At 39.4% G+C, this 71,952-nt stretch overlaps 2 protein-coding genes across 3 annotated transcripts in view; one reads left to right on the forward strand and one right to left on the reverse strand.

The window, feature by feature from the left end:
- Nucleotides 1-11,425: 11,425 nt before the first annotated feature.
- On the forward strand, nt 11,426-58,659 carry SETD5 (SET domain containing 5). 2 transcript variants are annotated; one of them, XM_044663728.1, is made up of 23 exons: nt 11,426-11,603; nt 16,989-17,094; nt 17,404-17,612; nt 17,949-18,007; nt 18,358-18,545; nt 19,538-19,576; nt 21,964-22,206; nt 22,980-23,128; nt 23,560-23,677; nt 24,863-24,972; nt 28,018-28,270; nt 28,626-28,709; nt 29,206-29,460; nt 30,808-31,128; nt 31,960-32,202; nt 37,501-37,630; nt 42,096-42,349; nt 46,046-46,102; nt 48,057-48,530; nt 49,147-49,445; nt 50,661-50,797; nt 55,657-55,745; nt 56,111-58,659. In XM_044663728.1, exons 1-23 carry the CDS (start codon nt 11,533-11,535, stop codon nt 56,708-56,710), a joined length of 4,488 nt encoding a protein of 1,495 aa, XP_044519663.1. In that variant the 5' UTR covers nt 11,426-11,532; the 3' UTR covers nt 56,711-58,659. The 2 variants fall into 2 exon arrangements, with proteins under 2 accessions (XP_044519663.1, XP_044519748.1); XM_044663813.1 differs by lacking the exons at nt 19,538-19,576; nt 46,046-46,102 and having other exon boundaries at nt 17,461-17,612.
- A 12,911-nt stretch (nt 58,660-71,570) lies between these two features.
- Nucleotides 71,571-71,952, reverse strand: part of LHFPL4 (LHFPL tetraspan subfamily member 4) — a 33,569-nt gene continuing 33,187 nt past the window's right edge. The window contains exon 3 of the mRNA XM_044656837.1: nt 71,571-71,671. Coding sequence (XP_044512772.1) covers nt 71,571-71,671 — 101 coding nt within the window. The remainder of the gene's footprint in view (nt 71,672-71,952) is intronic.

The raw sequence follows: 71,952 nt of genomic DNA on the forward strand, positions 1-71,952 counted from the left end.
GGGCTTCCTTAATTAGTACTAATACCTATATTTGGGATAATAGATAATAAGATTTCTTGGCAAATAAGTGTCCTCTTAGTTTTTTTTTTTAACTCTGCAGAGATTTTCAGTATTTAATATTCCCCTCTCCCCCTTACCAGCTGGATATTTTCCCTTTTAACTGAGTTTTTGTGATATAATCAAAGACCTATTCTTCTAAGACCTCACTAGGAAGGAAAGCAGTTGATCACTATGTAAGGAGGAATTAGTTAAGGCATTACCTTTTAGTTGTTGGGTTTATAATGCTCTATTTGGTCTGCAGTTATGTTTAGAATAAAGGAAGAAAATTTATGAATTAAATTAGTTTCAAATGGTTTTATGGGGAAGTAGGTTTTGATCTATCCTGGAAAAAAGTAGGATTGGGATTGGTCAGAGATAAAGATAGAGGAACAAAGACTAGGAGGGAAGGTAGTGAGAGACATTGATAGGCCAGTTAATGAGAGAACTGTGATAGCTTGTGGAGAAATTTGGACTTATCCAGTAGGCTTTAGGGCTAGGGAGGTTTCAAGCCAGAAGTAGAATGCAAAATGGATTGGAGAGTCCAAAAACTGAAAAAAGAAAGAGTTTGAACTTAGAATAGTAAATGGAGATCATAGATTTAGGATGGAAAAGGGGCAATAAATTGGGAGATAGATCAACAGAATTGACAAGAATTGTCTTCCATTCTAGTTATCTACATGCAAACCCTTGACTAGGTGTTTCTTCTTTAGTGTCCATATAGCAAAAAATAAAATATCTGATAGTAAATGCACAGTTTAGCCTATACTGGTTGGTTTTTCAGAGCAGTGGGTGCCAGCTTAGTGTGAGTATGATATAACAACACGCTTCATTCCTCTCCCTCAATAAACAATACCGTGTACACACTAGCAATAAGTATATAAAACCAAATTGAAAATGAGTATAGATAAAGTAGAACAGACACATTTTTTATGAGTTTTAATATAATTAGGTTATTTCTTTGACCTCAAGTAGCTGAAAATGAGACCTTAAGAACAGTACTTATAGAACTTGTTTGGAATTTAGATTCCAAGTTTTTCAAATCATATACCTTCACTTTCCATCTAGAATCTTGGCCTGCCCCCACAAAAAAATCATTGATCTTGAAAGGATAATACAGGGACTGGTTAGATCAAGAAGAGATTATTTTAGAATTATTTTGAAGTCCAGTACTGGAAGTAAGTATTGCAATGTAATGCCCAAGGGATAGAAATAGGAATAGAAATATAGTAGGAATAGAAAACATAGTAAACTCACTTGTCATCCTAAAGACTTAAAGGAAAAGTTAGCTTTCTTTCTCAAAAGTGATAAAGCATTTATTGTTCATTGTATCACTTTTGCTCAACTCTTGAGTTTCTTTTCTGCTCCTGCAGTGAGATCATTGATTTACCAAGTGAGATGGAACCTGTATGTATAGTCAGGTTATTGGCTTATGCTTTCCTAGCTATGTCTGTATTATAAACAGTCTTGGGACTTCATAAAATTCCTAGTTGTCTTTTTAGAGGTTTAAGAAAGGAATCTTTACTGTATTATTGGTAATGTATGTTTCCTCAGAATATTTAAGGGTGGTTTTATCATTACTGCAAAAAAAAAAAATGTCAACACAAATACACCATTTTTATACTATTTATTATTTGTTTTGTTGTATATAAAACTCCCTTAGAAATGAAACTACATAAGTAGATGGGAAATTCCTTTAATTTTTCCTGCCTTATTTCTTATTCCTTAGCACAGCACTGCCTTACACACTGTAGGTGTTGTTCAATAATTATTTGTGAACCAAACAAAGCAAAAAATCAGGAAAAATATTTACTTGCAGAGTGGTAACTATTTAGAAGATCTATTTATTTTTGCCTGACAAAGAATTTTGATTTGAAGCTGTAGCCTTGAAAAAATAAAGGGATGTGTTTAAAAACCTATTGGTTTCTCATCAGATCTGAAGACATGTTAGACAAGTATTCATCTGTTAAACTCCTCAGAAACCATTTCCATGGGACTAAGTGAAGAAAAGAAAATGAGGTCCTAGTTGGTTACCCCATATACTGGGCTTCATTTGAGTTGGAAGGTCAGAAGCTAACAGTAGATTATCTTGGTAGGTTTAATGTAGTTTTGTTAATAAAAATAAAATTTGTTAAATAATAAAAATAATTTATTAATAAAAACATTCCTCAACTAGATGTAATGTTAACCCCAAATTACTTATTTCCAAACATTCAGCATTCAAGGATAATGAATGGTTTGCTTATTATGGTTTAGTAGCAAACATTTATTATTTTTTAAAAGATTTTAAATAACACTTCCCCCCTCCTGTCAACATTATTTAAGGATATTCTTATAGGAACTATCAGCTAAAAGTTAAGACTTCTTAAAAAGTTGAAATTATTCCAACTCTTCCTAGACAGCTTAGAAATTTTTCTACTTCATTTTACTAAACTTATTATGACAAATTTGGGTGGCTGTTGGGGAGAAAGCGAGATGTAGACAAGGGAGTAGAGGGAGATAAGTTAGTAGAGACTGAATGCAATAAGGTAAAGAATGGGGAAGAGTGGTATAAGCAAAGGGAAGACTGTGTTTCCAAATCCCTTAAATCTTTCTACCCAGCCCATGTTAACAATAGAAGAACCAAGCACATTTAAATTGGTTTTATTTTGAAATAAAGTTTTTCATTTTTTTAAAGTACTACACACTATATTCTTAGATTCTGGGCCTTTTAAGTATTTATTTACCTTTTCCTAAGCTGAGCTCTGATTGGTGATCATTAATAATATCTATTCTAGGGCTCTCTCATGCAATTTCCTAGCCATGCCACTTCAAGAGTACCTTCTCCCTTGATGGCTCCTTTCTCCCATCTACTAACAATTGTTTCCATGTATGTGTTTTCTTTCTCTGTTAAAATATTTGCTTTTTTTTAGGTCTTTGCCTAACATTTTTCATTTTATTCATTTCACTTCTGCCCATCCTTTTTCCTCACACTTTTGATCCATTCTGACTCACCTTATCTAAGCTTATTACTAAATATTCCCTGCTCTCGGGGTAATATTTGTCTTTCTTTGAAGTCTGTTTTCTGTAATCTGTCTCCTTTAATTGTAAAAAATTACCATATGATCCTAAAGTAACTTTCTAACCCTTAGTACCTAATTTCCCTTCTTTCTCTGTTATTTTTTTCTTTTTCTTTTTTTTTTTCAAACCCTTACCTTCCCTCTTGGAATCAGTACTGTGTATTGGCTCCCAGGCAGAATAGTGTTAAGGGCTAGGCAATAGGGGTTAAGTGACTTGCCTAGGGTCACAAAGCTAGGAAGTGTCTGAGGTCAGATTGAACCTAGGACCCTCCCATCTATCACCTCGAAGATTACTATAAAATTTGGAGTAAGAGCGAAAGATACCAAAAACTTTATTTACAGCCATTTAGCAAGTAATAAGAGAAGTAGCTTGTTCTTTTATTTGACTGATCCTTAAGGGCCAAGAGCCATCTAAATCTTATTTAAAGTAATATTAATTTTCCTATGGTAGCAAAAGCATGGCACTGTTCCAGAAATAGTGTTTGAACATAGTTTTTACCTTCTGAGAGCTTCCCATCTTAAAATCAACTAAGGTATTCATATGAGGCAGAATTTCCCACTCACTATAACTTCATGAAAGGAGACTAAAACTGAATTAGGTAGTAAAGTGTTAACATTTGTTTCACTTCAGTAATCATTGAGTACTAGATGTGTGTACAAATTGTTGAGGAGTAATAGAGTTTAAGACAAAGACAGTCTTTCCCCGTAGAGTATGCTAGGGGATGAGGAAACCCAGATGTTCATTCAACAGATATTTATGAAGTGCCTACTATATGCCAGACACTGTCTTAGTGAAGACACAGAGACAAAACTGAACTAGGTCTGCCATCAAGCTTATATTTCATTGCAGGGAATCAACATGTGAATGGAAAATTAAATAAAACCTTCAGAATGTCCCAGAAAGTCTTAGTGCAATTTTAAGATTAGCTGAAAGACTTCTTGGGACACATATATACAAAGTAATTTCTGGAGGAGGAGCCCTAGCAAATGAAACTTTAGCTTTCCTGGGGATTCTACAAGTTAACTATAATGCCAAATAGTATATAAATGAACTAGAGAAATGAAAAGCAATGCTGTTAAGTTCTTTGGAAGTTGTGACCAATAGTGAAGATCAATGAATGCTTCATGGAGGAGAGGTTACTTTTGAGTTGAACATTAAGGAATGAATAAAATTCAGCAAGTAAAATTTTAGGAATAGGGAATTTCTGGCATGGAGGTCAGAAAGAATAAAGTTTGTTCCAGGCCAGAGAGTAGGTTTTTTCTAGAATGTACAGTGCATGGAGAGAATAGAAAGGTAGAAGAACCTTGACTGCCAGGCAACATCAAATAATTTATGTTTAAAAGTAGAGATCAACATATAGTGCTAGCAGTATGTATGTATATCTTCATACAGTAGATGCATTTAAAAATATCTATGGTTTGAAAATCCTGATGGCAGAATAATCACAGAGTTTTGTGGAATGCTTCCTTCCCCATGTGCTCTTTAGAGCCAATCAAAAGGGGAAAATTAAGTATAGCTAAGTGCTTTGCTAAAATACATTCAATCTAAATATACAGTGAAATCCTCAGAACAAGTTGTTCAGAAAATTCTGATTAAATTAGTTAACCAGAATTGCCTTTTCATTTCAAACCTTACTGAAAACCTTTCTGAAATGTACCTTTTTCCTGGCTTGTAGTAAGAGGAGTATACTTCCCTCAATTTGTAAAGATTCTGTGGCATTCTGGTTTGTCTTTGAGATATCAAAAACCACTCTTGAGATTCCTTAGTGTACACGCACACACCACCACCACACATACATACATACAAACACACACACACACACACACGTGCACACACAAAACCCACCACCACCACCCACTTCCTCCACTCCTTCTAATAGGAGTGAGGAAGGTAAGTAAAAATGGAAAGAAAAATATTTCACTCAATTTCTTCTCTGTCTTCATAACATTCAAAGTACTATCTACTCTGGTTTTTTTTTTTTCTTATTTTTAAAAGAATGAATCAAGGTCTGTAAGATTCACAGTTTAAAAAATTTTTTTCTGAGAATTTCAGAAATGTGTGGCCATTTAGATGATATTGGGGGACAGATAGAATTAAAGGGGAGGGACCCAGAACTGCTGTGGGAGCTTATGTCTGAATGCATGTGCACAACTCTGCAAACTAATATATATTTTGCTATTTTTAAAAGGAGAATGGAGATGATAGATATTTGGAGCTATGGGGGCAGATGTATTACATTCTGAAGTGGTTTATGGAGAGAGTTGATCAAAGATAGTTCCTTGGCTAGGTTGCTGTCTGCATAGGCTGTTAACAATTGTTTCTCTGGCAGCAGATCTTGTTCATCAGGATTGCATCATCTCTGGGAGAATGGCCAAGGTCCGCAGCCCCGGTACAAAGACAGTCTGAAGCAGATGAGGCCTGTTCTTTTTCTGAAGCGGCTCTCCTCTTCCTGCCAGTCCTCTTCACAGCATTACTGAAGCACAGTTGTTCTGAATTTCTTTCATTGGATTGGCTCTTCACTGGACTCTGTCTCCCAGCTGCTTCCGGCTCACCTGGCTGATGCAATTTCTTTCTCTGAAATCTCTGTTGGAATTGCTTTTATAACACTTTTTGTTTGTTTTCTCTGGGAGTGGCCAGAAAGATCATGAGTTTTTGTACATTCAGTAAGTCATGTCAGAATGACAGTAGCAGAATCAATTGGCCAATAAGGAAGAATCCTGTTCTAAAGGACAGGGCAACTATCAACATTTTCTGGCATGTTCTTTATAACTGCCTTTCCCAGTACGTGTATGATGACTCCTTGAGAGTGCTCAGTTCTAAAAGATGTGCTGGTTCTACACCTGGATCACACAACTAACTGCCTGTGGCTTCATTTGGATTCTGATGGATTCTTCTGGGAATAGTATGCTGATGAGGAGTTCAGATTTTGCTGCAGTCATGTTACCCTTACTGTATATACATACACTCCCTTTCTCTTTCCCTTTTCCTGTCCTTTATTCTTCTTTATTACTTATTACACATAAAGGATACTATTCCGATAATTTTCATTTTTCCGCTTCAGTACATTGCTTCTCTTGAACCTAGTCTAACTATAACCATCAACATAAATGTTTTAGTCTTTGTATTTTGAGACCCTTCTGATTGAACTCTTAATAGTTTCCCTGTATTTTGGGGTGGGAGGATAATTCTGAGGATACTTATGCTTTTTATCTTTTCATTTTTTAATCCTTTCTGCAATAGTTATTTTTAAGGTATATGGCGTCTCCCCAATTTTAAGATTAGGAAACCTCTGAAGTAGAAATAAAATATATTTCATCTGTAATGCATGATAATTGAAATCTGGTGAAGACCTCTTTATACACTGTATTGGAGCTTAGGTGTTATGATGATTTTGATATGTGTTAAATTTAGCAGATTTTGGGAGAAACACTGCCTTTTAGATGGCTTTGGCTTACTTCTTGAGAAGTGAGCCCAATTTGATTCTAAAAGGAAGAACTGACCACTTTCTCTAAAAACCCTAATTACCTGCTTTTCTTTCTTTCATTCTTTTTCTTTTTCCTTTTTCTTTTTTTTTCTTTTGGTAGATGCCTTATTTTGACCCTGAATCCAGTACCAAGACAGCAACAAATTCATCATAAATTTCAAGGGACTTCTCCATTACAGGGGGTCCACCTTCTGTTACTCTCCCTTCTGCAGTTAGGCAAGATAAAATATGGTAGTGGGAGATGGGGTGGGCACATGTGTTAATAATAGATCATATGTCCTTTTTGTTTAACTCTTGAATGACTTAATCATAGAAAAACAGCTGGGTTTTAGAAAAAGGTATTAGGCAAAGGAAACTTCTCCGGGATATGATAAAGAGAAGAAAGGATAGCATGGGAAATATAGATGAAACTAAGGATTCAAATATGCTAATGTACCAGGCACTGACAGTATAGCAGTCAGTCTTCTCTTAAAGATAAGACCGTTTTCTTCCCTTTTTCTTTGTGCCAGGCTTTGTTAGGGGTATCTCATTGAAGAGTTCAGAATAAAGATGTACTGAATTGGGCATGAGGGTAAACAGTACTAGTGGGCCTGGAATGGAGAGCCAGGAGGAGTTAAACAAAATTCTATAAAAATATTATTTCTTGGAAAGAACTCTCTTGGTTCAATATTATGTCCACCAATAGCATTCCTTTCAATACTAATTATTTGTCTGTCAACTTTTTCCAGATCTTCAGAGGACACTGGCAAAGAGATTATTGGAACTTCACATCTGCTGGTCAATATAAAGGTGACTGAGCCAAATAAAATCCCTTGGCTGGTTTTCCTTTTTCCCCCGTTCTTTAAATTGACATATTGCTACTTAGCAGATGCCTTTTCAGTGACCTCAGTGAAATCTCCTGTGTAACCAATGAGGAGAATCGTATCATTCATAGTGTTCCTCTCCTCTCCAAAGCATCTCTAAAATATTTGAAATATGGCTTCTAGAGATTCTGAGTCTGTCCATACTGGGAATCTCTCACTTACAAAGTTCAAGTCATTATAATGCCTTATTTTGCAAATAAATACAGGTTATTAATGACCTAAAAGTTTGTCATCTGTATTATATTTTGTAGCGCTCATGCATCACTTTCTACATGAAGCCTTTCCTGATTTCCTCATTTTAGCAAATGCCTCTCCTGACCTCCCCAAAATACCATGTTCTTATTTAGTATATATTTTGTGTTTATTTTTATGTATATGTGTTTTTCCTATAAAACATAAGTCCCTGGGTGACAGAGACTGGTTTGGTTTTTTGTCTACCCCCCTCCCCCGCCCCCCCACATCACCTGGCATAATACCCATTACTATCTAGGCACTTAAATGCCTGTTGATTGAGGGCAAATCAAGGAGTGTACACAAATTTCTCAGCTACAAAGAAGTTAATTTTACTACAAGATTTGAATTTAGATATCCTAATCCCTCATCTCAGCCACAGTGGGAACCTTTAATTTAGAATGAGAATGGCCTAACTGATCTGTTGGTTCACTGGTTGGGGGAGTTTGTACTAGGACGATTTTTGTAGAAGGAAGGATTAAAACCTGATTCTTTTTGTTGTTTCAAAATTGGATGGAATCTTCACTGAAAATCAACATAGAGATTTGATCTATTAATTTCAATTAAAAACTAAAAAACCAACAACAATTGGCTGCTATTAATAAATTTCATCATTTTTATTAAGCCAATCTTTCTCGAAGGGGTAGATCCAAATAATGTTTTATTGAATGAAATTATAACATGAAACAATTATTCATAGGTACTTTGTGCTGTCTCTTCATTTGTTTTATATGGCAATCTATGCTACCTAACCCATCCCTCTAAACTTTACTGTTAATAAACCAATTTTCAGAAAATTTCTCCCAAAGAGAAAAATTATCAAAACAGTCCAGATTTATTTACCAGGCTGTCTTTGACCCAGAACCCATGGTAATTCTTTTGACATGTAGGAGCATAGTTGAATAAAAGAAAAGCTGTTTAGTAATTTTGAGGGGTTTTCCTTCACTGCAGTTAATAGTACATGACTCTAAAATTTGCTTTACTGATTGAGGGTGGTACAATCATGAGATCATGACCAGCCTTTCCTCTGTTTTTTTTTTGTTTGTTTGTTTTGTTTTAATCTATTTTCAGCAGCTTCTCTTTAACTTCAAATTAGTTCAGGCTCAGAATCTTAAAGCAGAGTAGAAATCAACCCTCTTTATAACCCAGCTATACTCTTTGTTATTGGGAAATACCTGCTGTGCCTATTGTGGGAAATGTTATGTTAATGTCTAATATTTGGTAGGGGAGGGTAGACTGTAAAAACTGTTTTGAAGATCAATTTGAAAATGTTAGGAAAACATGGGTTTTAGAGTAAACAGTTACTTGTAGACAAACTTAGGTATTAACTCTACAAGCAGAATAAACCCATCCACAAAAGTGCATCCTTATTTCCTTTGAATGAACTGAGATGTGAGAAAGAAGTGACAGGATAATAATGATATTTACAATATTTACCATTTTATAGGTTATAGAGTCCTTACCATATAACAGACCTATGAGATAGTGTATTATCCCCATTTTACAAATGTGGGAATAGGTTCATTTAGTAAGTGATTAAGAAAAAAAGTCAAATGGAAGTCTTTTGCCCCCAAATAATATGGTCTTTCCAGTCTGCTTCTTTGGTCTCTGACCTTCAGCCCTGTCTTTGTTTTGCCTGAATGCCTCTTTCTGCTTTAGAGTGGGGCTAGCGACATATCCCAGACTAAGAATGCAATTTACCATAAGTTTATGGAAATTAAGTGAAATATTTATACTTCTAACTAGATAATGCTATTTTGTGCCCTGTACACCTGGGGGAGCTTCTTGAATATAGTTATTTTAGGATTCTGAAGTAGTATGCCTTTCCCCATTTTAAACTATAGAAATTATTAAAGTACTTGTAAAAACCTGAGATTACATTGGTATAACTACCTAACTCCACAAAGGCTTTGCACAACACTGCCATTCAATAAAAAAAAAAAAAAAACATTTATGAGCATTGCCCCCACTCCCAACCCATTACCTTGGAACCAACTTTTTGGTGGTGAGCATGTCATATTTAGACTGACACGTGCAGCTCAAAAAATGGCATTAACGGGCCAATACTAGAAACTTTTTTTAATTGACAGGATTTGCCAATGCTTATACTGGCATAACCTTTGAGAAGCCTGACCTCCTTCAGTTATAGGATGAGGCATTCTAGGTATGGGACTTTAGTAAAAGTAGCACAGACTTTAAGCCTGTGAAATCTTTAAGATTTTCATAAATTTAGACTGGCTTGATATGAAGACACATTCTCTCCTATTCTATTTTTCCCAGTCTGGTCTTGTTGAGTCCTATTTGTTTCAATGTGTTCAGGTTTTAAGTTTTAAGAATTTAAATTTTAGCTAGTCTAAGTATAGCTGTAATTTCCTTTTGTTGTTGTTTTATCTATTGAGTTGAATTTAATAGGTACAGTTGACCTCTTGATTCATTGTTTTCTGGCTAGTTACCATTTGGCATTTCAATGGTCTGTACCATAAATGAGAATTTTAAAAGTTCTGTACCTGAAAGAGACCTTAAAGAATTGTTTTGTCTGCTTCATTTTTCATATGAGAAAACTAAGGCCTAAAGAGACTGAATGACTTAACCAAACCATGAAAAAAAATTGATGGGAGAGCTTAAGCTGGAACTCAGATCTTCTGACTTCCAGTCCAAGGCTCTTTCTTATAGACCACATTGCATGTATGCAATATTTTTGCATGGATTCCCTTTCTCTACATCTATTTGTCTTATTATGAACCTTTGATCTTATTCATGTTGAACTTACTGTCATGCAAGTATTTTTTGTATTCTGAGAAACTTGTGTTTTTAGACCTAATCAGTTCTTTTCATAGTCAGTATCTAGTACACTTTAGCCCCCTTTTTTCTTAATTCTTTAAACTAAATTTTGTAAATTCTTTAAACATGTTTCATATCATGCCCTTTTTATTTCAGCAGTTTAATAGATTTATTTCTTCATTTGCTCTTAGATTCCAGTAGTTTGGGAATCATTTCATTCCAGCCATTCTCCATTTCTTCTTTGTCTTAATATGTGTTGATTACTTTTTCATTTTGAAATTGCTATTTTTTCCTTTATCATAAAAGTGCTGTTTTGTGATCTCTTTATTCAAATCTAGCAATATTGGTTATCCAGAAGATCTAGCAGTTGAGTCTATTAATCCTCTGCCCTTTCAGGGAATCATTAAAGTAGAATTGTGAGAATTATAGAAGTCTGTGAGAAAGAAAATCATAAGAAACAACAGCTGTTTCCAATCAGATTCAAAGTATACGCAGATTGGTTTGTGTTAATTAACACTGACAGGAAAAATCTGACATTATTGGTTGTGAGCAAAAACTGAATTTAATTGTAACTAAGATAAAAAGTTGAATGAAGACAATAAGCCATTAGGGAGTTAAGTGAAGTTGTGATGTTTCTTCTAGCAATCACAAAAGGCTGCTTATAAAAACTTGTAAGTCTGACCATGGACAGCTATAGAGTTTGGAAAGTGATTAGAAAATCAGCTTGGGAATAAGCCAAATGGTTGAGTAGGCACTCTCCTTCTAGGTAGAAGTCTTTTAAGAAGAAAAGAAAGATTCTTGGTTGTTGTGTACCCCCTTGAAACATTCACAAAGCCCCTAGTATCTCTTAATTTGAAAAAAAGGGTAAGGATAGAAGGAATATGCTACAGTTAGTTTCTTAAAAATTATTATGCTAATTAAAAACTGAAATATTCATGAAATATCCTGCCTTCTGTCACAGAATTCCTCATGTCCCTGACATGTTGGTCGAGGCTTTGCGGCTCAGCCCCGCTCTCAGAGTGGCCAGTCTCCATTAATTGGATCCCGTGATTTCCACCTACTGCTGTGTTGGACGTCATGAGCATTGCCGTTCCTCTGGGAGTCACCACACCAGATACATCCTACTCAGATATGGCTGCTGGTTCAGAGTAAGTGCTACTTCCCCATTTTTTGGAAATTTGGAGGGTACCTGTAAGGCTTAGATTCTTAGGGTCTTGGATTTTCTAAAGTAAATCTACTTCATTGGAATTATGAATGTCTACAGGGGCTAAAAGGAAAGGCAATTAGAAGGGAGAGAAAATGTATTTTTCCTGATGTAGGAGTAGAGACTAAATAAATAATTAGCACGACCCAATTTGCAAAAGAATTATTTCATTCTGATTTCTTTTTGGTATAGGTTGGAATAAAGCAGATGTGCCACCCTGCCTTTTAGAGTTACTGATTATTTAATTCTATTCTGGTTGGGGGGGGATAGACTACTTTCCTTTTTCTGATTTATCTTGAAGACTTCAAACCTCTATTCCCCATCATCTTAGGGTAAAGGGACTGACCCTATTGAGAACTATCTATGGCAGGTTACTTGCAACTTCTGACATCTGGGAAAGAAAACAGGACAGCCATATCATCTATTTGTTCTTTATAACCATCTACTGGAAAGAGGACCTTCAAAATCAGTGGTACCAAACTTTTTTTCAGCTGTGAGCCACTTTAGGAATTCACAGAGTTTGTCGAAAACCAAAAGCCCAGTCCCTAAAATAGACTGTCAATCCATGAAGAATTTAATTGCCAAATGAATATGAAGGTAGGCCTTCATTACACAACTTTCTATGTTATAAATCCACCCACCTTTCCTTTTATAACCTTCTTTTGCCCCTCCCCTGCTTTCTTGAGTTACTCTAGTTTCTCCTGTATTCATAGATTCCCCTCTTTTCTTTTTTTCTGCCCTTAATCCAACTGCTTACTTTTGGAAAGGAAGTGAAAGTCTCTGTGTTTATAGACAAAGTAGCATTCTGGCTATACCATTTTGCAACAGACCAGTAAAAAAAAAAAACAACAAAAAACAGACAAACAAGAACTGAAGGATTCTTTCATACCTAGAACCCAGGTCTGTTCCAGAACAGTACAAGGAATTAGATTATGGATGGGGAGCAGTCTAGTGGTTTGAATGTATTAAATTTTGACTATTCTGTACCTTCATCAGCTAATAGTAGTTTTCTTTCTTAAAGCTAAGAACATTTCATATGTATTATTTAAACTTCTCTATACTCTCTGGTTCAGCCAATCTACATAACAAATTCCATTGGTGGGGTACTTAAAAGAAAGCTTCCTTGACTGTAAGTTTACCTTGGTTTGAAAGAAATGTAATTTGGGGACTACTTCTCTATATCTAAGGAATGGAAAGAGAATTGGGTTGGGAAAGGGGTGGGTTCATCCCAAAGACTCATTTTCAGACATAGTCAAAGGATTTTATTTATTCTTTTTGCCAAGATTTCCAATTTCAGGAGGTCTTTATCCCCATGATGGAGGATGGAGTTTTAAAGCACCTTTTTATACTTGATCTTCTAATTGCATGATAAGCAGCAATGATAGAAAGTATTTAGTTGGTGTCTACCTAGCAAATAATCTGCCTCTCTCCACCCCCATCTAAATCTAAGTGCTGATGTCATTAGCATTTGTGAGGAGCTTCAACAAAGAATGCTATTTGGATCTCTAAAGCCATAGACATTTAATTCTTAGTTGAGTTCTACCATTATTCCTATGAGATAGAACTGACCACAAATATATGATGTTTTTTTGCTGACCACAAAATATGACTAGTTTATTTCTGAGGTAAAACCTACCCCTATAAGTTTTTCTAAGTTGTCAGCTCAGCAAAACATTCTGGGAGCCTAGTCCATGCTTTTGTTGGCATATTACTGCTTGATGGTCTTAAGTGACAGCTACCTGAAATTCTCCCTCTTAGTATGGATACCTGTGCTTAACTAACATCTCTTTGAGGCTCTCTTCTTAACTCAGTTTTGACAATTGTGAAAATGAATGTGGAAATTAGATAACATTTAAACAAGGAAGGCTTCACATGTAAAAAGTACTTAAGAAATATTTCTTGAATTGTTATGGAATTGATATCATCATAATTTACTGTTGTCCAGACATTTGGAAAGAAGCTGGAACTACTTGTATTGTTAGGAGTCCATACACATCCCTCTTTAATACTTTAGTCTCTGTAAATAGGCCACTGTAATCAAGATAGGTTACAGATTAAATACTTCTATTATCTCCAAACACACTCCTAGGATGAACAGAAACCTAACCATTATAACTTCCTAGTATAATTGTTACCATGGTAGCAACTAATCACAAACTATTCTATTCAATTTTCTTTACAGAATAAGTGGAAATTTTGTCTCGACAAAATATACATATTAGCATTGAATCACTTGACTAATTCATCTTTATTAAGGATCATTGGTGCCCATGGCATTCCCTAGGCATTGCCTAAAATTTAAGTCCTAGTGTAACTAGCATGTTGTACAGAATTAAGTAAAACACCTAAATCCTACTTCTTGGAATTTAAACTCTGCAACAGAAATGTGATGATGTGGAAAACTTGTCACGAACCCATGGATTCATTGCTCTGGAGGCAGGATGTTACAGTGCAGAGAACCTTGAAACTGGAGTAAAGGGGTCAGAATAAAATCTCTCTGCTGGCCCTTCTCACCTGAGTGACTTTGAGCAAGTCACTTAATCCTTCCTGAGCCTCAGTTTCCTCATCATAAAATGATGAAGTAGTTGGATTGGATGGCCTCTGGGGTCCCTTCCAACTCTAGATCTGTGATCTGATGGATGTAAAGAAAGCTCTCTTGGATTTCTGATCTGATCTTCTGCAATAGCAGAGAATTTCAAATGTTCTCAAAGCCGGGCTTTAAATAACAAGGCCTGAACAGGTGGGTGCATATTAAAAACCACTGTTTTAGGGAAGGATGAGAAAAATAAAGTGTTTTTTTGTTGTTGTTGTTGTTTTGGTAAGCATGAATTCCAGATATGGCCTGTAATACTTTTGGGGGATTTGGCAAAGGAAAGGCTAAGGCTCGTATTTATGTAACATATTTAAGGGAATTGTATCAACCTCTAAATCATAGTGACTGGGCAATAAAATATCTTTGTGGCCTAAATTTCTGTTTAATCCATATTTTAAAATATGGGTGGCATAAGACCACCTTTCAAGGAATGTCTTGGATAAAAACCTGTGGTTGTCTTAATTGTCAGAATAAATTTAGATATTATACTTGACCAGTTGAAATTGAAGTTGCAAGATAACTACTTAAACCTTGGTATTGAGCATGCAATAGTGATATATTAGATATTATTCTTTTTTCTAGTAGCTGTTGCCCAGTGGGATTGTCTATTAACTCCCACTATGTACATTTTATTTTTGTCCCCTAGACTCATTCATGAAGTGTATACGTTCATATTTAGCCTGTTTTGGAGATGGGTGAGATACAACCAACGAAGTTACATCTCCTTGGGCATCTTTTATTCCATGCATTTTTTTCTTTCACGCTACCTCCCCTTCCCTCCAACCCATTTTCTGATAGATAATTGTTGTATTTCATTCCATATGTTCAATGGGGGGGAAATAATTTTATGAGCTGTGTTAGCACTATGGTGTATTTGTATTTAGTAAATGCCATTTAACTTTTTATAAAATATACCTTTTTCTGACTGTCCATAAAAAGAAAAAAATTCTATCTAATTTCTCTTCATTCATATCTTACATTTTGGTTTCACCTTAGTTGTTGGGTTTAATACTAATTCCACTTGTTTCCTGATAGTTAATTGCTTCTCAATGAGCCATGTCTAAATCACTCTTTTCCTTAAGACTACTGACCTGCATTATTGGTGTATCCCCCAGCTCCTTGCAGACATACTCAGTAATGAAATGCATGCCCTTCACTAACAGAGAATCCTTTCCTATGTCTTAAGTTCTTTTTCACCCAGAAATTATCCTTTGCTGTTATTAATAAGGTCTCTTCTCACAGTTTCGGAGCATAAAATTGGGTGAGTTGGATATATACCTCATAACTTTATTTTATCCCTCACTTTTTATCTGATGTCTCCTTGCATTGAATTACAGACCTTCCTTCTCAGTCAACAGCTTTTAAGGCTTTCATATTATATATATATATATATATATTTTTTTTTTAAGCTATAGTATGTTATGTCTCAAATTGGCCAAAAAAGTCCCTAACCCTGCACTATCACTTTAAATCAATAGTATACACTACTGTGCAGTTCTAGCTCTCCCAAAAATTTGCATCTTAAAGTTAAGCTATTCTTGCCTTATGTGTTTTGTTTGTGAAATTTATTACTTCATTGCTCCTCTAGTTAACTTATTAATTATAGGCACACTATTGTTGTGCATAGTAATACCAAAATCTTATTCTTTCTTAACTCTTAATTCCAAAGACCTAACCAGAGAATGGTTAGAGTTTAAATGCTTTTTTCTTCTGTAACAAAAGTGCCTTGAGCTTTAACTATTGCCACCTGTGCCTATTCTCTATCATAAATGCTAAAGTAAACTTCTGGTTTTCATTTAATTTCATTTAGAATTAAGTTCTTCCTAAACTTAAGTTGTGACTTGTGGTTTTACTGTATGCTACTGATTTGAAACCTGAGTTCGCATGAGCAAGAGGAACTGGTATGTGTTTAGGAGTAACATCTTTCATAAGACATTGAACAAGAAATTCTAAGACTGTTTACTAAAGTTCCCAAATAACTTTCTTAAAGGAGAGGATGTTATCCTGGTTTCCTGGCCAAATTGGGTAATTACCCCCAGACTACTTCAAATTACAAGTACAGTATTTTGATTATTATGAAAAGTTTTATAGGCTTACCATGCAGCTGTTAAGTATTTGTACCCTTACTATGGTTGCACTACTAATGGTTGAGAAATTATTACTCTTACGTATTTTTGAAAGGTGTTTGGGGGTTCTTCAAGATAAGAGGTGCTATAAATATAAGATGCCATTGTTTTTACCTGTACTTTCTTCAGGGTATCCTGTCTTGGTAGTGAATGGAAGAGGGCCTGGCCCCTGGGGCAGTGCAGAAGGCACTTTCATCATCTCACTCACTGCAAATGTCATGTGAGGTTTCATGGAAGTATTAAGAGATCCAATTAAGAAGAATAGTTCTGAGTCTAAACCAGCCCAGAGTGGCTTCTCTAGGGGAAACTCCCCGCTCAGCTGGTACGTTTATGTTTGTCATTAGGGACACCTTGTATCCCAGGTGCCTGCCTTCAGACATCTGCCTGTACTGGCTTCATGTCACACACATCACACAGTTAATAACACTCCCACTATTATTTATAGGCTTGGTTATGTTAATCAGATTACTTTGTTTCACTAAGTTCTTTCTCCTATTCTAGGGGCTGGTGGTTGTGGAAAGAGGAGGGGTTAGAGTGGGAAGTGGAATATTAATTAATTGGGTAGAGTTAGTTATTATGCTATCATGCCTTGATTTTCACCTTTCTACAGTCCTGAATCTGTGGAGGCTAGTCCAGCAGTTTGTGAGAAGAACGTGTATTCCACCCATAACTATGGGACCGCTCAGAGGCATGGGTACCGAGGACTACCATATGCTGTGAGTATAGGCATATTCATTTTTACTACCATGACTACTCTGTCTTCTCCATTTTTGTGCCTTATGACTTTATTTAAATATTTATTAGCATGATGCAGCTGCCCCTATCATACTTCCCTGCTACTGGTTAGATCTTAGTCCTATATCCTCTTATTTTGTTACCTGTTGACTTTAGCATTTTGTATTTTAACTTTCTTGATTGAAACAAATTTGAGAGTACTATTTATTCTTCATTTGAATGTGTGAAATATTTTGAGAGGAGAGGGCCAGTGTTTGGAACACTATTGATTCAAAAAATCTTATTTTCAGGATCATAATTATGGAGCCCCTCCTCCTCCGACCCCCCCTGCTTCTCCCCCTGTCCAGACCATCATCCCTCATGCAGAGTTGAATGGCCTCCACTCACCTGATGAGGAAAATTCTGGAGACAGTGAGAGCTCTGAAGGGGAATCTATTCCTACCTGGTGTCATTGTGGACTTTCTCAGGATGGCTTTCTTCTTAAATGTGACAAGTGCAGGTAGGTTCACATTCTCCCTAGATTCAAACTTGGCATATTGGAATTGGAGTGTGTTTTTTGGGTGTGTATATGTGGAGAGTAGACTCAAATGTTCTTTATGTTCAGGATGCAAATGGTTCCTTCAAGTTAGCTCCCATTCTCTATACTAGGTGGGAATCAGTAAAAACAAAGAATGTGAAAGAGAGTATGTTTTATGTGAAAATTTTAAGTCCTAGAAACATTTGGTATGTGGGAGGGCTGAGAGGGGGTGGGTAGTGCATGCCCAGAAACTGCAGTGATATATACTGCAGTGTTCTTCACTCAAGAGGATGAACTACAAGTTTTCTCCCTTTGTAGGGGAATGAGCAGGGGGAAGGTTATTAGACTTCATCGGAGGAAACAGGACAACGTATCAGGTAAGTGTGGTGTGGACTAAATAGTCTTCCCCCTCAATATTTGGTGATTTGTGAAGCTGCCTTTGAAGGGTGTTCTAATGAACCAAAATGGTCCCTAGTTTTGGGGGTTGGGAATTAAATCCTTGTTAGACTGTCATCTTTCATTAGTTTGTTTAGGGTTCCCTGGCTGTAGTTTCCCTCCCATTACTAACTAGACACAGTCAGTGAAGATGCTTAAGTTTGGTGTTGTCAGTACAATGTTGGTTGGATAGAAGGGGAAATATGGATTCCCCATTCATCTGAGTGTCATTGAGGCCTGAAGGGGCTGGGTATACTCTGGATAGTAAATGAGAGCACCTTTCTATTTTTAGGTGGGGACAGCAGTGCAACTGAGAGCTGGGATGAAGAGCTATCTCCCTCCACTGTGCTGTACACAGCAACACAGCACACACCTACAAGTATCACCTTGACCGTTAACCGGGTCCGAAGAGCTAAACCTAAGAAAAGGAAAAAGAGTCCAGAAAAAGGTCGTACAGCACCAAAGACGAAAAAGATTAAGGTATGACAAAATTGAGAGACCTGAAGTAGGCTTGGGTGAAAGAAAGAGAAATCATTGATATTCTTTTGAACAAACTGTCAATTCTGCCACATCTCCACTGTTGATTTGACCTGTCTTATCCCTGTGTATAAGATCTCTGTCCAAACTGGTATTAAAGAATGATTTCCTATTTTCTTTATTAACTAAACTTGTAGCTCTTACATCAGGGCTCACTAGGATCCATATCCCTCCCTACAGTACAAATGTATCTTTTTTTTTTTTAATCTTCCCATATAAAGAACTTCTCATTGATAATAAAATACTTCTCTGTGTCAAGGTCACCTTCCCATATCCCCACCATTTCCATGGGAAATGTGTTATATAGTTTTAAACTTTTCCCATCAAAGCAGCTTTGGTGTTAGAAAAGACAATTTAATTTGTCTTTTGCCCTTCATTTAAAGGAATTGTTTTTTTTCTGATTTCAAAAGCATAGGAAATCAAAATGTTCCGTATAAGATATTTAGTATATTTTGCTTTTGATGTGGGCAAATTTTGAACTAAGTGGTGCATGTTTTACCAGTGATATCCCTATCCTGAGAATAAAAGATCATTAGAAATTGGTTTCTGCCATTTTAACCTCTTTCCTAATGTCTAGTATTCAATAAATTTTCTTTTTATTTGTACCCATAGGGGAATAAGCTAAGAAACTTGCTGTTACTTTAATGTTAGGCCTCTTACATAAGTACTCCTTTATTCTTTTTTTTTTTTCCCCCAAACCCTTTACTTTTGTGTATTGGCTCATAGGTAGGAGAGTGGTGAGGGTGGGCAATGGGGGTCAAGTGACTTGCCCAGGGTCACACAGCTGGGAAGTGTCTGAGGCCGGATTTGAACCTAGGACCTCCCGTCTCTAGGCTTGACTCTCAATCCACTGAGCTATCCAGCTGCCCCTCCTTTATTCTTGATACCAAGTTTTGTTCTGTTTTTGAATTTTTTGTTTATTTTCTTTTCAATAGGCATTTCGAGAAGGATCCCGGAAGTCCTTGCGGATGAAGGTGAGTGGTCATCTTCCCTAATGATGTTACATACTTGATTGTGGGTTTTGTTTTTGTTTTTTTACATTGATTTTTGGTTGATTCATTTTTTTCTTGATGTTGCTTGGTATTTGGATTTTTGAAATTTGCTACCCATTCGTGTCATATGATTGCTATCTAATTTTTGTGCTTTTTCTGTAGTGTCCAAAATATTTTCCCATAGTGAATGACTTTCATCTCAAGAGGATTTTGAATTCACACTTGGTCTTTTTTTTTTTTTTTTTTTTTTTTTTTTTTTTTTTTTTTTTGAGTAAGGGAATAATCTAAAATAAAGCTAATCTTTTCTGTCATTACCATGGACTTTAATATCAAGCGTAAATGTTTTCCTGGTGTGCTGATACAGAAGTTCTTGGCCAGCCTAACATCAAGGGGTATTTAATCACCAGTTAGAGTAGTGAATTTCATCTGTAGGAAAGCTGTGATTTTGATAGGAATTACTCTTGTTCTTTTGTAACACTTAGAGCCTGCCAGATTGGTTTTAGGAGACCCATATAATGTAAGGTTGTACTTCCTTTTTTTAATCTAATAAAAGATCTTCAAAACTACAGACTAATTTTTCCAGGTGAATGAATAACAGAAACAATGTAGTTACATATGGAGAATGAGACAATTAGAGTGGTTTTTCCATAAAGGAATTTTGGGCTTAATATAAGGAAATTTTGCTACTAATGGAATCTTTCCTTTTTAACAAATATTTATTAAGTACTATCTATGTGCCAGGGACTCTGCTAGGCACAAAGAATTTAAAGGTAAAAAGCCTTTGTCCTCATGAAGCTTTAAAGTCTTAATAGGGATAAGGGGGGGTTCAACAATGGTACAAGGTAGAATGCAAAGGAGAGCCCACTCTTACAAGCAGAGTAGTTTGAGAGTTTTCATACCTCAGAGGCATTCTTTAAGAATTGACCTTGTACTGACCTAGACTTTACCTGACCTTCCTCTCACTTTAGTTTCTGTTGCTATCTATGTCTGTGGCTTGAGGAAATGGTGAGTTTCTGGTTAGACTTTGGCTTTGAAAAGTGATTGTGATTCCCTCATTCAATTCCTTTTTAAATCTAGAAATATTCAGGGGCTGCATGTCATCGAAAATGGCTGCGCGTGTCATAGGTTTGCCATCAGGGACCTAGCCCTTTACCACTCTTCTGCATTGGGCCAATACACAGTATTGATTCTAAGGCAAAAGATAATGGGTTTTATTTTTTAAAAAAAATTATGTGATACTCTAGAGCAGCAGTATGACTTTGGATTACAGAAGCCAGAGGTAGCAATTTGAGAAATGAATATAAAACCTGTAGAAATCCTGGATAGCTAGATCTATAAGCACCAGGCGAGAGACAGCTTAGAGCTAATTAGAGTGTGCCACACATCTGGGCTCTGCACAACTCTTTAACTTTTACAAGATACTCCTTAAACAGACTCGGTTCCTTTCAGAGCCAGTACTACTTCCACTTCCAGTTCTTCTGGAGCTGCTTAGGTTTAGGGGAAGCAGTGAACTCGGTTATAGGAACAGTATATAGTATTAAGCTTGTCTACTCACTAGCCATCCGTTTGATAAACTTTAGAAGTAGGCTTTATTATCCACTTCTAGGTCCCAGGTAAAATACGCTTTAAAGGACCGATTAATCAATTTTACTCGTCTGGAATATGGAGAGAGATTTTGAATTTAAGGTTTAGAAAACAAAGAAGAATTTAATTTATGCAAGTGACTAATAAATATATGTGAGAAAAGAAAACTAAAACAAATATATTTTCCATTATTACTTATGTTAGTACTGCTGAGACTATATCATTAAATTATGAAATTATCTTTTTTTTGTCCCAATATCAGAATATATAGAATTTCTATTCTATAATTTTTATTACTCCCATCTGTCAAAGTTTGGGTACTTAAATTATTGTTAAACCACACTGCCTTATAATTCTAAATATATTCATTCATCAAAAAAGAAAATAAACATCATCTGGTTCTTTTTATGTTTATAGATTCCATAATTAGCTTTTCTAAAGATTCCCTTTTTTTTAAAATATGGTAAGTCTTATGGGAAGAACACATCTCTCTCTAATGTTTTAAATAATAGAAGTCCAAAACATCAGTTTAGATGTTTAAAAAAAAAGCAGTGCTAGAAAGAAGAAAGCTTAGGGTTTAAATCTAGTTTAAGCTCCTCATAATCTAAGAAACAAGTCCTGGAGAAGTATATGATTCATGCAAGGCCCCTTAGATATTCCATTTCCTATCCAAACCATACTGCCAATTGGAAACACTATTTTTTAATCCTTTGGTAAAATCAGTCTTGTTTTTTCATTCTATGAACTGTTCTGCTTTGATGCTACTCAACCTTTACTCTTGACAGAATTCTCCCTCTGAGGCACATGCTTTAGATGAGAATACAACTGAAGGCTGGGAGAATCGAATACGGCTGTGGACTGATCAGTATGAGGAAGCTTTCACTAATCAGTACAGTGCAGATGTACAAAATCTTCTTGAACGGCATTTAAATTCCAGTAAGGAATTTGTGGGCAAAGCTGCTGTCCTAGACACCATCAATAAGACTGAACTGGCCTGTAATAATACAGTGATTGGTTCCCAAATGCAGGTAAGGATCAGCATGAATAGGGTCTCTTTAAGAAAATGGTGAAGGGCTGCAGAACTACGACGCAGTACTGGCCCTGACAGAGAAGTCAACATGTAGTAAAATCTTTTCTTTCTTTTTCTTTCCTTCTTTACCTCTTTTTCCAACTTTTTTCCTTTCTCTCTCGCTCTCTCTCCCTCTCTTTCCCCTGTCCCAGTTGTGACAGGTTCTACCCTCTTAGTCACTGGCCTTAAAATACCAAGCTAGGCATTTGCTATTATCAAACTGGAAACCCCATTAGAGGATGTGTTTTTATAAAATTAAGAGAAGATCTCTTATATAGCCTATATATATATATATATATATATATATATAATAGCCCATATCATGAGGATGAGATAGCAATTAGGCAGAAAATAGGAAAGGATAATAGATAAGTCTATTTTAAAAAGATAAGTAATTCATTTTTAAGGAGGGAGGTAGAAGTGCAAGTAAATTCATTAAAGATCAGCCAAATATTTTTATTTCTCATTTTCTCTTTTGCCTTTTGGGGTTGACCATTTCACTAGATGGAGGTATTCCCTAGAAAATAACAGGAATTATTTCAAGGTCATTGCAGTTCTTTCAAAGTTTCTCTTCCCTGGGCTAAGTAATATAATGAATAGATGAAAACTCAAGCTATTTGATGCCATTTTCTCTGCTGGCCTTATTTTCACCAAAAATATTAAAGTCTCTTCTAAGTTACTGCTGTCTGTCCTGTTTTGATATCTAATATTTATTCTCTGATTTTTATTCAGCTCCAACTGGGAAGAGTTACTCGTGTTCAAAAACACCGGAAGATCCTCAGGGCAGCAAGAGATTTGGCATTGGATACCCTTATAATAGAGTATCGAGGGAAAGTCATGTTACGGCAGCAATTTGAGGTCAATGGGCATTTCTTCAAAAAGTAAGAGCTTCTTTCATTGAACTAAAACAAAGGCTAAAAAGAACCTTGATTGACCAATATTCCTAGAAGGAAATTCCTCCTAGATGATAAGATAGCCACTTTTGGGAGAAGGTTAGCTTGTATAAGCTGAGGCCCTTTTATAGGGAAGTGCAAACAAAGCTGGAAATTCTTGGATTGTATAAAATGATGACTCCTTTTTGAAACAGATGTGCCTTGCCTTGTCCTTTAAGAAATACTTAATTAAGCCTATACTATGTGTTAAACAGTGCTATGGGCTTATTTTTATTCATTAACCAGAAGCAGTCAAGTGTACAATGTTTCCTAAATTAGAGCATCACAAAGGATGTGTCAGCATATGCTTCATATTTGGAGTCATGGGGTGGCCTTTGCATTTGTGCTAAGAATTACAAGAATTTTCATTGTGTCCCTAGACCATACCCCTTTGTGCTGTTCTACTCCAAATTCAATGGTGTAGAGATGTGTGTTGATGCCCGCACTTTTGGTAATGATGCTCGGTTCATCAGGCGATCCTGTACCCCAAATGCAGAGGTAAGATTTCAGTGGATTAGGCTGTTCTTCCTTTAATGGAAATATAAGCCATCCAGAACAAACTACAGAACTATCCTGCTGATCTCATCCATAGAGATATTGTGTTTTTGGCCTTTCTTGGGGAAGTTTCACACTGATATTTGTGGCCTTTCTTGAGGACGTCTCAAACACTGATGTTTCTATCCTGACAAAAAGAAACTGAATTTACTTTAGAGAGAAAACATAGAAACAGCAAGTGGAATTTTCTAAGGTGAAAAATGGTGAATATTAGTTAGTGACTAGATAGGTAATTATTAACTGTGAAAGATAGCCAAATGGTAGATAATGTTGATCTGGCTTCAAAGACATCATTTAGCCACAACTTCTCAGGCTTGTGTTATTTGTCAATGTAGAAAAGATGTTGTATGCTATACCTTTCTGGATAGAATTCATTAACCAGCATTCACAATAGACCTACAACCAGATGATTGAAGTAAAGAGGGACTAAATGCTTAATGCAAAAGCAATTTAGTGCCATGGTAGAGATTGGAATAAATATAATAATGGTGGCGATTCTAAGGATTAGAGCATTCATTTCCAGGCATGGTCTTGTGACCTCTAGCATGTCTCCATTAATTTCAAATATTTTCAAAACATGTGCAATTATTTAAAAGAACACTCTACTACTCTAGGACTCAGGAGATTTGAGTTATCGTACCAGTTTGGGCTTTCTTTTACTAGTTGTATAATTTCATCAAGAATGTAACCTTAAGTTAACTAACTTGCTAATCTCAGAAGATTGTTATGACAATCAAATGAATGTATTAAAAGTGTTTTGATACTGCATAAGGTTATACCTAATAGCAACTGACATTTACATAGCTTGCTAACGTTTGAACTAGGGCATTATATACTCTCATTTGCTCCTCAGGACACTCAAGGTAAGTATCCTAAGTGTTACTATGTCTGCTTTACAAATTAGCAAACTTGAGACTTGGGTTGTTATATTTGCCCGTGCATGTGTGATGTAGTCACTTTTTTTTAATGCTGTTGCACCAGTTTTGAGGAAGACCTTGCAATCAACCAAAAAATGATACTAAAGAGTTCTTAAAAGTTTGGGAATTATTCATATATGGGCTACTTTTTCTTTTTACAGTGAGTCCCAAGATGTTTTTGATGACTTGATTGTATTCTTTGTTTCTGAAGGTCCGACACATGATTGCAGATGGAATGATCCACCTGTGTATCTATGCAGCCTCTGCTATCACCAAGGATGCAGAAGTCACCATTGCCTTTGATTATGAATACAGTAACTGGTAAGGCCTCCAGAAACCTCTCCCAATACAGTTGTTTCTTTTTATGGTTGAAGATCTGTTGATTTCATTCTGTTCCATATTGTTTGATCCCCTTCTTTGTAGTTGACTTTTCTTATAATATTTAATTTTGAAAAGCATTTTCTATGCAGTTAATTGTGCTATCTAGTGGAAATCAAAAGATATAATGTTGCCAGTGGTTTTCAGAGGAGATAAAAATGACTATTTTACTAAAGAGAAAGTACAAACCAAGAATCATACATAGTTGTAGAACTTAAAAGGGCCTTAAAAATCAAGTCCCTCTCATTTTATAGTTGAGGAAAATGAGGTCCAGAAAAAATCAAGTTATGTCTCTAGGATCATAAAGGAATAAGTATTCAATGGCAGTGCTAGGATCTGAGCCTCAGGTCTTCTGGTTCCCACCCCAAAACTTGATGGTGTTTCTTTTGTGCTAAAAAAGCATACTTGATTCCGCAGTTGACAACTGGTCAGGGGACATGAATAGGCAATTTTCACATGATGAAATCAAAACTATCAACAAGCATATGAAAAAGTGTTGTAAATCCCTCCTGATTAGAGAAATGCAAATTAAAACAACTACCCCTAGCAGACTGGCTGATATGGTAGCAAAGAAAAGTGATAAATGTTGGAGGGGACATGGCAAAATTGGAACACTAACATACTGCTGGTGGAGTTGTGAATTGGTCCAACCTTTCTGGAGGGCAATTTGGAACTATGCTCAAAGGGCTTTAAAAAAATGTCTACCCTTTGATCCAGCCATGCCATTGCTGGGTTTATACTCAAGAGATAATAAGGAGAAAAACTTGTACAGAAATATTCGCACTCTTTGTGGTAGCAAAAAAAAAAATTGGAAAATGAGAGAATGTCCATTGATTGGGGAATGGATGAATAAATTGTAGTATCTGATGGTGATGGAATAGTATTACGCTCAAAGGAATAAAGAACTGGAGGAATTCCATGTGAACTGGAAAGACTTCCAGGAATTGATGCAGACTGAAAGGAGCAGAACCAGGAGAACATTGTACACAGAGACTGATACATTATGGCACAGTCGAATGTCATAAACTTTTCTACTAGCAGCAATGCAATGACCCAAGATAATCTAGAGGAATTTATGAGAAAGAACACCATCCACACCTAGTGAAAGAACTGTGGAACCAGAAATGCATTAGAAAAATATATAATCAATCACATGGTACAATGGGGATATGATTATAATTTGGGGTTAAAAGATCACTCTACTGCAGATATGAATAACATGGAATTAGGCTAACCCAGTGGAACTTCTTGTTGACTGGTGGGGGGATCATGAATAATGTAACCATGGAAAAATATGCTAAGTGAAAAAAGGGGGGAGGAGTACACTTGAGGGATATTAATAGAGACTTCTTAAAAGAAGCTCCTGGGGTTTAATTAACATGGATTACCCTAGGTAAGAAGGGAGTCTCACCAAGAATTTGCCTTTATCTGTACAAGATCCATACAGGATACTAGGTCCCTTCAAAATTTTACTAGTGACCGAAGAGCTTACATTTTTAGCATTATACAACTGCTCGTATTAGAAATATACTAGGATATACTCTTATGATATTCTTTAAGGGCAAAGATTGTTTTTTGTTTTGTTTTGTTTTTTGGTATCTTGTACATAGTGAACACTAAATAAATTACTTGAAACTGAATAACAAATCTTGCTCAAACATTTGGTCTCTCTTCCTTCCCTGTAAGTGTATGTTTCTTGATTATTTCAGATAACTAGATAATTTCAGCCTAGTAGAACAGATTGTCATAATGGATGGGGAATGCTTAATTAAAACCCTGAAATTTGCATAAGTGTGTACATAGCTCCCAATGTCTTAATGCAAATTTTTTTTAAACCCTTGTACTTCCAGTGTATTGTCTCATAGGTGGAAGATTGGTAAGGGTGGGCTATGGGGGTAAAGTGACTTGCCCAGGGTCACACAGCTGGGAAGTGGCTGAGGCCGGGTTTGAACCTAGGATCTCCTGTCTCTAGGCCTGACTCTCACTCCACTGAGCTACCCAGCTGCCCCAATTTATTTTTTAATTTATACTTTTGTCTAAAATTATATGTAGAAATAAGTTTTGATCATTGTTTTCTGACACTTTATAATTCAGATTCTCGCCCTCTAATGCAGGTAGTAAATAGTTTGATATTGGTCATACCAATGCTTTCATGCAATGTATTCATGACTGAAGACACATATCACACTTAAAATTTAAAAACAAGCAAAAAAAAACTACAGGGGGTAGCTGGGTGGCTCAGTGGATTGAGAGTCAGGGCCAGAGATGGGAGATCTTGGGTTCAAGTCTGGCCTTAGACACTTCCTAGCTGTGTAATCCCCAGGCAAGTCACTTAATCCCCATTGCCTAATCCTTACCACTCTTCTGCCTTCAAACCAATACATAGTATTGATTCCAAGAAGGAAGATAAGGGCTTAAAATAAATAAATAAAAATAAAAAACATAGAGTGAAAGATGGCATGCTTTGATCTGTAATCAGATTCTAATCATTTCTTTGGCTGCAAATAGCATTTTCCATCATGTTTTGTCCCATGTTATCTTGGAAACTTGATTTACTGATGTTTAGTCCTTTATAGTTGATCCGTCTTTCAGTATTTCTGTTACTGTATATAGTGTTCTGATTCTGCTCACTTCACATTGATCATCAGTTCACATGATTTTCTAGAGTTTTTTGAAGGCAGTGCAATTTATAACTATTAGAGCTTAAAAACTCTGCATGAGTGTGTCATAGAGTGTGCATTTGAATGGCAAGACTAAGGGTTGTTTTTAACAGTATTTTCTGATTTTGCACACATGGAGCCATATATTTAAATACAGGATTTTGAGACTTATTTATTTGATGTTCCTCCCAAAATGTCTGTGTGGCACTGCATGTCCAGAGATTACCAAAAGAGAAGGCTATACCAATATTTCAAGAGAATGGACCAGTACTGTAAATGATTTTCAGGGACACTGAGGAGAGCACTTGTGTTTGTTTTTTTGGAGCAGTAATTATAAAGTGGACTGTGCATGTCACAAGGGGAATCGGAATTGCCCTATACAGAGACGGAATCCAAATGCTGCTGCAGATCCTCCGCCCCCACCTCCTCTCAGCCTACTATCCATTGGAGCAGAGACAAGACGGCGGAAAGCACGTCGTAAGGAGCTAGAGATGGAACAGCAGAATGATGTTTTGGATGAAAGCAGTAACCAGCAGCCAGAGGAGGCTCCAGAAGGAGTAACTGTAGCCAGTGATAATGAGGTAATTTCTCTTGTTCTTAGGATAGTAATTGGTTGTTAACAGGTGTGACTTCCAAATTAACAGAGTCTGGGTTGCCTCATAAGAGCTCTAGAGTCCCATTGTAATGCTTAGTGCCCTTGATCTCTAGATTGGATCATGAATATCTGCAGTTTTTCTACTTACTACCTTTCAGTTTTCCAAGTTCCACCCTAGGGAATGAGATATATTGTGTTATGAACTATATTGTCCTCTGCCCAATACCTTTTTTTATTAAAGTATAGGAAGTTGTTTCTAGTCACTCTCAGACTAAAAAAGAATTTTACTTGTTATGTCCATTGTTCAAGAATACTGCTGAATGCTAGCCTTTATCTTAAAGGACATAGACAATCCTGAAGAGAAGCTGGAAGAGGAGACAGAAGAGACTGTGGATGAGCAGGGAATCTTGGGCCCTAACAGGAGGGTAAGTATGCCTTTATCATCTCTTTTTATTTCTACTGCCTTCATGCAAACTTTCTCTACATTTTGGTGGTAAACTTATGGCATCTCCTTTCTAAAGCAGAGATACTTTCAAGCCAAAAAATACTTGTATGTTCTCTAGTCAGCCTATCACCTTTCAATTACATTTTTTTTTATTTTTAAGCAAGTTATTCATTTGGTTTTGATTTTTTGTGTACATATCTTTAATTTGTAATTGTATTATAAACTTCTTTGAGGATCAAGGTAATATTCTCGTACACATTTCTTTGTCCCTTATTGATCCAGCTTAGTGCCTGTTGTCAAGTGTCTTCTCACCCTGGTCAAACTGATTCATCTGAATTTCTATCTATATATTGTTTCCATGATGTTTTTCTCTTCTAAGTTGATGTGTTCTTTAGATTTCAACCAGTGTTCTTGTTCTACTTTCTTGTTTTCTGAAGTCCTTGGTTAATGCTCCATCCTCCCTCCCTTTTCCCCAGTCTCGAGAAGAGAGAAAAGTTGAAGCAATCATGCACATGTTTGAAAATTTAGAGAAGAGGAAAAGGCGACGAGAGCAGCCACTGGAGAGGGGCCGCCTAGACGTAGAGGTGACCCCTGGCTCTGAGGTTCCTGTGCTAGAAGAGTCAAAAACAGAGAGCTCTGAACCTGAAGACAGAAACTCGGCTTTCAGTGTGCCTGTCCCAGGCCCCCAAAATAACATGGGGGTAAATACTCGGAGGTCTGCTCAAGCAGGGGTAAGAGGAACAAAAGGGCCAAGTCTTTGAAGGACTTGTCATTGTATTATTCAAATTCTATATCCTGTGGAATTCATAATGTAGAGGTCCCCAAACCACCTATGCTATCCTGTGATAAGTGGAATAGTTTTAATTTTGCCCAACATTATATACAAGGCAGTTTAAGCTCTTTACATCAACACTTAAAGCTGACATTTGGGATTAAAGAGGACAGGTAGTCAGCTAGAATTGAATGATTATTTGTAATGACCAGAAACCTTTCACAGAAAATCTTTTCTAACAAGAGACATCATTCTGTACTGACCCTCCTTATATCATAATTAAATCCTTATAATGCTCCATTCCTCAAAAACCACATACTTTCCCTTCCTGCTATTAACCCTAAATGCTAGACTATAGAAAACCAAAAGGCTTTATTTATTTATTTGTTTGTTGCGCAGGAATCAAAACCAAACTCTCCCTTTCCCAGTGCCCTTCTATTAAGAACCCTAAAAGGTACCTAATAATGGCTAGCATTTCTATAGTGCATTAAGACCTACAAGGTGTTTTGCATATAATTTCATTTACTCTCCATACAGCCCTAGGAGTTGTACAGTGCTATTAATCCCTATTTGACAAATAAGGAAACTGAGGCTGGGGGAAGTTAAGTGACTGTCCAAGGTCACATAATAAATAGGTATCTGAAGCAGGACTTGAACTCAGATTTTACTAACTGTAAATTCAGCACTTTATTCACTGTGCCACATACCTGCCCAAGCTTAATTCCAGTTAATTGTATGTCTCCTCCAGAAAAGCCCATAAGCAATAGGATTACCAGATTGTCTTCACAGCTTACATTTATATAGTGCTTTAAGATTTGCAAACTACCATACATACATACGTACATACGTACATACATACATACATACATACATACATACATTTTCTCATTTCTTTTTTTTTTTCTTTAAACTCTTAACTTCTGTGTATTGGCTCATAGGTGGAAGAGTGGTAAGGGTGGGCAATGGGGGTCAAGTGACTTGCCCAGGGTCACACAGCTGGGAAGTGTCTGAGGCCGGATTTGAACCTAGGACCTCCTGTCTCTAGGCCTGACTCTCAATCCACTGAGCTACCCAGCTGCCCCCATTTTCTTATTTCTTAATTCCCTTTCAGAAATTGGACAATTATTGCCTATTTGATTGGGCTCTTTAAAATACATACAAGTGTAGGGTGTGTGGTTAGAGTTTGGGGGGTTCTTGAACTTGAGAGTTTAAAATTAGTGTTTCTGAGTTTTTCTTGTTTATCTTTGGGTACTCAGAAGGAAGTTGCTGATAATAAATTTCTAAGATCTTCATGTTGCTGTTATAGGATACCAGTGCCGAAAAACCTATTATCAAGCCAACTCCATCAAGACCCTCTAGGCCTCGACCCAAAAGTCGAATTTCTCGGTACCGGACTAGTTCAGCCCAAAGACTAAAGCGTCAAAAACAGGCCAATTCACAGCAGGTGGAATTATCACAAGTTCTTCTGGATGAGGGAGGAAATGGCAACTCGGTGACCCCAGCTGAAGTTGGAAGTGTGGACAATATAGGAGAAAACAGGCCATTGATGGGGTCTGACCCAGCAGTAGTATTGGCTGCTGGAACCCAGGTTAACCGGGCTGTTTTCAAATACCCTAAAACCAAAAAGGTAAGAAATGTTATCAGATTGGTATTGCCAGGCCTGTGTCTTAAAACAAGAGAACCTGTAATACCTGAGAGTGAGAGAGCTATATATTTGTTGTGCTAAGCTATTCTAATGTTAAAAGTTTTTAGAAGAGGCAGTTGGGTGGCTCAGTGGATTGAGAACCAGACTTAGAGATGGGAGGTCCTAGGTTCAAATGTGAATGCAGATACTTCCTAGCTGTGTGGCCCTAGGCAAGTCACTTGACTCCCATTGCCTAGCCCTTACCACTATTCTGCCTTAGAACCAATATTCAGTATCATTTTTTTTTTAATTTTTATTTTTTAAGCCCTTACCTTCCATCTTAGAATCAATACTGTGTGTTGATTCCAAGGCAGAAGAGTAGTAAAGGCTAGGCAATTAGGCAATTGGGGTCAAGTGACTTGCCCAGGGTCATACAGTTGGGAAGTGTCTGAGGTCATACTAGGACCTCCTATCTCTAGATTTGTGGAGTATTAATTCTAAGATGGAAGGTAAGGGTGTTTTTTTGTTGTTGTTTGTTTTTAAGTTCTTGGGAAAGTGGTTTGATATGCAGTTTTCTTTCTATCCTGATATTTCATTTAAATTAAAGATATATCAGATAATTTATTAGTGAGCTGTAAAGAGAAGAGACTGTGGAAAATATATTCTCAGGTAGAAAGGATTGTCAAAAGCAATTTTACCTTAGAAGTTTGGGGAAGAACTGGTTTCCAACTTCTTTGATCTATTTAGTTGCAGTCCTTTCTGTCCTGTCTGTTTTTCCAGATTACACTGCTGTATTCTTCTACAGCATCTTCTAACAATATTTCTCTGCCTTAGTATCTAGTTACAGAATGGCTGAATGACAAAGCAGAGAAGCATGAGTGCCCAGTTGAGTGCCCTCTACGGATTACCACAGACCCCACCGTGCTGGCCACAACCCTCAACATGTTGCCTGGTCTTGTCCATTCCCCGTTAATTTGCACCACCCCCAAACACTACATCCGCTTTGGCTCGCCCTTCATTCCTGAGAGGCGTCGAAGGCCCCTCCTGCTTGATGGCACATTCAGCTCCTGTAAGAAGGTATGCCCAGGCTTATGTTGTTTTCTCACCTAGGCTACCTATACTCCTGACTTACCTAACTTGCTGGCTATATACTCTCCAGATAGCTATGTCCTTGATATGTGGGCTTATGATGAATTAGTTATCCTTCTATGAATACTAATGCATCAAGAAATCATTGGGGCCAAGGTGGAGTGTGTACTACATTCTAGATGATCAAATTTGTGAGTATTTGTTGTTGCCTTTTGTGAGATCCCTTGAAATTGCTGAGTGAAAGTGAGTAACAGTTGACTGTAGGTAGCAGGGGGGGGGGGGGGGGGGGCGGGGGAGAGAGATCGATCTTGATTCTTGATTGGAATTTTCATCATATGATTATAAGGAACCAGGTCCTTTAGCATTCTTTTGTAAATGAAAAGCTAAGTCTTACCTTTTAAAGTAACTCAATCATTATCATCTGATAGAGGTTAGAAAGAAAAAAAATGAGTTATAACTGGTGAGATTCCTGTTTTTTGAACATTCCCTTAATGCAATTGACTGTATTACTTGAATTGTTGATTCCCCAGTGTCTATGGGGTAAACTGAGAGTACCCCCCCTTGCCTATTGTATTTGAATCTAGCTGCAGTGATGCCTGTTTGCTCTTATGTCACATTCTTCATGAATTCTCCATAGGCCTTAGGTATTTTCCAGAGTTGTTTCTCAGGAGATGGTCCCTTGCCTGCTCAGTGTAGGGGTGACCTTTTAATGCCCTGACCCTATTACCAGAACTTCAGGAGAGCATTTTCCTTGGAGGCAGAGTCTGTTCCCTGGAACTCCCTTTTCTCTTATCCTCAGATCTGGATTCAGGCTGCTTTCCTCAGTGTCTGCCATGGCTGACAGCCACATTGCCCTCCTCCACTGGAACTATAGCATCACATACATGAGGATGTTCCATATAAATTATTTGATGTGCTGAAGCCTCCAACTCCAGGCAGGTCCTTCCTGACCCCTCCACACTTACAGCTTGCCTCCTCCCTTGCAGAGCAGAAATAATTTGGGCAGTGGGGAAGGAACAATGAGGGTGGGAAAAGGGGGTAGGGAAGGGATAAGCAAAGAGGGTGGGATACAGAAGGGAGGAGGGCACAGGGATCATAGAGAGAGGAAAGGCACCCACTGCTAGTCTAGCAGCACTCACCAAGAGTGTGGGCTCCTTCCTTCTTGCATGCTTTATTGAAGTATTGGTGACCCTCATCAATTTGTATGGGAAATTTTCTGAAGTGAATTTAGTGGAACTTAAGGTACTTCTGAACAGCTTAGAGAGATTTCAGTAGTTGTTGACTCTCATAATGAGCAGCTTTATTATTTGTACAAGTAGTGGTGGCATGCTTTTTACAAAAATGTCCCAGAGTGCTTTAAAATAATTTTTATTGGATATTTCTCAAACTAGAGAAAAGAGGGCTTTCATCTCAAGGTACTTCCTTATACATAGACCATCAGGTAGCCTATCATCTCTGATGCTATCTGAAAAGAAAAGCAAGTTTGCCTAACAAATACTTAATAAGTCTCCATTGTTTTTAACATTCTTCCCACCCTATTTTAACTAGAATGTGATGGGCACAAGCCTATGTACTGATTAGGAGTGTTAAAAGCCTAGATAGCACATTTTTATGTTCTGCATGTTTAGTATTGACTTTGTAGAAATTAGCCAACTTCATTTCTAAGACTTAGGAAAACAGTCTTTAGTCAAAAGTAGTAGGTGAAATATGATTTAGGACACATAGAGAAAATATTTCCTTTTGTTTGTCATTAACCGGCTATGCAGAACTAGATATAATGAACTCTTGAGAGGATTAAGTACTTAAACATGTTACCATAGTAAGTAATATAATATCCTTCCCTGCCCTATTAAAGATCAACGACTATCTGAGAGGAGTTAAATATTCTTTCTTAGAGGAGACTGGACCAGATTTGTATCTTTGGATCCCTTTAATTCTATACTGACTATAACATCAGCTCTCCTTTGCCTTATATTTATTCCTCTACTCATCTTACTTACCTGAATGGACACCTGAGGGAGTTAAAAGATGTGGTTGTAGCCATGTCACATATGGTGGGCAGAGACATTTCTTTGAGCTGTCTTGTTTGTATATGTTAACTACCTCTTATCTTTGTAACTTGGCAAAAGGATAGTATTCTTACTTAGACCAGAATTTTTTCTTTAGTCTTCAATGTTTTCTTTATCCTCTTGTCATCTGTATTGCTTTATGTGGAGTATGTATAGTCACTTTTCTCTTAAGAGCATCAGAACAATCATAATTAAATACTTCTGTATCTTAAAAGAATTAAAATATTAAAAAAATTTTGTGAGAATACATCATGGTTTTAATGAAATAATCATAAACAACATATATGTAGTATTTTAATGTTTATGAAGCAGTCTACACATACCCCAAGATGTTTTTCCCTGTTTATTTTAAGAAGAAACTGAGACTCAGAAGTTAGACTTGTCTAAAGTCACACTACTAGAGGCAGAATTCAAACTCAAGTATTCCTCAATCCAAAGGCATTATTCTTTCCTCTATATCGGGTTGCCTTTCATAAAGAATGTGAAAAAACATCAGCATAAACTATTGATTTGGAATACACTTTTTGCCTAAACTATCTAAATATGAAACCTACATATATCCTAGTTAAGAATAATAGGTATTATATCAAATAAGAATACAATTTCAGGAAAATAAGCAAACCAATTAAATCTTCTGATTAGTAACTTAAATTAGATGTACCCTTTAAAAAAGGGGAAAAAATGTAAGGAAGGGTATAGAATTTTAATTTCTTTGTAAAGAATTCATCTTCAAAGGAAGGAACTGAGCATATTTCCTTGATTGTATATAAAAATTATATTAAAATCTTTGAATATATTGGTTTCTTGAGAAAAGTCTATTCTACCTTTAAGAGGGAAACTAAAAACTAGTTCATGCAAAGAGATCCAACATAAGTCCAAGTTGTATCATTTTGATCCCCAAAATATCTAGAATGAATTAAATTTATTATTTATTATGTAATTGAACTTATAGGTTAATGTTAAACTGGAGGGGATGGGAGTGGGGTGAGGTGGGGTGGGGTGGGATGGGGTGGGTCTTGCGATTTCTTTTCAGTGGATAGAGATTCCTGAAAGGCACTATCCTACCAATAATGCCCCACTACGTTCTCTGTAAATCTCTGAAATAACATAAAAAAAGCTATGGATAGAGATGGCTATCATTGTTGATTCATTAGAGCACTTACTGTTTATTTGAAGCAAAGCCCTTTGAACAGAACTTAATAGTGTAAAATAAAGATTTATTCATTTTAATTATGTATACTTGTCTTCACATACTTTCAAAGTAGCAAATATTTGAATATCTGCTGGGTGCTCAATACTCCTTAAGGTATTTGGGCCAGGGTTGGGAGGAATGCCAAAAAACTGTAAGATACTAATGTAATAAACTCCTGAAGGACAGGGATCATCTAGCAGAGAACAAGATAGACATACATGGAACAGTCTGTAACAAACAAGGTTAGAGATAGGCAACAGTGCCAGAACTTGCCATTCAGAGAAGGTTATAATGGTTCAGAAAGGGGAGTTAGTCATTTTCAGAAATACTATACATATCAACCAGAAGAGTTTTTAGTCTAGGTTTTAAATCTTTAGATTTAATTGGAACTTTTTAGGAATAAAGATTCTTTATAGAATCCTAGAATACTATGAAAAGCTCTAGAGAATTTGCTAATAGATATTCAAACTTAAGTGCTGTGGGGTATTTACATTGCTTGTGACCTCCCTGCCTGAACTCTTAGTGGTTTCATGTTACCATATCATTAGAACCAATTAAATTTTTTTAGACTAGCCTACTTGGCATTTAAAATCCCCAAAATGATTAAACTTCTGTCCAGACAAAGCTTAGTGACCTCAGATGAGTTCAGGCTGCTCCAAAAAAAAGGAGATCCAAAATAGAGGACATCTACAGCAATGAGGATTGTCATTTATTTTCTTTAGACTCTTATTTTCAATATCCTCATTTCTACAATGATGTGATTGAACTATGAATTTCAGTCTGGCTGTGATTTTGTGAAACTAATGTTTTGAAGGTAAGAGGTCAGAGCCTGCATTTTTCTGACAAACATGGTATCCTAAAAAGTGGATATTTACCAAATGACCTTTTAGGGAGATGCTTTTATATACTTAACACTCCTCTTGGTGTTCATAATTTTATTTTTGTCATTTGACATACAGCCAAGATACCATATGATACTTTCAAGGAAAACTTGACATTTTTTAAACGGTTTTTCTAGAAGAATGGCTTGAGTCTCCAAGAGTGAAAATTTGTTAGAATTGCTCTATTTTGGTGAAGAGAATATTTACTTACCTGTAATTTTGTTCTCTCAAGATGTAAAACTATGATTATTCACCCTTGCTCTTCCCATTTGGGGGAGGGTTTGACTCAGAAATTGATGTTTATCAAAATCCAATCTGTCTTGTGTTAGGGCAGGAGAGCCACAGAGTGGTGAGATCCTACAACTGTGTATCTTAAGAGAACACAAATTAGAGGTAAGAAATTTTTTCTCTTCCACAGGATACCTAATTTAACTATCCTAACCTTATACAGTCTGACCCAAATGTTCCTTATTTTCACTCTTAATATAGGCACTGATAATCACTACAGAAATTTGCAGATGGTTAGAGAGCCTTTCTCTTTGACTTTTCCCCATTTGGTTTCTGCCAAAGGTTATTAGCATTAATTGTGCATAATTTAATTGTAGCGGTTGTCAGAAAGACACTATAGGATGTTGCATTTGAGAGTTGAATCAGTGGGAGCATGTTGTGATATTTGTCATGGAAAATTATTTATTTTCAGATTCCTCCTATGAATCTCTTACCTCTTGAGGAGGTATTTTCAGGTTGGAGCAAGTGACATTTAGAGATCCTTGGGGTGTTTTTTGTTTTGTTTTGTTTTTTGTTTTAAGTTGGTTGACTTTCAGTTTGAGAATGGGCTCTGAAGGAAATTTCATAATGCCTCAGTAGTCCACAAAAATTGAGGAGAACTTCAGTTGTCCATTGATTTTTATTATTCTGGACCCCATTCTAAAAGCCAATTTTCCTGGCTTTTCTTTTTAAGGGATTGATTGAGCAGTGTGTTATACTGAAGCACAGGATGTGAATATGTGTTAGTTTGTAAAATTAAGTTTGTGGATTGACGTTTCTCACTAATTAACATGGTAACCTGGTTAATATGCTTTACATAGGTCAACATGTTTTTAAAAAGTATTATCACTGACCATTTATCGAACCTTTATTTCAGCGCTGGATGAAGCAAGCCCTGGAAGAAGGGATGACTCAAACCTCATCTGTACCCCAAGAGAGTAGAATTCAGCATCTATACCAAAGCAATGAGAACAGTAATTCTTCTAGCATCTGCAAAGACAATGCAGGTATAAATGCTTGAGTATAACTACAGGAATGTATACTAGACAAAGTATTGATTTAAAAGCAGGAAAATGCTAATTCCTTAGAATTGGGAGGAGTTGTAGTAGTTGTTGTACAGCCCTGGACACTCAGAATTCTGATTCCTTCCAGTTTTCACTTGGCATCATCTCTGTAAGGAATTTATTCTTTTGTAATACCAAGATAGTCATACATGACTCTTGTAAGTAGTTATAAAATTAATAAGGTTTATGGTTTGGTTTTTTTGAAGCGAAGTCCCATGGCCTGGTGGATAGAGAAATCTGCCTTGGGGCCTGCCTTTTATGTTTAAGACCTGCTTCTGACACACACTGGTTGGATGTGTGACCCTTGGCAAGTCATTTAACTTCTCAATTCCTTAGGCTATTCAGTCTAAGACATAAGTTGCAGAAAAGTCACCATTCTGCATTAATAGAAGGAATTTCTTCTGGGACTTCCTAAGATGTGTGAAATCATAGGGCCATATAAAAGATTTTCTTAAATTATAGATCTTGATTTCTAAAGTGCTATATAAAATGTCCAGGAGCAATATGATGTAATGTATAGAGGACCAGTCATGGAGTCAAGAAGTCCTGGGTTCAAATCCCTCCTTTGTGGCTTTGGTCAGATTCAGGCAACTGTAAATTGCAGATTGATTGCTAATCATTTTGCATTTTGGGGGTAGAATTTTTTCTCAGGAGTGCATTCTGCCAGTGTAGGTTAATAACTTTTCTGCTGTTTCTATATTTATTAGTGTGAGAATTTACATATGCTCAATCTTTTTAAAAAAAAGGAAATTATATTTCTGTCTTAAATAGTTATTTTACATCTATCTTTTCAGAGAAAGCGATCTCAAATCAGGGATCAATTTTCCCAGGACGACAGACAAGGAGCTAGACAGTGTACAGATAACTGCAGAATTGGTTATGAAAAGGTTAGATTAATTGTAAGTGATAGGTCCAGGATTGCCCATTTATATAAGAAAGGAGCAAGGATCGGAGATGATTTTCCTCCTTCCTGACAGAATTGTAGATAAGTGAGTTAAAGGTCTTTAATGATGATACATCTCCCAGTAAAGGTGGAGCATGTCTGACTGGAACATTTAGTCCATTTATGTTAAGTGCCTTCTCTGTGTCCGGCACTTTGCTAAGGACAGGGGATATGAAGAAAAACAAAGGTCAAATAACCGTGTACAGACAAATTGTTATATAGGATAAATTGGAAATAAACAACCAGTTAAGGACCTCTGTTTAAGGGGAGTTAGGAAAGATTTCCTGTAAAAGTTGGGATTTTACCTGGGACTTGAAGGAAGCTAGGACACAGAGATGAGGAAGGAGTGAATTCTAGGTATAGGGGGCATGTCCAGAATGGGGAAATGGAGCCTTGTTCATGGAACAGCAAGGAGGCCAATGTCACTTGTTTACAGAGTGCCAAGGAAGGTATAAAGAAGACTGGTGGGGTGATATGAAGGGCTTTGAATGTCAAATAAGATTTTTTAGTTGATTCTAAAAGTGATAGGGAACCACTGGAGTTTATCAAATAGTGGGGAGGGGAAGGAGGGTACAGGTAGAAGTAGGGAGGAAGACGTGGTTAGAATTGCTGTATAGTAAGATTACTTTGGTAGCTGAATGGAGAATAGACTGAAGTGAGGAGAGATGTAACAGGAATAGCAAGCTTGTAGGAGTCAGATGAGAAAGGCCTGTGTACTAGAGCGTTTAGAAATGCCATAGGAGAGAAAGAGGCATATATTTATAGAAAAGATAGAAGTAAAATTGACAGGTCTTGGCAACAGACTGGATATGGGCAATGAGAAGAGAGTGAGGAGTTGATGATGACAAGTAGATTTGTAAACCTCGGCTGCTGGGAGGACTGTAGTAGTGCCCTTGACACTCTTATGTAAGTTAGAGAGGAAGGTAAAGGTTATGAGTTTAGTTTTGGAATATGTGATAGAGGGACAAGAGTTTTAGAGGCCAACAGAGAGGTTAAGGCTGGAAAAGTAAATTCAAGAATTATCAGCATGACAATAATAATTGAATAGATAGGGGCCAATAAGATCATTAAGTAAAATAGGATAGGGAGGAGAGAAGAGGGCCTATGACACATCCTTGAAGGAGGAATGACCTGAATGACTAGCAAAGGAGAATAAGAAGGAGTGGTCATCACATGGTACTATTCATTAATGATATTATATATTCATTAATATATTATCCTTTAATCATTTTAATTTATTATAATATTTGATGTTAATATTCCTTAATATATGATTATATTCATACTATTCTTTCCTAGTATCATGAAAAACAAGAGAAAAGAGAAGAGGGGGACTTACAGTATAGAAGCTATAGAAAGGTCAAAAAGAAAAAGCCATTCTATTTATCAGTTAAGAGATCATTACTGACTTTGGAGATGGCAATTTCAGTGAATGATAAGGATGGAAGTCAAACTTCAGAGCTAAGAGGAGTCAGTAAACTTTTATTAAGCATCTACTGTGTACCCAGAATTCTGCTAAGTGAGGAATGCAGACATGGGTAAGGGATGATTCCTGCCATAAAGGAGTTCACAATCTAATGGGGAAAGACCATACACCTAAAGAAGCTGAAAAGAGGGGAGGATGGGGGACTGGGGAAACATCCAATGTGGAAAAGTCAGAGAACTTCCAAAAATAGTTCAGCCAGTTCAGGATTGGAATGTTTTGACTGGGTTCCCTCCTTTCTATTTAATAGAGATTTTGGATTTTCTAGCTCTACCTTTCAGTCAGAGGGACTGAGGTTGGGGCTGATGTGATTTTATAAATAGAAGTGGTTTTTTCAGTAATGAGAGGTGCAGGGTGAAGAAGACTGAGAGATTGGAGAAGACTGAGAGAAATCCCAAAGTAGGGCAGCCAGGGGAGAAATGAGATTGAGAGGAAAGTAGAGGTACCTTTTATGGAAAGTCTTTGCTTTCTTAAGGAGTTTAGCTGCAAAAGAGAGGTATGGGATGATAACTTAGGATGGTTAGGTCTGTCAAGTGATGTTTGAGGAGTCATGGGCAGGTTTGTAATGCTATACAGTAATAACAGATTTATTGAAATGAGATTAAATAGGCCAGAGGCAAAGTTTCAATACTCAAGTAACAGTCATTTAGGAAGAAGCATTGAAATCATTAGTTTATATCAGCTAAAAGGATGGTGAGACATTAATATCCTTTGGTATAATTATGTTGTAATTCAGATAGGACCTCCTCTCTAATAGCTTTTTTTCCTTTTAAATGCCCAGCTGCCGGTAGGGTTATGTTATATAGAAACCCATCTTGGAGCTGATAAAGAAGCACAATGAGAGGACCTTACATACCTCAAGTAGAATGGAATTGAGGATTATTGGGCAACAATGATAGCTCAGCTCCTGCTGTAGTTCCTAACCTTATACCTTGAACTTTGGGAATATTTTTGCAGGAGTTTCTTGCAGGCCAGAAAAGAGAGAGGTGAGAAATCATACTGTTTCATATATAATGAACAAAGTAAAAGAATTTGAAATACTGAAATTGAGTCAGAAGAAAATTTAAGGGGAAGCAGAAGACTATATACCAACTAAAGACCTAAATATAATCCAAGCAGGATTCTGGAAGGTTGTGAAGCTGAGGTCAGGTCTTCTCTGAACTCCACCTCACAACTTTTCATCTCATAAGAGAATCCAGTATCTTCAGGAACAGGGAAACAGCTGAGCAGTTGACAAACTTAAAGCAGATCCCTTGTTAAGGGATCCTGCCTGTTTGAATAATAGCTCTTAGCATAAGTGAGGATATATAAATTGTGATTTAGTCTATGAAGTCTTTTTACAAGAAAATTTGGATTATTTTCTAAAAGAATGTTTAGTCTATTTTTTTTCTTTCTCGACATTTTTACAGGATTTATTCATGTATTAGTGATAATTTTTAAAACTAGGAAATAATCTAAAATTGAGGGCCCAAGTATGAATTGGGAAATTCTCTTTTCTACTAAGTTTAGAAAAGGCAGAAGAAAACTATTAAGAAGTTGACAAAGGCAAGAGCCAAGATTCATTGAGAATACTTAGGTGAGGTAGGGATTAATGATAGAATTGTTGGAGTGGGGCAGAGATGTGAAAAGTGTTTATAAAAATTGACATTATTCTGCCTGATAAGTTTGAAGGCTTTCATAGGCTCTTGTTAAGGAAGTTGCCTTTTTAGTTTGGGCTGAAAGAGAGTACTATTTGAGTGAACCTTGGGAATAGACTTTTGGGTTTATAGTTTCCCTAAGAATTTGGGAGGGCTTTGGAAATTACAGTGGGTGACATAAGTGAAATTTTGTGGGCTTTCTTTGATAGGGATAGTTACTAATGGAACAAGAGTCCCAATAGAAAGGAATTTAAAAGCATTGTGGGTTGGAGATTAATGACTTTATTGCAGATCCTCCTGTTAAGCTACAGTTTCAAATTCTCATCCAAGCTTTGTATTTCACAGACTTACTGAGCCCATTAAAGAAATGGAAGTCTCGATATCTGATGGAGCAGAACGTTACCAAGTTACTGAGGCCTCTGTCTCCGATCACACCTCCACCTCCCATCCCTTCCATTCCCAGCTCGCAGAGCCCACAGCTTACTGTGCCCTGCCCAACCCTTCCAGGAGAGGAGGAATGTCGGAATGGATATGGCCTAATGTTCTCACCAATTCCATCTCTCGCTACTAGTCGCTGCAATACTCCCCTGCAGTTTGAGGTAATTGGAGTTTGGTGTTGGGAGGGGCCAGATATGAAGATTCTGTACATTATACACCCACAACAGCTGTAATCATTCCACAAATGTGTCTAATCATGTGCCTCACACTGTCTCTGCAAGTGAGAACTCTCAAGGCCACCTCTTAGCCTCACATCTTGGGAACCACCACCATTCTCCACAGAACAGAATCAGTGATACCACCCATCCCATTCCCTTTCTTTTGCATGCCAGTTCATGAGCCTTCAATCCTGCTGGCAGTGAGCATGCTGGCCTTCCTGCTTTTATCTGTAGTGTGCCCTAAAAATGAGCCTCTAGCCCCACAGAGCAGCCACCTGACACCAATCTGAAGATGCTAGTTAGACTGGCTAGGGAAGAGTCTTCCCTCATCCTTCCCCGCTTTTAAAAAATTTTCATATTGCTGCCTCATTCTATAGTTTCATGGAACATTGTGGCACATGAGTGTTTTCATGTTCACTTCATTGTCTTGTTCAGAAATGAGGGGTAGGCAAATGGCTATGAACAGGCAGTATCACATTTTTATCATCTGTTGTCCAGTGTATGATAGAAATGTATCTCAGTTTATACTTTAGCTCTTTCTAAAAATAATCCTAAACCACTTGGGATTTCAGCTTGTGTGACAAGAGGTTTGCTGAGTAGAATTTCATTAAACATCCATCTATGCATGTTGCTTTAATAGGTGTCATACATAAACTAAAAAGACACCACCTCTTCCTGCTTTTCTCAGCAAAGTCTGTTCTAACTGAGCATGCTCAGCTCTGCCCCTAAGGCTCTGCCTGTATGTAGATCTCATTCCTCCAGGTGTTCTTGTTTAGAAGTGAGTATTCTATAGCTGATCACAGAGTTAGTTATCTCTGCCTTTCCTCCAAAGCTTAAGTGAGTGCTTGGCCTGAAGCACAATGGATCATAGAATGCCAGGTCAGAAATATTGTAGATTATTCACAAAATTGCCACCTTGGAATTAACCTTTGCAGGCCCAGATTATATGATTTATGGAGCACATCAAATTCTTTTGACTATATCTTAATGGTTGCAATTAATTTTTCCAGAGATTTTGCCATTTAAGCAAATAACTCTTCACTAGATTCCTCTGGAGTTTGTTATTAAGCCAACCAATTCACTCTTTGAATTTTGGCCTCATTTGTATTTATAGTTGAAACTAACTCTTCAATTAACAAATTTGAAGTTTCATAGTAGGAAGATTTCACAGAATAAGTTCTCCCTTGGGAGAAGCAATTGTTTAGTAATAAGAACCAAATTAAATTTTTTTTTTAAACCCTTACCTTCTGTCTTGCTACTTAGTATCAATTCTAAGGCAGAAGAGCAGTAAGGGCTAGGCAATTGGGGGTAAGTGACTTGTCTGGATTCACACAGCTAGGAAGTACCTGGGGCTAAATTTGAATACAGGGCCTCACATCAATAAGCCTAGTTCTCAATCTACTGAGCCACCTAATTGCCCCTCTATTTTATTAATATCCAATCTCTTTTTGAGAATCAATTTAGCCATTCAGCCCATTGTTCCCATTTTTCACCACTTTAAAAGGAATCTTACTTTCTCTGACTCTGGGACACAGTAACACCAAAGCTTCCCAGCTGCAGTAGTCCACAAATAAGTTTAGGTTATGCCTATTCATTTAATTTTTCATGGGTGGTATCTAATTTTTATTTTAAATATCAAGAATTTAGAGAACTTCTTATTAGTTGAATTTAATACTTGGTGTATCGCCTATGCAGCAGGAGATTGTTATTACCAACCTCCTAAAACTAATTTTATTATCTGTTCTTTAGTATAACATTGAAGCAATATTTAGTAAGCCTCTTATAGATTTGTATAATTCCTCTCTCCCCAAAGCAGAAAGCATTGAAATCAATAGACATTTAAATATCATTGTGCTAGGCACTAGGGCTACAAAGACAAAACCAAAATTGTCCTTGCCTGTGAAGAACTTACATTTTACTAAGTGAATATATGTATAGAGATAAGTAAATACAAAGTAATTTTAGGAAGGAGACAGCACTAACAACTGTTCTAAAATCTGATTTAAAGGAAAATTAAAGCTTTTCTTATCAGTAAAGCAAAAACTTCATCTTCCTGGCCTGTTCCATGTCACTGCACTAATTGCCATGTTTTCCTATATTCTAGTCCAGGGGTAGAGGGAGTCATTTGTTTGTGAAGGGATTAGATCCAGAAGAAAAAAGAAAGCAAACAAAAACAGACCACAGCTTAATTACAAAGAGTTTTGGTTTTGAAAGAGGAAAGTCAAGACAAGTTCAACTTTTCCACTTAACAAATTTTAAAGAATAAGAAGTATGATTGTTTTCTCCATTGAGTAGAACATAGACTTAACTGACCATGATAGAGAAGTATAATAATTTTGAGTTGGGAGGGAGAGACTGGAAAATTTTAAGCTATTCAGGACCATGTCAAAAAAACTTTGAGTCAAAAGAAGGGAGGGATTTTTGGAAAGTTAAATGTGAAAGACTAGAGAAAGACAAAATCTCTCTCACCTATCCCTAATCCTAATCCCTACAACCTTCCCTCCGTCCCCCCTTTCCCAGATTTTGCTCCAATGCTTTTGGCCTACATCCACCCTTCCATCCAACAGCTTGACAAAAATTCCCAATTCAGGTCCCCAGATCCTCCATATTCCTCCATCAAGACTCCTGTGCTGAAATTAAGACTATTTTACACTACCACTGGCCACCATTTACCAAGCCCATAGCTCCATCTGCTTTTCAACTTTTCATTTGGGCAAAGTCAGTCCAGTATTATACTAGCTTTTGCACCCGTTCTGACAGCCTAGATCTTACTATTGCAGTCATTTAGTTTCTATCTCCCCAATCGAAATCAAAGAAACACTCTTAATAGTCTTACCATGTTTATCTTTGAGGGTGACATTGCAAGGTGAAGCTCTACGTATGTTTTTGTATGATATCAGGCCCAGCATCTTTTACTGGAACTCTTTCAGATCTATAATAATATATTTGTGAATTTCAGTATCTGGGAGAGATGATTTGGGAACCTGATAAGACACTTGTTTGGAAGGAGAGGAAAGGTTGTGGTGGGTTATAAGAAATTAAGCCAAGAGCTAAATATGACCGTTTCAAATTCCTATTCCTAATACATAACCCTTGAATAGCTATTCAGAACAGGAGTTTCCTTAGTTCAGAATATTACTAGAAATTTAAGCAGCATTATTCCTCTCCCCCACAACCCTCCCCTCTTGATCCATTGAAAGATAAGAGGAAATGGAGGAAAAATGAAGGAAGCCATTTTAGCTAATGGAGAACTGTAGAATGCCACCAGTAATTAAGTTAGGTGCCATCTCATGACTCAAAAATCATAGGTTGCCAACCTCTGACCTAGAATATAAAGAAATATCATACTGTAGAACCATACCAATCTAACTCAATTATTATCCCCTTGGGATATTTAGTTGAAACATGGAAAAAAATAACAGTTGATTTGATTTAAATGCTTTCTAAGGCACTAGGAAGCATTTAACATACCAAGTCATTGACCATTGAGATGAGTTCTACGGTTGAGTATTTCCCCTGTGCATTCTGATAAGAAAAGTCATGGCTAACATCTATGCTTGCTTTTACTTTATTTTTTTTTTTTTGTTTTGCTTCTTGACTTTGAGTAGATGAATAACAAGATGCTTTTCCCTCCTCTAGAACATATCCTCCCCTGAGAGTTCCCCTGCGCATAGGCCCGAGTCCCTGTCACCCGAGGTAGTTATCACACCATCTCAATCACACTCGGAGGCTGAGAGTGAGTGTGCATGAGTGTGGACCTGAGTGTGTGGGGAGGGACCAAGGGAAGAGTGTGAATGGGGTTATGGGCTGGAGGGTGGCTGACCTTTCCCAGTAAGTTGAATGAATCTTAGAATGTGTGACTGCTCAGGATTATCAAATTATAGATCAAGGAAAGCCAGGTGCCTGTATGGTTTGCATGTGGAACAGTGAAGCAATTGCCTTGTGAAAAGAATGGGTAGGTACTGAAGTTAAGTTTGAAGGAATATTAATAAAAATGTCTGAGAACCTCAAAAAAGAAAGAATAATTAAGAAAGCGAGGTTTCTGACAATTTTAGGAGAAACTAATTGAACCAGAAGTTGAAAGTTATTTTTGTGTTTATTTTTCCATGTTCATGAAAGAAAGGGACTGGTTTTAGTTTGGTGAAAAAATAGCTTCTCCCTGCTCTACCATAGGAAAAACATAAGTCTTATATTCACTTGTGTTTTAGGTGTTGAGTATATTTTTATGGGGATGTGAAATGATTATTCTGCCTGACTTTTAGATAGAACTACCTCCCTGAATGACTGTCTGATATGACTATAGTGCCAAACGCTGCAGAGAACCACTAGATAAATCTCAAGGTTTCATTCAGATGAGGCACCCTTGCCTTTGGTGGCTACCCTTTTACCATGTGGTTTCATTGACTTGACTACCAAGTAGCATTGTAAATAACAGCAAGACCAACCATGTCTGTTGTTTCTGAAAGCTGTAATACCATAGCCAGAGCACATGGAGGTTTTAGAATCAGAGTTTCATAAATGAAAAAATGTAAAATCTTCCAAAATAGATGTTCAAGTCCCAAAATTGAAACCATGGGATAGATGTAGATCATGTTGTAGTCTCCGAAAGGTGAAGGTGTTGGTGTTTCACTGTTTGAAAGGAAGTTAGGATATGCTTTGGCACTTTATGTAAATGGGAGAAATTTGTATTTTCTTGGTGCTCAAGACCCGTAGGTGCTATAGTGATGCAGGGTCTTGGTGTGCCATTCTATGTTGAAGGAATATCAGTAGTTAAGAATGTCTTCCTTCAGTTTGGGTTATGCAACTGATCCGTTATTGGAGATTGACTGTCAGTGTGTATATGTCTCGTTGGCAATTTGCAGCAAGTATGTGGTAGTTTGTAAAGTAATGACATAGCCGATGAGATAGAGTTTAGGTGCATGGATGGTTCTGGAATGCTGTGCTCTACTGGGGCTGTATTATTGGTCTTCTCATGTGCTGGTATGTTTACCTAAATGGTAAGCCAAGAATTGAATGATCACCAAGTTGGATGTAAAACAGATCTGGCTAACAGTGAAAATGAATGGATAATGTCTGAAGGAAGTACTGGTTGGTTGATGTCTTTAATACCATTCATCTTAATTGAACTAGTAACTTAAATACTCCCCCTTTCCTTCTCCCCCCACCCTTCTTTCCTTCGCCCTTTCCCCTCCTAGCCTCCATCAGTATTAATTTAGAAATGAATACATCAGGAGCCAGTTATCTTAAGACACCAGTCTCACTTCTATAACGTGCATGGGGCTCAGGTAATTCCCTTATTTTACTGCAAGTCCCATATTGTATTACCAGGTGACTCAGCAAAAAAAAAAAAAAGCTGAGTAGATGAGATAGTCTCATTTGACCAATTCTTTAATTCTTAGTTCTTGAGTGCTTTCCACTGGAAAGACTTAACGCAGTGTAGGAAAAGGCTGGGGGTTTGTTAGACATCTATCTGGCCTGTGTAACTGTCATTATGTGGAGCTTTTGCACACATTAATGGTTTTCTTTCCTCCACTACCATCACCCCATCTTTTCTGCCTTACTTTCTCACCTGTACCCTTTACTCCCCTTCCTTTTTGCCCTACTCACTTTCTCCCCTACCCCATGTCTTCGTTGGTTTTTGTTTTTCCAGCTTGGTCTCCGGACAGACCTGGATTTGGCAAAGGTAGGATACCTTGAGCCTAACACTAACAGCTGCCTGGAGAGACAAGTCTTGCTCAACCCAGGTCAATCTGACCTGGCTTCTCAGCCCTCCATCCCTCCCACATCAGACAACAGCCACCAAGGCAATAATGGAGATGGACAACAGACCCTTCTCAGAAATTCAGACCAGGCCTTTCGGACAGAATTTAATTTAATGTATGCCTTCTCACCTTTGAACGCTATGCCTCGAGCAGATGGACTGTTACGAGGCTCTCCCCTGGTGGGAGATAGGAAACTTTTAAATTCTGATGGAAGGTATTGTAGCTCTCCTGCAGAAGGGTATTCCAGCAGACATGAACACGGTCTAATTAAAGATATATCACGTGGATCAATGTCACCTGGTGGTGAGAAAGCCAGTGATGGAGTCAAGCCTGCCCCTCAGAACCCACCTCAAAGAAAGAAGGCAAGTATTTTTATGTTTCTTCCACCATTGAAGAACTGTAACTGAAGTACAGGCAATAGACAGTTTTCCTTTTCAGTAGATTTAATCCAGTATACAGGTCTACAGAGTTTCTTTCAGAGAACCCAAAGCGGAAGGGTGTATGAGATCAAGATCTGTTAAATTGGCTTGCTAAAGAGTAAACAACTGCTTCTCCCATGGATAAAATAGGGAAAGTAACTCTTTTAGGTTTCAGTTTCCTTACCTGTAAGCTGAAAAACTGCATTATCTCTAAGGTCCTTTGCTGCTCTAAATGTATGATTGACCTGCATACCTGGAAATATTCTGGATTTGAGAACATAGAGCAAGAATATCAAGTCCTTTAAAACTTGGGGTACTAAATAACTAGAATAGGGCTTCTTACTGCTAATTTTGAATTATTCTTTCTTGTTGTATCTTAAGGCTGAACTTTAACTCTCATACCAAGAAACTTGCCTACTTCATTTATGATTTCAGTAACTTTGGTTTGAACCATAGAACAGCCCTACTTTAGATATTTCTTAATCTTTTGTTTGTCATCTTTTTCTGATGATGTAGTAGAGATCTTTTAATTAAAGTCCTATTTTTGTCTCCTTCCCAGGTGTCTTTGCTAGAGTACCGTAAACGGAAACAGGAAGCCAAGGAGAACTCTTTAAATTTGGGTGGTGACTCTGTGCGGTGTACAGGGACTCCCAGCCGGCAGGGCAGCAATAGCTCAGTGTCTGACACTGAAACCTTTGGTGTCCAGGGATCTTTAGCCCGAGCCCCATCTTCCCCTCACAGGGGTTTTTCCCCATCCCATTCCTCTGTTCCCCCAGTGGATGATATAAGCCCTACAGACCCCAGGGGTACTACTTCCTCATCTCACTGCAGACCTCAAGAGAATATCAGCAGTAGATGGTAAGTATTGCAGTGAATTTACTTTGATTCGTTGTAAGAAGGGTTCTTCTAAAGTCATTCTAAACTTTGCCAGAAAAGTTACAGTAATGCTTCTCTTAGAGACCCACCTCCTCCCTCCTTTCCATCAGTCAGTCTGTCTAATGGAACCAAAACACAGCTTTAACCCTCACTGCTAACCTAGGAAAGGTCACTGAATCCAAGAAACTGCCTTTCAGCATTTAATTTTGAATGTTGGTGGCCATCACCATGATCTCCTGCTTATTTAATCTAAAGGTAAGTTGAGCTTAGCCTGGTTCCACTCTGATGATATCCTTAGTCATTATGTTTATTGAGTATCTATTTTATACTAAATGCTTTACTACGTAGTGGGTGTACAGAGGGATAAGATGAATTCCCTGGCTCAGAACACAGAAAAAACATCAGCCACCTGGTGTATTGTCAGATGTCAGATAAAAAAAATCTAGACCATCAGTGCTCTAGAAATCCCCAGGATCAAGCAATTCTTGAAGAAGAAGTTTACATTGTGGTGATGAGAATAGGCTTTAAAAGCCTAACTGAGCTGCTGCTAATTTGCTTTGTAAACTAGGGCAAGTCCCTCTCCCTCTCTAAGCCTCAGGTTTTTTTCTGAAAAAAAGGAACTACCCAGGGCAGCTGGGTAGCTCAGTGGATTGAGAGTCAGGCCTAGAGATGGGAGATCCTAGGTTCAAATCTGACCTCAGATACTTCCCAGCTGGGTGACCCTGGGCAAGTCACTTGACCCCCATTGCCTACCCTTACCACTCTTCCACCTAGGAGCCAATACACAGAAGTTAAGGGTTTTAAAAAAAGAAGAAACTACCTGGGCCAAATGATCTTGTTGAAGGTCCTTTCCATTTTTAAAATTCTGTTCTATGAGTGATGCAAATAGTAGAGTAGGAATGGTCATTGAGAGCTGAGGTCTTCAGAGAAGGACTCTTGGAGAACCTTGCCTTGAAATAAATCGTGATGAGAAAGTAGCTGTGTAGCCAGGATCTGTAGGGTGAAAGAGAACATAAAACTGCCTTTCAGAATGGGGTAAACTGGTAATACTCTGGTTCTTGGTGTATTACTGTCTATTTCATGTCTCATCTTGTTGGTAGAATTAGTCCCAAGGAATGATTATTAGTATTCATGGTGAGGTTAATTCCCAGAGAGCTCTTTAGCTATCATTTAAATAAGGTCCTGTCACCTTCCCAGGATGGTTCCCACATCTGTGGAGCGTCTCCGAGAGGGACGGGGCATTCTCAAAAAGGTCCTTCGAAGCAGCAGTGTGAAGGTGTCACAGAAAGAAGAGACTTCCCCAGCTTGGGAGAGTGCCACTGAAAAAGAATCAGGTGAGCAGAGTGAGGAGGTAGACAAGAGTCAGTTTGGAAGCAGTAGACATCTGCTGTCCATTTGGATTTCCAACTTTACATTGACCTGTTTTGTGCTTCCTTGACTTAAGTTCTTGAACATCATTTGTTTTTCTGGTCTTTCTCCTTTGACCAAGTGGCACATTCCTATCATTTTCTTTGGTAAGAGTGGTCAACCTTCAGGCATTTGTTCTCTTCATTGACACAGATCACAGCATATAATTATAACTCCTCTGCCCCTCCATAAAATCCTTCAACTTACTGTATCTTCCTCTAGTTCATGGTATATTTTGAAAATGCCAAGGGACAGTGAGGAACGCTGAGTGTTCTCATGGATTATCCTTTACTTTGGTTATATGACTTACCCTTCTCTCCATTGTAGATTTCTCTGATAAAATTCCTTTTATATTACTACTGCAATGTAGATCTTTGCTTGTAATATGTTACAACCTGCCAACACCCATCATATGTCATTCCCCCTTGGGAAATGTGACTTTTCATTTGAATTCTTCAGAAACTTTTAATGACTTGCAGCCATATAGCATCATGAGAAGAATGATAAAATTAAACAGATGGGCCTTCATTTTAGAAAGAAACTTGAGGTTATTAGAAAGGAATGTACACATAAAATTTTTATCAGATTGTTCTCTTGGGGAGGGAGGGTGAGAATTTTGCTCAAACTGAAAAAAAGTGAAGGTTAAAAATTGTTTTTCCATGTGATTGAGGAAAAAAATAAAATACTAGAAAAATAAATTAAAGCAATGTACCATTTCCATAAAAAAATTTAATCTTCTTTTCCCCATCTAGCATATTATTCATTTGTAGTGTTTATCCAAAGTATATGTATGCCTGAGCTAGCCCCAGAAGTTGTCCATCTAACTGCATATCATAGTATGGACAATGTCCACATGGTTTTTCTAAACTTCATGAATGATTAGGCCCAGGGTAGTTCTGGTGCCAGCTCAAACTGGTTCATAAGCCCCAACTGTTAAATTTTCACTGTGAGTGTTTATACCTCAGAAACCCCCAATCACTATAAATCAGTTCTTAATTGTTGTTTTGTTGATTGTCTAGATTTAAGAAAGTGATAGAGAAAATTGTTACAGCTAATTAAACTTAATGTATTACACATATATTTTAAACTGTAAACATAATAGGCAAAGAATTGATTATTGATTATAAACTGATTTTAGATTCTTTGCTTGCTGCGCTCACAAAGTATCCTCAGTTTATATCAATGAAATGAAGCTCATAAGTGAACTTCCCTTCAGGGCCAGGCACAAGGACCCTAAAAACTCGTTTCAAAAAAACTATTTTTGAGAGTATATAAGATTAAAAAGGATTTCTAACTCTTAAGGGATGATTCTAACTACCCAAATAAAACTTTCTGATTCTGTAAGGAACCGCTTCTCCTGTGTCCACAGGCTACTCTGATCCTTCCTGATCTGACTAATTCAAATTTTTACCATTCTAAATAAACTAACACTATTATCCTTATAATTCTTAATTTCACCTCCAAGTTATAAAAATAAGAAAGGCTAGCTGGCTGAGTCTCAGCAAGAGCCAAGTTAGGCCTCTGAGCCTTAACAGACTTAGAGTCCAAAGCAAAGACCAGGATTTTCTTTGGTCTTCTCAGAGTTAAAACCATCTATAGAAACAGCAATAACTAGTCACTAGTGTTTCCTAAGTTGGAAAAAGAAAACACTAAGCTCCTTCAGGTCTTTCCCTCCTTTCCTTCTACCTCAGACAGTGAGAACGTGAGAGGCAAAGATGTTACCTCCTCCAAGGCCTCAGAGAAAGTCTCTGTGCAACTGCCCCTCCCAGAGAGAGAAACTGTCCCAGAAAAACTGTTAGACTTGAAACTAACATTCTGACTCTGCTCTGTTTGAAACTCCAATTCTTTCTCAAGCCAGCTTCTCCTCTTCTTATTTCTAAACTAATATAATAACAAGACCTAATTTCTATTATCATCCTTATAACACCCACCCCATGTTTAGAGTAATGCTTTTTTAATTATTATAGAGCTTTTAAAAGAATTTTTCAGTGTTCTGGGGCTTAATGCAATCATGAAAAGGTCAGCACTAAGTGGTGGTGTGGTGGTGTCAAGAATTGGGCCTACAGTCAGGACTTGAGATTCAATCTGATCTTAAGACACCTCTGTGTCACTGAGCAAGTCACTTAATTTCCATCCATGTCAATTTACTCAATTGTAAACTCCTTTGCAAACTTTAAAGTACTATATAAATGCTACCCATCACCATTATTTGCATCTGTAGTACGTTATAGTTTTTAAAAAAAAGTTTTGTAGAAATGGAAAAGTTAGTATATAGGTTGGTAGTTACTTTTTTATCTTAATATTTTTTCTCTTATCCTTTAGGATCCTTTCTATTTTCATATATCTTGAATAAATGCCCTCAAAATTACCCAGACCTCCTTGTTAATATTAGTCTAGTATGCCATATTCTTTGATGTCACAAACAAAAAAGAGTACTTTCACATACTAAATAAAATGGGGGGAAATCCATGTTTCTTTCTGAAATTTCCTTCTCTGCTGTATATTTTTTAAAAAATGCTTCAATGGCTCTCCCTCCATTACCACTACCACTACCACCCCTTTAAAAAAAAAATTATCTTATAACATACACTTGCCTTGTCCCAAAATGCACACCTTCTGCACCTTGATCTCCAACCCCTGTCAGGCAATGATTGATAACATACCCTCATGCAACCTATGTCAGGGCTAGAGTATTAAATTCAAACATTGCAATTTCATTATTATTTTGGGGAGGAGGGGACTCTAAGAATCCTCATGTTGGGACAGGTAAGTGGCTCAGTAGATAGAGAGCTAGGCCTGGAAAGGAAGGTCCTGGGTTCAAATCAGTCCTCAGACCTAGTTATATCATGCTGGGCAAATCACTTAACTCCAGTTGCCTAGCCCTTAACATTCTTCTGTCTTAGAATCAATAATTAATATCAATTTAAAGCCAAAGGGTCAGGTTTAAAAAAAAAATTAGAATCTATATATCTTGTCCATCAGTTGTCCATTGTCCAGCTTCCTCTTTTAACTCTCAGGTCAGGTCTGCTAGCTGGTATTTGCCTAAGCTTTCTCTAGGCTTATTTTTCTTCTTGTGATTTGCAAACAAATTTGCATTCTTACCCAGTGTTGTCATTGGGTTCCTGTCTCTGGTTTGATCAAGTGTCTGTTGACTGAGAAGGTTTCTGTGCTTTTGATGTGCTGATTGCATTTCTCCAAGAAATTGTGAGAGTGTAAATCAGTTTCTATTGTATCTAATTCACTTTTTTTGCATTTGCAGCTTGTTTAAATTGATCAGGTTGGAGTTGCCTCTACTGACACACACCATATATTCTTATTTGTTATTGATTTTGATTTTTTACAATTTAAGTTTGCTTTGATCTCTCCCCAAAGCTGGAAATCCTACTCCATAAGCAATAAAAGGGAGAATGGCAAGGGAATCAGAACAGACATTTTTTTAAGAGCCCCGAGTTAACTATTTGTTAAGGCCTTCTCCCATATTCCATTCACTGATAGCAGCAGTCAGGTAGAATGAGCTATTTTCAGTCAGTTAGGAAGCATTTATTAAGTATTTCCATTACCAGGCAATGTGCTCAATGCTGGGAATACAAAGAAAGGCTTATGACCTGTTGAGGCAGCAGGGGATCTCAGGAAGAACACTAGACTGGACTGGGAATTCAAATCCTAATGTTTCCATCCCCTGTCTAAGTGACTAGCCAAGTAACTGAACTGTAATTCTGAGTTTCCTTATCACTAGAAGTAGAACGAGAACATCATCCTTGCGCTGTGTCCTCTCATGGGATTCTTAGAAGGTTTTAATGAGATATTGTCTCCAAGGGTGTTTAGCCATAAAATACTATACTAGTCAGTTCTGCTATCAAATGGCATTTGTTTCCCCCAAAGTACCATGCTATACAAATTTGCACACTAAAAACCCAAGTACTTATGGAAAAACAGGATGGGGTGGGGGTGGGGGGAACAGTACTCAACTTAATGACATAGTGGAAAAAATAAGAATTTATTAAAAACAGCACAATTTTGTATGTGTTAAATGGCTAAGAAATACATAAGTAGTAGCAGTGGCTTTGGTTTCTACGTGTTATTTGGCCTGCTGTTCAGCCTGCACTCACCTACTTGCAAAGCCCCCCTGAAAGCTGACAGCTCCAGGTCTCAGGGCTGGAACAATAGAAGAAGAGGATGCATGGTCCAGACTAGCCTTTCTCTACTCATAGCTCTTACATGTCAGTAGATACATAAGTGACTCTTTAACCAAGACATGACATTTGCTTTTAGAAGTGGACTTTAGAAGGGTAATAGCATATAACTTAAAATTTAAGTTGTGCTCAAAATATTCCTTAATATATCAAATCGCATTGGAACAAATATTTTCAAAATGCATATTAGAGTAAAAGTATCAGATAATTCTGAACTCTGAAACTTTACAGATGTGAATCCTCCCTTCATCAAGAGGAATCTTAGGGGGCAGCTGGGTAGCTCAGTGGATAGAGAGCCAGGCCTAGAGACAGGAGGTCCTGGGTTCAAACTTGACCTCTGTATTGATTCTAAGGCAGAAGGTAAAAGGTGTTTTTTTTTTTTGTTTTGTTTTTTGTTGTTGTTGTTGTTTTTTTAAGAAGAATCTTAACAGCTTTCCCTGGTTCCTCACTTGTGTCTCTTAGTAGGCATTGCTGTGATCCATAGCTCATCCTTTGATAGCCTGTCTTCTGGTACTGAAGCTCTCTAAAGGCAAGCTCTAGGCCTTTTTTAGGTCCATAAAAGTGAGATGCTTCTTGTCTGTTCTACCCTCCAGATCCTACAGAGGGAGATGGCCCAGAGATAACAAGCTCTGCTCTCTCCAAAGGATCCGCTGTTTATAGTCCTTCCAGATATAGCTACCAGGTAAGGAAGGGCTTGCCACTGGGGTCTCTGTTACAGGCCATGGCAGGTATCTGATGTGGGGAAACTTTCATGAAGTCATTAGATCTGCAGGTTCTGAGATGACATGACTGCCACCATGGATCACATGAAAAATTTTAAGTATTTGAAATCAGCTTTAGAAATACATGTTGAGGATAATACATTTAGGTAAGCAAAACAGGTGTACTGATAGCATCTATTTCAGGATCTGTGTCACCTCTGAGAACATGCTAATAAATTAGCTTCTAGTTCTGTGCAAAGCTGTATACAGTAAAGGGATTTCGGGGAGAGTGGGGTGCAATTCCCATTCATTCTTTCATATGCTTCCTTCTCACCTTTTCTCCTAGCTCCTACAGTGTGACAGTCCACGGACAGAGTCACAGAGCCTCCTTCAACAGAGTTCTTCCCCCTTCAAAGGACACCCCACTCAATCTCCAGGATACAGTTACCGCACTGCAGCACTGAGGTCTGGAAATACCCCTTCCCACAGTTCTTCAGAGTCCTCCCTTTCTTCTACATCCTATTCCAGCCCTGCCCACTCCGCACCCACAGACTCACTGGGACTTTTTGCCGGGACACCAGGGTATTACAATAGCCAGCCACATTGTGGAAGCAGCAGTGTCCAGAAGAGGAGCTGCCCCTCTGCTGCTGCTAGTCCTCCCTTGCAAGGCCCCTCAGACTCTTCTCTCCCCTCAGACTCTGTTTCTCAGTCCAGCACAGGAACTTGGAGTTCCACTTCCTTCCCCCAAAATTCTAGATCGTTGCCATCAGACTTACGGACTATCAGCCTGCCCGGCTCTGGACAGTCAGCTGCCTTCCAGGCCTCCAGGGTATCCACAGTTTCCAGTTCACAGCATTACCCACACCGTGGCAGTGAGGGAGTGCACCCATACAGACTACAGCAGCTGCAAGGGTCTGGAGTCAAAACTCAGACAGGGCTTTCCTAGGGTTTCTGGATTCTGAGCAGACTGATGAACCAAATGAGCCCATAGCTGCTTCCAGTGGCCTCTGGATCCTGGGCCAGGAGAGTTGCTGTGGAGGGGAATGTAGGCGCCAGAGGATTGGGTCTGGATGAGGAGAACAAGACTTGTGAGCATTGTTGGTCTCTAGGCTTGGAGGAAAATGTAAATCTTGTCTGAAGTGGAGACTGCCGAGAAGTTTCTCCCTGCTCTTTAGGGTACATTGTTGAAAAGCCAATGGTGTTTCAGTTAATAACGGTTCTAAGTGCAATGACTTGTGTCAAGCCTCCATCTCCCATTGTGCCCATCACCTGTAGTCACTTTTGCAATGAGGACATCTTTTTCAATTTGAAAACAATTCAGAAAAAGAATAAGGGGGAGCACGATTCACAGCCATCTGCATAGGGCCAGGTTCTCCAGCACTCATGGCAGGTGGGCATTCCTCCCTTAAATGACCATTCCAGTCACTAACAAATCTAGTCCAGGTTTGTCAGCAGAAACAAATGCTTCCTTTCTTTTATCCTAGTCACCAAGCAGTGGGTAGTTGGGGGGGAGGGGGGCTTGGAGCATGTGTTGTGATTAAGGGATGTCTCCTCTAAAGACGAGGCTTCAGCCAGCTCTGGATTATTCAGGGGTTGATTGTCCTTCTCTGCTGCTGTCCACCTGTTCTTCCCCCCTCCCACCCCCCCCACCCCCCATCCCCTTCTTAGCCATTCATAGATTCATTAACATCTCCAGTGGGGGAAAGAGAATTTGGATCTGATTGGCCAGTTGTGCTGCTCCATGGCAGGTCTTCATAGGTTTGACCAAGAAGGAGGCGGAATTCGGTGTGGTTTGGGGATCACATGAATCTTTATTTCTCCCGGCCCCCACCTCCGAGAGGATCCAAAGTAGGCCGTCACACAAATGGGCACTGTGCATGTGTGACGGCAGGGCTGCCGCTGCCAGCCCCCAGATTGTGTGCGGGCGTGGAGCATTTGGGGAGGTGTCATGAGGCTGCCCGCAGCCCCAGATGCACCCCATGGATGTTGTCAGGCCAGCATGGGAGCAGCTTGGATGCCCCCCACCCCCACCCCCAGCTTGGGTCTCGCGCCCACTGTACACACTGGGGGGTGCTCTGGAGCTGGCCTGCCTGGGGAGCACAGTCGTTCAATTCCATACAGTCGCTAGCTTCTTTCTTTCACTTGTTTACGGTAATATCTGGCGTGTTTTTATTTATCTAATTTTATATTCAGTTATAACCATTGTAGGTTTAGCTAATATACAACAGGTATAATCCCTGGTGCTGCAGTGGACCTTCTTTTCTTTTGGACAGGATAATACTGTGAGTCTCCCTCCATATTTCCTCCCTGCCTCCCTCCCCACCTCTTGTCCACTTTCTTTTTCTCTCCCCCTTCTCCACAACTATCATATGCACAGTCTTCTCTTTTGTGTGTGACTGTTACAAAATTTCACTATTTCCAAAATTGAAATCAGGTGTTTGCTCAAAAAAGGGGAGATTTTTTAAAAATTGAAACAACAAAGTACTTCATTCCCCCTACAAGAGCCCATCAGTCTGGGAGAGCATTGGGAATGAGAATCATGTCGCCTGGGATGCTGGTTTCTTTGTATATTATAAAATGTGTGTAAATGCCTCTCCGTTTGGGCTGGGGTTTACATTCTCCTCTTCGCCGCGAGCAGAGGAGAGAGCATAGTGGGCAGGCTGCCTTCAGCCTGCCTGGCACATGCAGAAGCCCCAGCCACTCTGTGTGGGCAGGGTGCTGTAGAGACCAGACCTCCTGGGGGATGGGGAGGGGGGTGGGGGGGAGAACTCTTGGAAGGGAAGAAGTGTCACTTCTTTCTCAAGTGGAGTGTTTACACCTTGCTGTAACATTTGAACTTTCACAAGAGATGTAATAATTTTTATAATAAAATACTTACCTTGATAATCAAAAAGTTAAAACTTTACTTCCTCTTAATGTGCTATCCTCTAACCCAACGGTCGGCAACCTTTTTGGCCATGAGAGCCGTAAATACGTGCGGAAGGAGGAGGATGGAGGCGGAAGGCGCTGGAATATGGGGCGGGGGCTGAAGGGCCCCCTGGGGCACATCCTGGAGCTCTGCCCGGACTGGCCAGTCAGGAGGTGGAGCCAGATATGGCTCAAGAGCCCTACGTTGCTGACCCCTGCTCTAACCTGTTCATAATAGTACCGTCCTTCCTATGCCAAAGTGAAACTTGGCCCATTGAAGGAGTGAGAGTTTTCCCGTAAATGCACTAATCTGACTTTTTTATGACCCAGGGACATACATTAATGAAATATGGTGGGATTCGGGATGTATTCTCTTGTGTTGGAAGAAAACTGCTGTACACAGCTATGGAACATTTGATCTAATTAGTACCTTGTTCTAAACATTCTTTCCAAAAAAGATTTAATGAGTGGTTGTTGCATATAGATGAAGAAGATTCCATCTCTGTTCTCAAAAGTCTTGAAATATAAAGAGAAACATATAGCAGCAGTAGGCAACCTCTTTGAATGCCTCTCAAGTATAGCAAGAACCCCCCCCCCCCAAAATAGACTGTGTAGCTTCCTCTCTTGTGGGCTACAGAATCATTAGAACTTTAGAAAGTACCTTTAGATCCAGTCTCATTTGCTTACAATAAGACTAAGATACGCAGAGCAATTAGTCAATAAGTATTAAGTGCTTTTAGTGTCTCAGGCACTGTGCTAGGCACTAGGGATACAAATACAAAGTATAAAATAGTCCCTGCTTGCAGTAAACCCAATGGGAGAGACAAATATGTGTAAATAGCATAAACACGTCATTAAATACATCATCTACATAGATCTAGACACACGCGTGAATATGGCAAGGTTGTTTGGGAAGAAGGAGCCGGCAGTTGGGGGAGGGGGGAGGCTTTGTGGTGCCTAAGCTGACCCTTAAAGGAAGAGAGGAAGGATGGAGCATCCTGGGCGTGTGGAGCAGCAGCAGGAAAGAGCTGAAGGACAGGAGGCGGAATGGTGTTAGTGAGGAACAAAGAGAAAGCCCGTGAGGCTCATATCCTTTGAGGCTGAAAAGGTAAGTCTGGTCCTATGGGTGAGGACAATGATGGTGAACCTTTTGCAAGTCCAAACTGCACCCTCGTGCCGCCTGGGAGCCGCTCCTTTACCCCAGAGGGCAAGGAGGAAATGCTGCCATTGGGCTGGTGGGCAGGGGAGCAGCCCGGTCGGGCACATGTGCCACGGGCTCACCATCATGGAGGACTAGGGTTTTGAAAGCCAAGGAGAAGAAATTTTTATTTAATTCTAGAGAAAACAGGAGGCCCCTACAGTTGGTGGAGTGGGAAACATAGTCAGACCTGCTCTTTTTCTTTAAACCCTTCCCTTCTATCTTAGAATCAATTTCCAAGACAGAAGAGCAATAAGGGCTAGGCAATGGGGGGCTAAGTGACTTGCTCAGGGTCACCTAGCCAGGAAATGTCTGAAGCCAGTTTATTTAACCAAATCTCTCTCCTGGGAAACTTGCTTTAGCTGCAGTGGAAGTGAGCAGTGAGAAAGAATGTTTTTGTAATCTTGAGTGAGAGTTTTTGAGGGCACCGAATCAAGGTGTGAATGGAAAGAAGGGAGAGATGGAATGAAGGCAAGTGCAGCATTTGGCAACTGATTGGCTCTCTGGATGGGGAGGAATCAAGGATCAAAGCCAAGTTGCAAACCTAAGACACTGAAAGCATTGTGACACCTATGGCAGATTGAAGATCCAGGGAAGGGAAGGCTGGGCTGGATAGATTAGTATAGAGATCTGAGAGACATTTGCACGGGACATGAATTAAACCTGCAGGGGCTGATGAGGTTACAAAGATCTTTACAAGGGTGTAAAGAGCTACTGGCAGAGGAAAAGTGGTCTCAGGATAAATGAAGCCTTAAGCAACAACCCGAGTTAGAGGGCAGATGTGTGAAGGGAGCCAGTGAAGCTGAAGGAGAAAGAGCAGGAGACAATCACCAAAACCTAGAGGAGGGACTCCTCCAGGACAGTAGGGTCATCCGTGGCCAGTGCAACAGGTATGATTGGGACAGGAAGTAGTATCTATTTTACAGGCAAAAACCAGAGACTTAAAAGTTTCACTGTCACTGCCAAATCCAGTACTAGACACTGGTTTTTGTGATTCATAGACCTCTGTTCTTTTGACTCTTCTAATGAGATCTGCAGACAGTTATCCAAAAATTAGAAAACATCAAAGGCAACCCAGGCAGCTGTAGGAAAATAAATGTGTAGAGAATTTTCCTCCAGGCCCTCCTCAAGCCAAAGGGACTTTGAGTGAATTCATGCTTCTAGTCACAGGCCAAAGTTCTCTCCTTCACAAAAAAGTGAAGGAAAAAACCTTATTTGATCATATTCTTCTCTGATTTAATTGTGATTTTTCTCCCATGTATAGTGTCAGGTTTCACAGCTCCTCAAATCTCCATAAGGATAATTTTAAGCTATACTTAGGACTGGTTTTAAGCCATCCAGTGGCAGAAGAATATAATGCTTATGTCTGATAAGAAAAGAGTTTTAATAGTAAAATGAGATGAGAAGTCCAGAAAATAATTATATTTTCTTTAAAAATACCCTTGATAGTTAATCATTACATCTCACATTGAAGTAATTTTAGTTTTGAAATTTGTATAATAAGCCTGACTATACTGACACCTACCAAGAGATACTGCAAAGCTCCATTTGCAATTTAGAATAAGGAAATCCTTTTTTTCTCTTCATTTTTTTCAATTACATAAAGAAACAGTTTTCAACTATTGTTTTCTGACATTTTGCCATCTAAATTCCCTCCTTCCCCCACTCCTCATGACAGTAAACAATCTGATATAGATTATAACTGCTGCCATGCGATACATATATCCCTATTCCCCATGTTGTAGACATATGCATCCAAGAAGAAACCCATGAAGGAAATAAAGACTCCCAACACTTCCTTCGATGGCTGTGAGTAACATTTTTTCAAAGGGAGCCTCTTGGAGTTGTCTTGGATCCTTTCATTGCTGAGAATAGTTTAGTTCTTCACAGGTGATCATTGTATAGTATTTCTGCTACTATATACAATAATCTTCTGATTCTGCTCACTTCACTCAGTATCAGTTCATAGAAATCAGATTTTTTTAGCTCATCCTGTTCCTCATTTCTGATGCACAACAGTATTCCATTATAATCACATACCACAATTTGTTCAGCCATTCCCCAACTGATGGACATCACCTCAGTTTTATATTCTTTGCCACAACAAAAAGAGCTACTATAAATGTTTTTGTACATATACAGCTGTTTCCTTTCTCTTAGATTTATTTGGGATACAGATGAATAGAGAGATTGACAGCTTAGTATTCATGAACATGGCTTTTAAATTTTTTTGACTTGGCGTCTTAAAAAAATGTTGATAATTTTTATTCATTTGTTTTTCAGTTGTGTGCAACCCTTCATGATCCCATTTGAGATTTTCTTGGCAAAGATACTAGAGTGGTTTGCCATTTCCTTCAGTTCACTTTACAGATGAAGAAACTGAGGCAAATAGGATTAAGTGACTTGCCCTTCACCTAAACTGTGCTCTGTTCAACCTCTCCAACAGACACACTTGTGTTTAATTTTTTTTCCTCTTCTGCCTGGGTTGAGTGAAACCTCTGTAACCTTGAATCCTTAAACCAGAATTCAGCACAATCTACTACAGAGACAGGAATGAAAGGACCAGGTTGGACTGGGAACATGTATCTGTCAGCTCCTCTGTATATACATGAGCTTTCCCCATGTCAGAGCAGAATGCTTCCTGGGATTACCATAGCAAAATCACCATAGTAACAGAAAGACATCACTGCATCCTCAGCTTGGCTTCTTAGCAGAACTTAAGGAGAATGATGGCAGAAAAACACCTATATGAGCCTATTGCTATTGGCTAAGTACTTTTGTATCCATTGTTTCATTTGATATTCAACACAACTCTGTGCTCTGAGCTTTATCCCAATTTTGCAGTTGAGGAAAATGAAGCTGAGAGACTGCCTTAGAATCTCCAGTCAAATTCTCTTGAACCACTAGTCATTAGAGCTGGAAAGGACCCCACAACCATCTGATCCAACATTTCACAGATGAGTTAGCAAAAGCCAAGAGATACTTGACCAAGGTTGCATAGCTGCAAATAGCAAAAGCAAAATTCCAACCCAGATTGAAGCAGAGGAAAGAATAATGGGTTTAGAATCAGAAGATATGGTTCTTTCACTTGTTTGACTTCATATATTTACTTCTGAGCCTCAATTTCCTCATTTGTAAAATAAGGAAGTTCAACTAGAATACCTTCTGAAGTCCAAAACCCCGCCTAGCTCCAAAAGTCTGAGACTGTGATTTGAGAGTCCAAGTCTACAGCTGTTTTCATTAAGCTCCTTTCCTGGTTTAATTAAGCATACATTATGGAGAATTTTTTTTCCTGCTATTTGGATTTGATTTACAAAATAATAAGGGGAATTTAAGGGAGAAAACCAGAAACTAGCCCTCCATATCAAAAGCTAAAAGAATAGTTTTTGGAAAAGTATAAATATTTGAAGACTTGGGGAACACAACCAGCAAAGGGAATAGGGTATAGTGGGAAGAAAATTGGATCTGGAGCCAAGAAACCCAGGTTCCCTTCCCAGTTCTTCTGCGTAATGCTTATGTGACCTTCAACAAGTTATTGTTCTCTCCTACCTCTGATTCCTTTACCTTTTCTTTTACCTAACTAGTTGATTCCCAGTATTCTCTCTAGGTCTTAAAATCAGTTATCCTTGGGAACTTTTAATTCTGTGCAAAGAATTGGTCCAGCAGTACTTCAACTAGCCTCTTAAAGTTTGTTTGTTTTTTGTCCCCTTAAAGTTTTTCACAAACCAAAGATAAAAAAAAAAAATCCTTATTCTTCCAACAGTGGACAAGGTGGGAAATACTCCAGGTATAGATACAATAGCCTCAGGAATTTTAGGATCTTGTTGCAACGTGGTCAAGTCAAACTATGCAATGTATTTCTAGCCTTGTGAGCAATAGCAATATAGCAAACTGGAATTATAGTCAAAAGTGTATTGTTTGGATTTGGTCAGATAATATGCATTCATCTCATGTCTGCTACTTATAATGAGAAGTAAAGGAAGGCCCTTCTTTCTCAGCCTCAGTCTCTTCATCCCTAAAATGAACATCAAACCTACACTACCTGTCTTAGAGAAAGCATCACTGGGGCCACTAGGTGGCACAGTGGACAGAGCACCAGGCTTGGAATCTGCCTCAGATATTTCCTAGCTGTGTCACCCTGGGCAAGTCACTTAACCCTCGTTTGCCTAGCTCTTGCCCTTCTGTCTTAGAGTTGTTACCAAGACAGAAAGTAAGGGTCAAACATAAAAGAGAGAGAGAAAGCGTCAAGCATGATACTTGGATTTTTTTCCTCCTTCTAGAATTCAGAAGTTAGTTTCCAACAACAAAGTCCAAGCATTCAGATTAATACAAAAGAATGAGAAAAAAGATCATAACTATTATTTACAACTTAGAGGATTTTTAAAAAATGTATCAATTAACCTTTACCAGAATAACAAAAATGCCATTTATTTTTATATTGCCTTTTTAAACTCTTATATGCTTTTCCTGTGCCTGCTTCCTTCAGTCTGAATTGCTTCATTTAATCCCCTTAGATTTCATTGTTTTCTTCATGTTTAGGGGTCAGAGGATGGGGGGGGGGAAGAGGGGAGGATCTGACCATTTCATTGATACCATTCATTAGCTTTGTATAAATTCCATTCACCAATGCAAATTGGAAATTTAGCCCCTTGGTGCAATTTGCTTTGGTAGTGAGAATTTCCTTACTAGAGTTGCCTATTCCAGTAAAATCACAGGTCCGGTTCTTAATCTCATTTTATAACTTATCCTCTTGGCTGTCATCCTTCGCACTTAGAGGGCCAAAATGGCATCACTGTTGCCGTCAGTGTACAGTGCAACCAGTGGTGGGTGATCAGATCAGTATGGGCTCTCAGGGCTCTGCCACGCATCGGGACGGAGATGTCTCTAAATTTGCACGTTGCACATTTATTTCTTTTGAGCTACTGTCATTCTGCTTTGCTCAGAGAGCACAGTGCCACCTTTGACCCAGGCATACCATGTGGGACTTCCCTGCACCAGAGCCTCCCGTGTCTCACAATTGATGCCAGCGTTCTTCAGAGACCTTCCTCGTATCACTTCTTCTGACTTCCGTGTGAGCACGTGCCTCGGGTGAGGTCTCCACAAATTATCTTTTAGGTGGACACTCCTTTGGCATTCCGACCACACAGCCGGTCATCAAAGTTGTGTCTCTGCAGTAGAATTTAAGTGCTTGGCAGTTCAGTACAAGGCCAGATGATCTTCATAGTCTTCCTAGGACAATTCCAATGAAATTGAGTCAGTTTCCTGTCATGGCCCTGGTAGGACATCCAGATTTCACAGGCATACAACAGTGGCGTTAGCACAATGGCTCTTAGACTTTCAGTTTGGTGGGCATCCCAGTACCTCTTCTCTCCCACCCTTTCCTTCAAAGACTCCCAAACACCAGGAGAGCTCTGGCTATGTGTGTATCCATCAGCCTATTATCTATGTGGATATCCCTGGGACATATGCTGCCACAGTAATTTATCCATAGCATTCCAAGTTTCTTCATTTGCTGTATTCCATGCTGACTGGTGGAAACCCTGTTTTCTTGGTGTTCATTGTCAGGCCAAAATTAGCATAAATGTCAGAGAAATAGTCCATATTCTGTTGCATCTCAAAAGTTGCACTGAATGTACACTCGGCTGCCAACAAGAAGTTATGCACCAACTCTTCCTTCACTTCAGTCTTAGCTTATAGCCTTTTCGAGTTAAATAATTTATCACCAGTGCCATGGTGGACCTGAATGCCTCAAAATCTGTATAGTTATATCTCTTCTGTCAAAAGTTTCCTTGGGGAATAGTGCCTAGAAGTGGGATCACGGAGTCAAGGGACAAGAATAATTTTGTGATGTATAATGAAAAGGTAGATTTTTGCCAGCACAGATTTAGAGATGGGTAGGAGCTGTGAAAGTGGGCCAACTTAACAGTACTGTGAGCATCCAAGAAAACCCACCTAGAATGCCATTCCATGACTCACTGGGGTGTCTGGGAGCTATTAGTTAAATCGGAGAATAAGCAGTCAAAACTGGTGATATAAATTCCTTTATTGAACACCATTCCACCTGCACTGAAGCTAAAATCCAGCATTGAAGGGGCTCCAGGACCAAAAATGAGATTGCCGTGTCTAACAATGAAGAGTGAAGATACACTCAAACTGTACTGACTGATGAAGTATTCACAAGACCAAGCTAGCCTAACAACAGATGGCGTAGGACCCTCACCACCATCACCATCACCACCGCTGGGGACAAAGCATCCAGCTCTTTGGAGACCGGCACCCCCCCTTTCACCCCCATTCCACCTGGCAGGAACAGCAAGCCAGGAGAGAAGATGGCAACCCAGGCAGGGACAATTTGGTTGAGATATTGACTGAACATGGCTTTTGTAGAGAGGATATTCCCGTCTTCCCTTCCCCAAGTCTCATCTGAAGGAGGCCATCACCATCCCTCCTTCCTCTGTTAACTTGAAAGCCTGGACCTCCCCTCTGACTCTGGTTTCCCACCATCACCAGGCCATTCTTCCCAAGAGATGGCCTAAACCTATAATCTATCACCCCCCCCCCCCCAAACTGAGTAGTTTTTTCCATTAAGTCTCCAAAAGATGGAATTTCCTGCACTAAAGTCATTCCCTCTCAGGGCAAATAGATCTCCTCTTGACTTGGTAATGTCCCCTTGTCTAGGCATGTCCAAGAGGCCAGGCAGCTTCTTGGGATAGGAATGTGGTTGCCATTACTTATTCCCAAATCTTTCTGGGCCAGGGTACAGGAGTGGGGGAAACATTTGGGTGCGTCTGATCAGGCCAGGGGTTCTTAACCTTTATTGTGTCGTGGACCCCTTTGCCAGTTTGGCAAAGCCTATGGAATCTTTCTCAGAATCAGGTTTTCAAATAACTGGAGGAAATACTAAATTTTAGTTAGACGTTAATGAAAATAAAAATATATTTTTTTTCCTATCCATTGGGTTCATTGGACCCCCGAAATTTATCCATGAATCCAAGGACTCCACTTTAAGACCTCTGACTTAGGATGGCCTAGATAGGGCCATCCTAAGAAGCTTTCAGGGTTGTCTTTGGAGATAAACCCTGACAGTCATTCAGATATGGCTGCCACCCTATACCACTTGGCTGTCTAGAAGGCTCTATTGAACAAGATGTATTACTATCTGTATTGGTGCACCCTCTGGACAAGGAGCCCTTGCATCTGACTTACAGCGGAAGTTTCCTCTATGTACCGTCTCCCCCCTCCCTGTTAGAATGTGGGCTTCTTTCGAATGTGGGGCTGTCTTTTCTTTGTATCCCCAGCACCTAGAATAACACCTTGCACACAATAAGCAATTAATAAATGCTTTTTTCATTCATTGGAGCCCAAAGTCCAGCTGCCCCTTTTGTCTTCCTAAGTCTAGACCCCGGAAGGAGCTCCCTTCTGCTCCTATCCCCTCCATTTCCTTATGAACGAATCAGCCCAACCAAGCCATGCTTTCCCCACTTTCATGCTAAAGGGCATCCAAACAAGAGGGACTCAGGTAGGCTTCAGCCCCATTCTAGAAAATGCTGGCCAAAACACCAAGTGTCTGAGCCAACCTGGTGATCCTGACAGTGTATCAAAGAAACTTCTGGGCCAGTCCCCTGAGCTATATATCCACTGGAGCCTACATTCCTTCAGGCTTCTCTGTCCTTAAACCCATTTCCAAAGCCTCTCATTCAGCTTGGGTCTCCCTGGGAAACAGCCCTGGACTGTAACGTCGGAGAGGGTTGCTCCTTGGGAGCCAAGCTCCCTTTCTCTTCTCCACAGGGATCAGCTTTGTCAGAATAGGAGCTCTGTCCCCAGTTCAGTTCCCTGCTCCATACTCCAGCCTGGTAATGCTGAGTTTCCAGCAGAATCTTATTCCAGAGTATTTGGAGAGGAAACTAAGGCCCAGGGAAGCACGGCTATGATTTCTAGGAAGCATAGGTATTCTGTATGCTAGCCTGTCCCCAGCCCAGACTCAGGGGATTGATTCTACCTGTCTAGGAGGGGTGATCAGGGGGCCTTACATCCTCATTCTTCAGTTGCAGCATTGTGGTTTTTCAGCTATTTAAGGGTAAGATTTCCCCATCTCTACTTCCTGACAGTCTTCTTCCCTATGTGATGATCCCTGTCTCTTCCCATTTAACTCCCTGTTCCTCTCTCCTGTCCATACTGGTCTCTCTTTCCTTCTCTTTCCCTTCATATTTCAGTCTTCCTCCATGTAGTTCTCCCCATCTTTGTCTCCCTCTTCCAAATAAATTCTCCCTTCTCATCCAGTTCCCTTTTGCCCTCTTCCCACTTAATTTTCTCTCCTGCCTGTTTCCCTCTCCATCTCTTCCTATTTCCCTCCCTACGTAAGCCTCCCTGTTCCCAACTGTTTCCCTTTCCCATTGTCCCTCTCCCTCCCATTACTCTCTCTCCCAATGTCTTCCTCTCTGTCTTTCCCTGTTTCTGTTTGGCTCCTTCCCAATGTTAGTTTTTCCTCACTCCCCATCTTAGCTTCCCATTTTTCTTTAAAAAATGCTCCCCTCTTTCCCCCATCTGTCTTCCTTTCTTTCTCCCTGCTTATCTTCCTCTCCTCTCCCCATCTGTCTCCCTCGTCCCTTTCCTTCTTGCTCTCCAGCTGTCTCTCCATTTCTCCCTTCTTTCTTTCCCTATTCCTCTCTCCAAATCTGTGTCCCTTTCCCTTCCTCTCCATTTCCCTTTGCTTCCTCTCCGTTTCCCTCTTCCAACTCTTCCCATCTGTCTCCCCCTCTCTTTTCCTTTACTCTCCAAATGTCTCTCTCTCTCCATTTGTTTCCTTTTGTCTCTTTCCATCTCTACTTCCCTCCCCATTTTTCTCACCTTTCAAAATCTTTTTCCCTCTCTCCTTGTCCGGCCATTTCCCTCTCCCTTTCTCCCCAAGACTTATTTCTCTGTCCTTGTCTCCCTTCTTCCTCTCCAGCTGTTCCCCTCTCCCACTCTCCTCTCCAAATGTCATTCCCTAATCTGCAACCCTTTTCCCTTCCTATCTCCAGCTCTCCAGATCTACCTTCCTAGGCCCTTTCTACAATCTTTGTCTCCCTTTTCCTCCTCAAATTTCTGTAATCCTTTCTTTTTCTTTTCCTATGTCTGTTCAGCTCTGCTTCTCCTTCCCTCTAACCCACCAGCCTCTCTCCAAGTCTCTTTCCACCTGGTTTCTTCTCCCTATCTGCCTGTCTCTCCTCCTCCTCCTTTTCTCTTTCTCAAAGTCTGTCTCCTTCTCCTTCCCTCCCTCCCCATCCTTATCTCCTTATTCCTTTCTGCCATCCCTCTCCCTCTCTCTCCTATCCCTCCTTGTAGCCCTTTTTGCTTGTACTTCCTGGGTCTCTTCCCTTCATTTCTCTCAGTCTCTTCCGTGTCTCTCTGTCTCTCTCTCTGTCCGTCTGTCCGTCTGTTTTATGACTGTTACCTGCCTTCCCCTCAGCCTGGAGCCTTCTCATATGAACTTTGGTGTGTATGTTCAAAGAGCTCATTGCATACATTGCCGTCCCCCTGATGAGTCTGTCCTCATCGTTGGGAGCGTCATTGGATCCGCATGCCCACTCTCACCCTAACTGTATTGTAGCATTGCTGTGTGGTTTGGGTTGGGGTTTTTTATGAAGTTCTTTTTTTTTTTTTCCCGTGGGAAGGGGGAGGGGAAGGAGTCAGAGGGGAGCACAGTGCTGGGGCCAGAGTGGAGGTGTCTGAGTGGGGTGATTCCCCTGGGTGGGAAAGGAAGGAAAAGGGTCTAAGTCCAGGAGCACCGGGAATCCACCCTTCTCCTGAACCATCCAGGGACCCGGTCTCCTAGCTCCTCAAAGGGGATGGGACCGGGATGGAGCCCGGATGGGAGGCAGGAAAGGAATGGAAGCAGAAGCTCTGTCTTTTCCTGGGAGGGGGAGAAGCAACGATTCTGATCCGCGGGAGAGGGGGGGATTATGGTGGGACATCTTCGTAATCCAATCTAAATCCCACGGACGTGAGAGTGAATGGGGACGCCCACTCTTTTGGAGAGGGATGGGGAAGGAGTTGAAAGAAGGGGTTCAAACCCCATTGAGATCCCCAAGGCTAGTGGCTCTGTTCCTACGATCCAGAGGACCCCGTGAACTTCCCCTGGTGCCCCTGATTCCATCTCTCCACTCTGGAAAGAAAGGCAGAGGGTGGGTGGGTGGGGGAAGGAGATAAGGCAAGAAGCCCATTCCCTCTCTGACTACGCGTAGTTAGTCCACACACACACACGTTCACGCACACGTTCACACACACGTTCTCCTGCTCCCTTGGCCCCATTGACAGCCCCATCAAATCTCCCGAACAATGGGCTTAAAGCATGAAGTGGTAGAAGTGGGGGTGCAGAGAGAAGACGGGGGCACGGGGTGGGGGGTGGGACGGGGAGTACCCTGTTTGGAGGTGAGCTGCAAGTTCAAATTGCACATAAAAGTATCAAAGAAACAGGCCAGTGTCTGCCCCGGCAGACAGAGGAGAGGAACGCCGTCTCTGGGCCCCTCTTCCACGCTCCCTCCCCCATCCCCGCCAACAAAAGAACTGAGAATTCTGTGCTGTACAAAACGGACCCAGGCCGGGGGGCGGATGAGGGGCGTCGAGGCCGGGCCCAGTCTGTGGAGGAGGCCTCCCGGAAGGGGCCGGGAGGAGCCGGGAGCCCCATCCAGAAGGAAAGCAACCCCCGCCCCCTGCCCGGGTCCGGGAGCTGCTCCGGTTCAGCGTGAGAGGGCGAGAAAGGGAGGAGGGTCCTGGCCCGGCCGGAGGGGGAGCTGTCCGGGCTCTCTCCCCAGCGTCTCTGCAGCGGGCAGTTAAGTCAGTCGGTCTTTTTGTCTTGACCCCAAGCTGCGGCTGGCTGGACCCTGGGGAGAGCGGTGGGGTCAGTGGCCAGTGGGGTGTCGGGTGGAGAGAGGAGGGGGTGAAGGACCCCGGGACTCCGTGCTCCCTCCCTCCAGGCAGGTCCTCTTCATCTTAGCTGAGCTGGCTGGGGAGAGCGGGGTCTCGGGGAGGCCGCCCAAGGGAGCTTGGCAGCATCTGAGGCTTCGAGGTGCAGGTCACTGAACCGTCGTTGGCAGAAAAAGGCGGGAAAGAGTCCAGTCCGGGGCCTCCAGAGAGGGCGAGGCCCAGTGGCAGCATCTCTGTTATGTTCTGGGAGGGGTTGGAGGGGGGCCAGGACAGAGGGAGTCAGCACCAGGCGGGGCAGCCCCCAATCTGAGAACTGAACCTGCAGTTGTGGGTGGGGACCCTAGAGGGCCAGTGCCAGGAAGGGGGGAGGGGGAGGGGGAACCCCAGAAGGAGAGCGGGGCTCCCCCTAAGGTCTGGAACCAAAAGATTTGGTCACTGAGTCACCGCTGCTGAGAGCAAATTTCGTGGCCTGGGACAGCCCCGATGGCTCTGGTGACGTTAGAGGGGGGAGGATGGGAAAAGGAAACCCGGAGAAGCTCAGGGAAAGTCTAGTTCTCCTTAAAGTCCGGTGCCATTGGGAACCAGAGCCCAAGCCTTCCCTCCGTCCAGAGGCCAGGAAGCCACCCCCATCTGCTCCCTTGGCCAGGACTAGAGATAGGGAGGGAGGCAGGGGGGCAGCCCTATTGTGAGAGTAGTCTGATGCCAGGGTCTGCCCCAGGGGTTCAAATGGAGGGATCAGGGGAGGGGGACTGGACAAGTTGAGCTCATGTCATTTTCTGGCTTGAGATTCTGCCCTTCAGGGTCCCTGTGAGTGAGAAACTGGGCAGGGCCGGGCCCCCCACCCTGGGACCTCCCCACCAGATCGTAACACAGAACTTACCGCAGAGCCAACAAAATCTGCAAGGCCAAGGGGAGGAGTGGGAAAAGAAGGGAGAGAGAGGGAAAGACAGAGAATGGGAGGAAAGAGAGAGGGAGAAAGGAGAGAGATGGGGGGGGGGGAGAGAGAGGAAGAGAAGGAAAGAGAAGGAGGGGGAGGGAGAAAGAAGGGGAGAGAAAGAGGGTGGCAGAAAGGGAGAGAAAAAGAGGAGGGAAAGAGAGAAGAGGGAGAAAGGAAGAGAGAGAGAGAGAAGGAGAAAGGTAGAGAGAGAGGGGAGAAAAAGAGAGGAAGGGGAGAGAGG

This window comes from Gracilinanus agilis, chromosome 1 (assembly GCF_016433145.1).
Source record: "Gracilinanus agilis isolate LMUSP501 chromosome 1, AgileGrace, whole genome shotgun sequence".
In the NCBI taxonomy this organism is placed as follows: domain Eukaryota; kingdom Metazoa; phylum Chordata; class Mammalia; order Didelphimorphia; family Didelphidae; genus Gracilinanus; species Gracilinanus agilis.

What these genes read in the sequence shown, in the direction of transcription:
- SETD5 (XM_044663728.1), top strand. Translation starts at nt 11,533, where the DNA reads ATGAGCATTGCCGTTCCTCTGGGAGTCACCACACCAGATACATCCTAC. An exon ending in CATTCAGCTCCTGTAAGAAG is followed by an intron (nt 32,203 to 37,500) that starts GTATGCCCAGGC and finishes CCTTTATTTCAG; the next exon opens with CGCTGGATGAAGCAAGCCCT. An exon ending in ATACTCCCCTGCAGTTTGAG is followed by an intron (nt 42,350 to 46,045) that starts GTAATTGGAGTT and finishes TCCCTCCTCTAG; the next exon opens with AACATATCCTCCCCTGAGAG.